Source organism: Sesamum indicum, linkage group LG2 (assembly GCF_026168435.1).
Source record: "Sesamum indicum cultivar Baizhima isolate 11 linkage group LG2, ASM2616843v1, whole genome shotgun sequence".
NCBI classification, from domain to species: Eukaryota; Viridiplantae; Streptophyta; class Magnoliopsida; order Lamiales; family Pedaliaceae; genus Sesamum; species Sesamum indicum.
Genome location: NC_142658.1, coordinates 14,594,005 through 14,663,357, shown reverse-complemented (window position 1 = coordinate 14,663,357; position 69,353 = coordinate 14,594,005). Strand labels below are relative to the sequence as shown.

At 31.5% G+C, this 69,353-nt stretch overlaps 6 protein-coding genes across 8 annotated transcripts; 1 reads left to right on the top strand and 5 right to left on the bottom strand.

The window, feature by feature from the left end:
• Positions 1–7,238: 7,238 nt before the first annotated feature.
• AIL5 (AINTEGUMENTA-like 5) lies at positions 7,239–10,415 on the bottom strand. 2 transcript variants are annotated; one of them, XM_011071619.3, is made up of 9 exons: positions 10,135–10,415; positions 9,629–9,995; positions 9,440–9,522; positions 9,278–9,286; positions 9,035–9,123; positions 8,845–8,918; positions 8,711–8,761; positions 8,505–8,581; positions 7,239–8,081 (listed from the first exon to the last, which is right to left on the bottom strand). In XM_011071619.3, the coding sequence occupies exons 1-9, from the start codon at positions 10,226–10,228 to the stop codon at positions 7,444–7,446; spliced, it is 1,482 nt and encodes a 493-aa protein (XP_011069921.1). In that variant the 5' UTR covers positions 10,229–10,415; the 3' UTR covers positions 7,239–7,443. The 2 variants fall into 2 exon arrangements, with proteins under 2 accessions (XP_011069921.1, XP_011069922.1); XM_011071620.3 differs by having other exon boundaries at positions 9,629–9,989.
• Positions 10,416–22,774: 12,359 nt separating this feature from the next.
• On the bottom strand, positions 22,775–27,485 carry LOC105155698 (replication protein A 32 kDa subunit A). 2 transcript variants are annotated; one of them, XM_011071618.3, is made up of 10 exons: positions 27,318–27,485; positions 27,114–27,224; positions 26,305–26,402; positions 26,022–26,063; positions 25,857–25,934; positions 24,722–24,800; positions 24,532–24,603; positions 24,362–24,441; positions 23,074–23,142; positions 22,775–22,998 (listed from the first exon to the last, which is right to left on the bottom strand). In XM_011071618.3, exons 1-10 carry the CDS (start codon positions 27,405–27,407, stop codon positions 22,917–22,919), a joined length of 801 nt encoding a protein of 266 aa, XP_011069920.1. In that variant the 5' UTR covers positions 27,408–27,485; the 3' UTR covers positions 22,775–22,916. The 2 variants fall into 2 exon arrangements, with proteins under 2 accessions (XP_011069920.1, XP_011069919.1); XM_011071617.3 differs by having other exon boundaries at positions 24,532–24,609; positions 27,318–27,478.
• Positions 27,486–30,349: 2,864 nt separating this feature from the next.
• Positions 30,350–32,758, bottom strand: LOC105155696 (2-oxoglutarate (2OG) and Fe(II)-dependent oxygenase superfamily protein). Its single transcript, XM_011071616.3, has 3 exons — positions 32,136–32,758; positions 30,890–31,211; positions 30,350–30,764 (listed from the first exon to the last, which is right to left on the bottom strand). Exons 1-3 carry the CDS (start codon positions 32,603–32,605, stop codon positions 30,534–30,536), a joined length of 1,023 nt encoding a protein of 340 aa, XP_011069918.1. The 5' UTR covers positions 32,606–32,758; the 3' UTR covers positions 30,350–30,533.
• A 6,893-nt stretch (positions 32,759–39,651) lies between these two features.
• On the bottom strand, positions 39,652–42,543 carry LOC110011608 (uncharacterized). The gene is made up of 2 exons (XM_088875441.1): positions 40,827–42,543; positions 39,652–40,493 (listed from the first exon to the last, which is right to left on the bottom strand). Exons 1-2 carry the CDS (start codon positions 41,352–41,354, stop codon positions 39,885–39,887), a joined length of 1,137 nt encoding a protein of 378 aa, XP_088731567.1. The 5' UTR covers positions 41,355–42,543; the 3' UTR covers positions 39,652–39,884.
• Positions 42,544–42,892: 349 nt separating this feature from the next.
• LOC105155695 (uncharacterized) lies at positions 42,893–48,588 on the bottom strand. Its single transcript, XM_011071615.3, has 16 exons — positions 48,419–48,588; positions 48,270–48,304; positions 48,031–48,142; positions 47,795–47,892; positions 46,844–46,940; positions 46,667–46,756; positions 46,521–46,583; positions 46,323–46,397; positions 46,184–46,249; positions 46,028–46,105; positions 45,429–45,533; positions 45,258–45,335; positions 45,028–45,147; positions 43,729–43,772; positions 43,525–43,582; positions 42,893–43,281 (listed from the first exon to the last, which is right to left on the bottom strand). The coding sequence occupies exons 1-16, from the start codon at positions 48,449–48,451 to the stop codon at positions 43,273–43,275; spliced, it is 1,161 nt and encodes a 386-aa protein (XP_011069917.1). The 5' UTR covers positions 48,452–48,588; the 3' UTR covers positions 42,893–43,272.
• A 4,256-nt stretch (positions 48,589–52,844) lies between these two features.
• On the top strand, positions 52,845–54,351 carry LOC105155694 (uncharacterized). The gene has a single exon (XM_011071614.3). It carries the CDS (start codon positions 52,942–52,944, stop codon positions 54,115–54,117), a length of 1,176 nt encoding a protein of 391 aa, XP_011069916.1. The 5' UTR covers positions 52,845–52,941; the 3' UTR covers positions 54,118–54,351.
• The last annotated feature ends 15,002 nt before the right edge of the window (positions 54,352–69,353 follow it).

The following is a 69,353-nucleotide window of genomic DNA, read 5'->3' as shown; positions in this document are numbered from 1 at the left end:
TATCCTTTGCATGTTACTCTTGGAAATTAGTTTTAAAAATTTTCACATAGTCAAATTATTTTCAAAACTTTATTTGATCTTAATGTTCCAGTTTAATTTGATATTTATTTGAGATTTATGGCTAATTATTATCACAATTTAATTGTGATTTTATAAGATTTAATAAGTATTTGACCGTTACAGTTTGTACATATATGTCGCCTATTTATAATTAGATTTATTATAATATTATGAATTTTAATTAGATCACTTAATATTTTATAACGATCAAATTCTTACAACTACTTAAAGGGTCATTGGCTTTCTTCATTGGCACATTGAGCAAGTGAATTTTGTGTTGATAGTTTATGAATTTTGAGAAACGATTCATACTCTTCCACAAGTATGTTTAGAGTTTTGACAACGTGATTGTGGACTGATTATTAGTCTCCTTGTGGTCGTGCACATGGGATGAAATACTGCTAAGAGCTAATGGGATTTTATTCTGGAGTCATAGTCAGCCGTTAAAACCTGCACGTAGGGAGGCAGTCATGGCTTTAAATCAGCAACAAGTGTCGTGACCATCCATCAGTGCAACTTTTCTAATTTTAAGTTTTATTTTATCACTTTATATATATTGTGATAATATAATCTATTGATGTTTTATATGTGATATTATTAAAAAAAAATATAATATAAACACAAATCACACAATATCTTAGGGATGTTATTTAAAATCGCATGACCGTCTCAACCGACCAACCCAACCCAAACTGCACCGCAATAAACGGGTTAAGGGTGGGTTGGGTTGGTCTTGATCTAATAAAAAGAAGACCGCATTTTAGCAATCGAATTTGATTTGACATTTACATAGACCGCATAGTTCGTATTCCACCACAATAATAATAATAGTAAGATAAATAATAACAATAATAATATTATACTAGAACTTATATATATAAATTTATAATACATAAGGTAATATTATTGTGTGATATATCTATTTTCTATATTATAGATGTGTGAATGATTTGTCATCTTTTATGTTTCTTCTTTTTTTGTGATACTAATATATCCTTTCATATAATAATAGAATTATAAATTTATGTCTCTAAATAATTTTGTAATTAGTTTTTACAATATAGTTGTTGATTATGTACATCATTGAATTAAAATAGAATTATAATAAAATACATAACAAAAAGAGTTTTAGTCACAACTAATAACTGTTTAAATAAAAATATTTAAAAATTTTAATATTTATTAGGAAAAATATATAGGCTATATAAATAGAAGAAAATACGATGTAAAAACTTGAAAAAGCATATTTTTTTTATGAATAAAAGTAATCTGTGGGACAATGTTCTATTATTTTTATTGTTTTTTTATGTAATGTGATTAATAAATTAAAGAAATATTTATTGATAATACACGAGACTTACTAAAAGATATTTGACAATAAATATTAAACTACAATTAAAAATACCAAGTCAAAATAAATTTAAATAAATATATTATTTTATTTTAATGTATTTTTATATTTGGTGAAAATATATTGTGCACATATTTTTAAATTTTTGTATGCATTACTTCTCCATATAAAAAAAATCAGTCACTATATATTTTTATTTATATGTTTTAGTTATCGTATATTCTACATACACACATACATATACATGTGTTTGTGTCTTTTTGTGTGCTTGTTTTAGATGATATTATTATTTTGTTAAAATCTATTTTCATAAATCATCTTATTTTATTTCAAATAATATTTATATATTATTATGATCAGTTTAATTTATAATTTAATTCGAAATAAAGGCTTTTTTTCACAATTTTTATTAAAAAAAGTGATAAGTTTTTTATATTTATTTTTATTCTTCAATAATAAATATATAACCACGTATTTTTTACGTATCGTAATTGATATATCATACTTTTATATTTTTGCTAATTATGACTACAGAAAAATATATTTATTATGATAAATAATTGTACTAAAAGCATAAAATTGTCATAAAATACTAATATAATTATACAACTGATTGACTCTATATTAACCCCCAACCTAATTAGACCGTAAAAAGTACGATTTTGATGATTGTCGGGTTGGACTTGAGCTAAATTTTTCAAAAATAGCAAATATTGGATTGGGTCAAAAAAATTACTTAAATTAGCCCAACCCACACTACGTACACTCCTACAATAACCATATTAGTTATTATGTATATAAAATGAGATAAGCAGACTATAAATCGGATTTTGGATACTTATCCGTATTTGGACTTGGTCCAACTGAAAAGAACTCACCGAATACGGATTAGATCTTGATTCTTCACATCCGGAGTTGGACCCAATCTAATAACCCAGATTCTATTCAAATTCACTTCAAGAGAAAAAGTAATTGTCAATATTATTTGTTTACAAGACATTCAGTAATAAATTTAAAGTTGTCTTAAATTATGTAATTAATCATTTTTTTGTTTTATCACGATCATAATATTCATAAATTTAACAGTAATAACACAAATAACGACACAAAACTTTGAGTACAGTTTACAACACTCTCCCATTTAACGTGGGATAGAGAACTTGTAACATTCTCTTTCATCCGATCCAGAACTCGTGCGGTGTGGATTTCTCCTTAATGGGTCCGAAATCGAATATTCACACAGTGGGATGAGAACTTATAACATTTTCTTTCACCCGATCCAGTATATTCTTGTGCGCTGTGGGCTCCCCCTTATGGGTTGGGTTCAAAATAAGTTTGAATTAAAGGGTTGAAATTGGGTTGCCGATGATGCCCATTTTTTCATATTTAATGTTTACAAAATTTGAAATTTTTTGATAATAATAAGATGACAATATTTGTAATACAATTTGTAGTATGATACGATTAAATTTGTATTATTTATTGGATATGGAAAGTAATCAAGTTACATTGAGAATTCATTCGTTAAATATAAAATAAAAAGCTCTTAAAGTATTACAAAATATTGTACTTTTCGAAACAAATTATGAGATGAATAGTTGTGCAATCAATTTCTCCGTAATTATTTTTGAGTTGAATTGAGGATTTTCAATCGCAATAATAATAGCACATGTTAGTTCATTACAAATTATTATCAGATATCGAAATTTGATATGCTTATTGAAATTTATAATATAATTGTATACTATCAATTTATACTAAAAAAATAAAAAATAAATGGTCACATATGAATGGCAAGTTCTAACTATTTTATAAAATCCTTCACTTTCCTTTAATTTGCTTCTCATTAATTTAAAAAAATAATAATTTACTAAATATATTTTGAAAAATTTATTCCTCATAAAAAACGTGGAAAGTTAAAAATGTAAAAGCAGTTAGTAATTAAATCAATTCTAATGAACTTAAGATCCATCATCAACCCACTTAAAACCCATCACCAATGCATATGAGACTCATAATGAGCTTATGATTATAATTTATATTAATATTTTTCATCAATTCTATTATATTACTAAAATTACTTTTGATAAACTAATATAAAATTAAATATGGCCCATTTAGGACCCGTTAGAACGCATATAGGATTCATAAGCTATTTAAATTTATTCAAACAAAATTATGTTAGACCCATATTAAAAAAATATTAAATCCAACCCAATTCCCTAAGTGCGTTGGATTGGAACTATGGATTTCCACTCATATTACCACCCCTGGTCGAGCGGTAAGGATTTTTCTTGTCCAGCTCTATACAAAAGCGTCACATACAGATCACTTTTTGGGACATCAAAAGTGTTATACTGATATTATCTATCACGACTTCACATCCATCTTCGAAAATCGATTAATAAAGAGGAGGAATGCCCCTTTTGTTAACAATCTCAGGATCCCTCTTTCAGAGCCCAATTAGGTTAAAATGGGCCCAATTTCCAATTGACACCAAGAATTAACTGTCAAATCCCACATGGGAAATTTTAATTAAAATTGTGTCCGATCCAACGTAAATTAATTATATGACAAGTAAATTATGATTTATCATGTGATGAATATACCGTCGTTTTATCATATGATAAGTGATATTACGTCATTAAACCAGTTAGATTTAGCTGAACTTAATTGAACGGAATTTTATCAAGAGCAACACAATCGATATCAAGAAAATCAAAAAACGTAATATTAAATGTGTGTAACAATAAAAAAAATTAGGGTAAGTTACAATAGGCTCTGCTGAGGTTTTTTTAAAATTACACACAACGAGGGATATTTGTAATTATGTTAAACCTCAGAGGAAATAGTTGTAATTTACCCTAAAAAAATTAGAGTAAATTACAAGGGGCTCCCTGAGGTTTACTATATTATAAATATTCTCTCATTCTTTGAAAAATTATAAATAGTCTCCTGAAATTACAAACACCCTAACAAATACCCATTGTGACAACTCATTTAAAATGTATTTATTAGAATATTTATAATTCTAAAAAAATTATTCATAAATTTTTTAATAACAAAAAAAAATTATAATTAAGACAAATCGCCAGACACCCTTATAATTTATCCAAAAAAATTACAACCAGGTACATAAATTTTACAAAATTATAAATTTGTGGGGGTGTCGATCCCTATATTGACAGCAAAAATTTTAAAATAAATTATAAATTAAAATTTAAATAAATTGACTAATTAATAATTAAATTTAAATTAGAAGTATGTAGTAAAATTGCGTTTTTCTATTTTGAAGACAATAAATTTGTAAGTCCATATTACAATTTGGATCTCATGCATTTTTATACGGCAATTCGAGATATATATAAATATATTTTTTATTTTGAATTAATTAATGGCTAAATTAGGTGAATAATATGTTTAAAATGAGAAATATATTTTTTATTTTGAATTAATTAATGGCTAAATTAGGTAAATAATATATTTAAAATTGAGCTGTCAGAAAACCGATTCAAATCCAAGCCCCAATGAAAAGTAAACTCTAACTACTTAAGTCTTACTCATGCCTATAAAAAGAGGACCTTCACTTCACAACAAGTCATTACATACAGGACAAATCCGTACCGAGGGCAAGTTCTAAAGAGTTATGCCACGACAAAACTACGCAACTTCAAACCCTCTAATTCATGGTGACACGTACATTCTTCCAGAAGCCCAAAGGAGATCGCACATCTGATCCAAGAAAAAACATCAACCTTTGGATCGACATTCAAAAGAAAGAATCAGATAACTATTTGCATTCACAGAGATTGTAATTAAAAAAATAATAAATTTTATTTATCCATATTAATTTTTGCCTCGTAATTATTTTTTGCCGATACGTACTTTGTGTGAACATTCCTTTTTTTTTTATTTAATAAAAAGTAAAAATTGTGAGGAGTGATGTGAGTAATATTGGGAGACAAAATGGTGGTCAAACCATGGACAACGCAGTTCCAAAGAGCGCCGAAAGCATAGAGAAAGAAAGGGAATATATAGAGACAAGAAAAGACGCGTTTGGACATGATTTCACTTTCATTCTATGATATCAAACATCTCTACACCAAAATTTACTCCCTATCCTTCTCTTTTTCGATTTTTCTGCTAAATCAAACATTAAACATTGTCAAATAATGTTCTGATTAACACAATTTAAATTTAATGCCCCCCCCCCCCCCCTTTTATGTATTTCGATTCGTTATATCATCCTCAAACTCAAAAATATAATTCAATAAGTCGATAATTTCAAATCATCGAATAAATTCAAAGAAAACAAAAAACTACTTTAAAAGCAGATCGATCACATACCCATATTTGTCGCACTTGAACGTTACGGTCTTTTGATTGTGAAATTTCGACTTGAAACAAAGTGTTGTTAGCGGAATTTTACCTATATACATCCTTAACGCACGAACATGTACTCTTCATGTAATTTACATTGATTCAAATTGTGGGGTGTTCGGGATCATATATGCTCTTATGAAAAATTAGATAAAAATAATTATCTGATCGAAATAAAGGGATGTATTTAGATATCCAATATGAGTGTAATATTATGTAATAAATAAAATGGTATAAAAAAATATATCTGATAAGACGATCAAATATATATACAGATTAAAATTAATCTGGTATATTTTTCGTTTACGATAGTAAAGTATGTTTCGAATTTATTTAAAAAAGATCTTACACAAAAATAACAATTTAAAAAAAAAAGAAACATCTGCTAAAGAATTCTTTACTAAATAACATGAATATAACCCTTATCAATTTATTGATGAAATAAATTAGTAAGATTTTTTTCACTTACAATTTTTTATTTCTTGAACAATTTAAATTAATTAATTTAATTCAGAACTTATAACAACACTAACTTCAACTTTTCCTCACTTACTTTTATTTGACAAAATTTTCAAGTTTCATTACCACTCAATTTGCAAATATATGTATAAAAAATGGAAGATATTCCAAACAATCCTTAAGTACTCTATCCACTTAAGCTCCGTTTATTTTTGTATTATTAAATAAGATAAATTGCCCAATACACATTTGTAAAATTTTTACTTCATCTTGTGAGTGATCGATTTATTTATTATTCTATTATTCATATATATATATATAATATTTTTTCAATTCTTTTCACTAATAATACTGAGAATTGATCAAATAGACTACCACGTCGTAGATTATTTACAGTGATTTTTATTCTATTTAAATTAAAATAATTGAAAATAAATACACAAATTATTTTAATAAACATTTTTACTAATTAAAAATTGTTCGACGAATATTTTAACTAATAAAGTTATTTCAGTATATAAAAAGCAAGAGTTAATGAGTAAAAATACAAAAACTAATCTTTTCTTGTAAATATATTTTCTAGTACCAAATAAAAAAATTATTTAAGATTTAATCCTCCAATCGTACCAAATAAAAAATTATTATTACTTCACTTTTTCTCTTATTAATTTAGTTTCATCAAACGTATATAATTTTAAATGTTTTACTAAAGAGTGAAACCTACAAAGTCCCTTTCTTCCAAATTCTAACACAAGTCTTTACCTATTGAGCATTAATGAGTATTAACATCATCAGTTGACGATAGCCGCATACATATGATTTTTAATAATTCTTCAATCCAGATTAATCATGTCGGTAAAGGAATTCTACAACCAGAATAAAAAATTAAAAAAATAATAAATTAAACTGTATATATAACATATGAATATGTATATATATATCCATAGCCAGAGAGAGAGAGAGAGAGAGAGAGAGAGAGAGAGAGAGAGAGAGGGGAGAGAGAGCTTCATAACAAAAAGACCGAGTTCGTACACAGTGGGTGCAGATAGATATAGTTGGTATGAAATGATTGTGAATCCCATTTTGTTTGTAATCCCATGCAAAAAAGCAGCAAAAACCTCTCTTTTTGACCAGCCCACCTCTCCTTGTTTCCACCTCGACAACATTAACATCATCATCATTCCCTTGTCCCTTCATTCCATCCCAAATATTGGTGTCTGAAACGCTGACAGATTCCGTCTTCTTCCGGCCTGTACGAACCCCCCATGCACCACCACCGGCGCCACCCACTCCCCGCCACCCCCGTCCACTGCATTACGACTTGCACCTTCATTCGTCGTGGCAACTGAGCTCGAGGTTGTACCGTAGTAGCCGCCGTTGCCCCCAGTAAAGATCAAGCCCTCATTGTTGCTGTCCTGGAACTCCATCCCAAAGTGCGGTGTTGTACCATTGGTGAGTACTGTACTACCACTTGTATTAGGGTTTTTGGCAGGGTTTTGGTAGCCTAGAGCTGCCCAGGTCGACTGATCTTGCTTCATCGGCAGCGCAAAGCTTATGGTTGCAGCCAAATTTTGGGACGGATATGGGACGGACGAAGTGGACGAGGACAGATCCTTGTTATTACCCTCAGAGTTCAGACCGTCAATGCTCCTACTGTCTGATATCGATTCAGACGCCGTTTTCGACTTGTTGGTTGCGCCACCAATGGGAAGATTGCTGCTGGCAATGCTCCTAACATCGTATCGGCTCATGTCGAAATTCGTCACCGCATTAAGACCACGGAACTTAATTGCAGCAATGTCGTAAGCCTCGGCTGCTTCTTCTTGAGTGCCTATTACAAGCATCATACAGACATGCATTAAATTTTCAATTCAAAAATTTGAAACTAATAGGGCTTTTTCTTGGTTTACTATAATAAATAAAAGTTAATTGTAAGGAGTTTCTGGTAAATTCCATGCACAAATAATTGAATGTTATTCATTTATAAATAAAATGAAGAGCACCGTTTTAAAGGCCAAACACGAGTGGCCACGTAAGACATTTATTGCTGTATTACAACATAGATTGGGCAGACAGAGAGGTGGATATTTGAGGGCATCCACCGCCACGCTAAGCCAATAGAAACCTAGTGAAAATTGAAAAGATGGACATGCATCTATTTGACATTTTGTGGGAATTTTTCTACAATAAATAATAATAGTAAATACTATACATGAATGCAGGTGGAGAAATAATTTAAAGCGAAAACACGTACTGAAGGTGCCGAGGTAGAGGTCTTTATTGCCGGCGACTCTCCCGATTCTTGCCTGCCACCGCCCGTGCTGGTGGTGCCTGAAAACACAAATTTCCGGTCATTACAAGAAAATTGTTCATAGCTACTTGCACCGAATTGATTTTAGCAACAAATTTTTCCGGTGTTATTAGGACTTTATTTCATTACAAGGCAAATTATACACAGACCTTGTGACTCCTCTGTAAATGGAGGCTCCCCTCGAAAACCCACTGCTTTTTCTGCAATGAAAATACTCTAAAATGTGAAAAACATTCAAATATTTAATTTTGGAAATAAGGGGGGAAAAAGAAAGAAATGAAACCTTCTAAGTGAAGCAACGAATTCCTGTCTAGTCATGTGCTTCATTTCTTCCATCTCCTTCTCGTACTCAGAAACCTGCACATAAATTTTGAAAATTCTAATGTTAAGGAAACAAAGGACTGTGTGTATGTGTGTGTGTTTATTGCATGTAAGAAAGAATTTAAGGTAGAATTAGAGGGGGGAAGAATGACCGGAAAATTGGTGGTGGTGGTCGCACCCCAATACTTGAGGGCCGCAAGATCATAAGCTCTAGCTGCTTTCTCTTCTTTGTCATATCCACCTTTTTAAACATTACATCATTCCAACATTACACACCATATTTTTATCGCCAAGAATCAAGAATCCCAGGAGAATCTAATTGTCATCATCCTAAAACTAACGTTAAAGTGGGAAAAAAATAAAAGCAGACAGAAATGTGATTCATCACTACTTACCCAAATAAACTGAAAATATGTGCGAAATCATGAATTTTGGTACCATCATTTGTCGCGTCCGTAGCCCATATAGAAAAGAGAAACATATATCCATCATCAGAGATTATTATTATATCTATGTTTCAGAAAATCTAAGAAAACCCTAAATGTTGTACTACAAACCTTGTCTTCCTTTCCGACTTTGCCCTTCTCTCCTGCAGCTGTTGTCCCACAGATGGGCTTCGTATCTCCCCGTCCACCTGTGTCTAAAATGGCCAAATAAAATAAAATCACATGTCTCACTGTCTTAAGAACCCTAGTTCGATCTTGTCCGAATTTTTCCACGGACTTGATACTTATGTGTGTTTATACCTAGTGACTCCTCTGAAAATCGAGGTGCGCTGGCCGAAGGTTTCGGCGGCCTTCTTCGCCGGAGGATCCGGCGGCGGCGCCACCGCCACCGCCAGCTGTTTCTGGGCGTCGTCAGTTTGTTCAGTGGAAAACCCACGTAAGAAGCTAGCAGCTATAGTCTTGAGCTCCGACTCATCATATATCTCCACACCCGGCATAGTACTAATCCCCGCCTGAGCTCCACCGTCGAACTGAGCCACCCCATCCGCCGAGGAAGAACTTCCGGCGGCACCCAAGAAATTCTCCAGCTTGGGCCCAAGAACCGAGAGATTATGACGATCTGCAGTACCATTTCCATGTTCTTGATGATCCCCAACCCCGCCTGCATCTACATAGAATGAAACACCGCAAGATATACTAATACTGCATGTACTGACATAAAGTAATAATTATTTCATCTCTTTTTTTTCTGTGTGTATATATATATATATATAAAAGATTTTTTGGGTGAGAAAAAAGAGACATACTGATAGTAGAGTTAGAGTTGAATAAGGGTTGGAAGAGGGAGTGGTTGGAAAGCGAGAAGGCGAGCCAGTTGTGATGAGGAGAATCCATATCCATTATCGTCGGTGAGCGTGAAAATGAGACAGACAGAGAGATGATGATGAGGGGCTTCGGTTCTTTCTTTGGGAAACAGCGCAGAACTCTTCAGTTTTGTGTGTGTGTGTGAGAGAGAGAGAGAGAGAGACAGAGACAGAGAGAGAGAGAGAGAAGAGGTAAAAATGTGTGTATGTAAATATGGAGGAGAAGGGTTGAAGAACACAGATATAGAGGTGGTGAAAAGGAAATGTGCACGAGCAACGAGGCTCTCTTCTCTCTTGTCACTCTCTCTCCCTATTCACTTCAATTCCTTCTTTCTCTTCTTTCATATTTTAATATTTCATTTTCATTACATACATTAAGCTTTTCATCCTTCTTCACTACATTTAATTATTTTCTTACGCTCAATATTTTTTGCTACATTTTTCATAATATCCCAAGGTAATTTTTTTATTATTATTATTTTAAATAGCTCCCCTATGTCTAGACGGGAGATTTAAAAGCTTCGTACCTGTTTATTAAAATTTCATAATAATTTTTTGCACTAATTTAAAAATTATGAACGAAAAGTACTTATTCCCTTTACAAAATTCTTATTCTAGAAATTTACTGAAGAATAATTAGTGAAAACAAAAATTAGGGAGACATATGTAGCCAATACCTACGGATCATATCAAAAATTAATAATGGGTAAAATTAAAAAATAAAAAAATAATTATTTTTTTCCAAAATTGAACATATGGAAAGATTTATGTAATGCATGTATAATTTTAACTATATGTTACTTCATATACACATATACACCTGCATGAAAGGAATATAATTTTTTCTTATACTTTATACTATTAGGTAATATAAAAATTTAATAACATATATATGTATATATTGTAGATTGACGAATTAATGCAATTAATGAAAGACATTTACGTATATTTTTGGTGGTATGAATGTTGCTAGTTTTAGTCAGTCATCGGATTTAATTTCAGATGCTGACTTTGATCTTTCCGCAGCAAGAAGAAAAGACATTAACGTGTGTGTGAATATGTATATATGCAATAAAATTATAATATAATACTGCTCAAATAAAATAAATAATAATAATAATAATTTAATAATAAAGGATAGAAATTGCAGAGAGTGATAGTAGACAAGTGGATGGGTATTATGGGATGAATGTGGCGGTCTCTCTTTGCCTGTCTTCTCTTCGTACAAAGATGAAAGCACAAGCATTTATTTTGGGGATCGCTCTTCCTCCTACGAGGTTTCCAGCAATTACATAAAAAACATTATATAATTTAAAAATTATATTAAGTATTTTAAGATTTATTTATATCTAATAAATTAGTTTATTAATTAGTTAAAATCTTGCTGATATTAATAACAGAAATAAAAAAGTTATATTTACCTCCAATTGACTTATTACTGATTTATTGCAGGTCAAGTAAATATTTTTATAACCAAATTACTCCCATACGTCTTCACACATTAATTCATGTAAGGTATATTTTCACAATTATAAAGATAGATTAGTCAAAAAAAAAATCTGAACTACAATAAGTTCGTAATAACTCAGTCGAGGATAAATATCAATTTTCATTCAACTTTTCTGTTAAATCAGTAAATTCAGTGAAATTTGACTAGTGGAGGGACTTATTTATCAGATGAAAGTAAATATCGGGGGTGCTAGATGTAATTTCTCAAACCACAAGGGGTCTACGTATAATTACACCAAACTTCAGGGGAAGAAAGTGTAATTATCCCTCTATTTTAAGGTAAACTACGACCACCTTTTATGAGGTTTGACATAATTATAAATACATATTTGTTGTTTGAAAAACTATAAATACCCTTTTAATTTTAACTTCCAGCCTTTCTGTTAGGTTTTCATTCAATTTTTGTAGTGAACTAATCAAAATGTCCTTCCGAACTATAAATCATTATTCCTTATAAATTAATTAGTTATTTCACTCACCCTCAATTTTTTTATATTTCTTTTAAAAAAAAAATTTTAAAAATCAACAAGGGTAAAATAATAATGTCCGCTTCACCATCTAGGAGCTATGTAATTATTTTTCATTTGAAAGGGGTATTTATAAGTTTCAAACAACGAAGGGATATTCGTAATTATGCTCTCATGTAGTTGCAATTCAACCTTTATTTTATTGTAATATTGGATCATTTTAGACTTTTTATTAATTCTATTTTATTTTGTATTCTATTTAATATGCACACACTACATATATAAAACTATATTGTATATTTAATTTTAAAAAAATAATATCTACATAATATATATTAAATAAAATAAAAAATGGAATAGGGTTCGTGGCAAATACATTCATCAAAGCCAAGAAAGTAAAGTTGGTGAAGAGAAAGGGCGTAGTTGTGGTTGTAATTGTAGGAGTTGTTTGTATGTGGGGAAACAAGACGGAAGTGAGGGGGACAAGTTACGTGTCATAATTCCATCACTTTTCTTTACATCTCTGCCTCCCGCCTATTTCCTCTCAATTTCTCTTTCACTCTATTTGCAATATTTGCACATAAAGTCCTTTAATATGTTTTCCCTTTTAATACAGCAATTCAAATTTTATCTTCAACCCACTGTAATCATTTTGACCATAAAAGAGTATATAGTTTGAACTACTGAAATACATAATTTTTTTTTTCCAGTACACTTATTCTACATATTGCTTGACTATATTATGTAGAGGGATCAAATTTGGATATGCCCGGCCATTCAAATTGGCAAACAGCAAAAAAATAGAGAGGGAAAACACCTTGTAAATGTAGCACACATAGCTAGCTACATTAATCATATTTAGCATGTGAGAAACATGACGTGATTTTATAACAAAGCCAGGTCTCCAACTTATGCAACCCATTCTCGAGTCATTAGACGGAGTCCTAGGTTACATGTTATAGCTACGTATATGTTATGGATGATTGCATGAAGATAATTAACTTGGTATAATTACAAAATTAGTTGGAGCTCCTAGCTGGTAGTTATATTGTATCACCTTGTGTTAATGAAATTTATTTTTACCTAAGAAAGTTATCCAAATTTGTCCCTTAACCTGCTATATGTAAGTAAACAAGCAAAAGATAAGATGTGATACAGATATGTACCTATTTTCAGGGATTCTTTTGGGATGGATCCTCCCAGCTCCGAGGCAGATCTCCAATTTTTAGGAAAATGGTTAGCCACTAAAGAGGATCTCACCTTCCTCAACTGGTGCCACATGTCAAATTCGCCTCAGGGTGCATGTTCTGCCCTTTTCATCGAGTTACGTGCCCCCTTCACCAAAGCAGCTACAACCTCCTTATACCATACCCATTTAGGATCTCCTAGAATTGTCAGTTCTCATTTTCAGACTAGACTGATTTCAACATTATCCACTTCCATTCTCTTGGAATGAGTTGACAACATCTTTACAATCCATATTTTTAGAGAGTTATAACGCGTTTGTCCGAGCTTCAGCCTCCACTTGGGCAGGACTATTCATTTGGGCTATCACTAATATAAGTTGTTTAAACATGTCTCTAATTGCCAAATTTAGGGCATTAGTATAATATTACATTCTAATAAATTCACCCAAAACTTAACTCCCTTACCTTTCATATGAAATGACCAACATAACCAAGAAATACGTACACTGTGGATCGGATGTGGGGCGTCTAAGTAGGTTCCTCGTAGTCGTAGCCCCAAATATGAGCTTGGGCTCAAATTGATTTTTTGGTTAAATTGCATCTTCAGATGGCGGTTTAAGGACTTTAACCATAATAATGATAAATTTTAATTCATAATTTAATAAATTTTAGTAATTAGAGTATTTTGATCATCGGAGGTTTTTAACTGGTTGAAAGTTGTTGACATGAATAAAATTATGATTTCTTAAATTAAGATTTTGCTGATCAATCAACCCTCAGCCATTTAATCCATGACTAAAGTGCATTTTTTTACCTTATATATATGTTTGGGTATGACATTTTAAAAATTGTAATTACAAAAGACTGACACTTTTTGTGTATTTGTTGCCCAGTTTATGAACGGTATTTTGATCCCTATTGTGAAGTGAGGATGTGAAAAAGTTTACATTATTCTGTATATCAGCTTTGTTCCAAACATTCTCATGTTACCACATTAATATATCTTGATATTTATTTTCTGTATTTTATACAATATTATTAACTTATATTGTTACAATTTAGTCAAATTGACGTTATATCTACAAGTCATTTACTAAGTGAGAATAAGATACTAATAGACATAAGCTGATGATATGGAAGGAAATAAGAAGAAGTCCTTATATTGTACAAAATTAATGAATTATGAATTTTAATTATTAACTTTATATAACTACAGTCCTCAAAGTGCCATATTCCAACATATAGGACATAAAATGCTAGGGGGTCATCAATTGGATGCTTTGTTAGCAAAAATCTCAATTTTAAGAACCCTAATTTTGTCAATATTAGCAACTCTAGTAAATTATAAAACTCCTTTAACTGAAATTAACTATGGGTTAAACCTAACTTATAGGACAACAAGTGCAATATAGCCTTTGTTTTTCACTTGGCCGTCTTTGATAAACTGTATATTTAGTTTTCGGCAATATAATTTTAGGTTAAAAATATTAATACTTCTAGAATATGACAAATTCAATATGTCGAATTTAATATTTTTCCCTTTATCGTACATGAATTAAACATTTCAAACTTTATTTAGTTATACTTTTTATGCCTGAACAAATTATATATATATATTGTCGTACAATTTAATGGGACACAAAATTAACAACAAATCAACATAGAGATATCCTCACTATAGCAGTGCTGTTGAAAACATATGGCCCAGAATCTTTTGGTATGCCCAGACCACAAATGCCCAAATCCTCACATCCAGAAGGCTAGCCCAACTCTGTTGCCTTAGTCCATTCTGTCACCTTGGCCCATTCGTGTTATTGGCTAAGCCCAAAGGTAGAATTTGGCACACTCAGGATTTTTAGCCCAGGCCCAGTCCATTTTTTGTTTACCCAGTTCATTAACTCGACCAGGCTCCTCTTATACTTATTCGTTACCTTCTGCAAATGAGAAATCTTAACCCTATTCTTTCTCCGTCTCCTCGTCTCTTCCAACTTCTCTCTCTCTCTCTCTTCGTTTTCACCCTTCGCCATTAATCTCTCTTACCGTCATGAATGACTTCCCCATATAAATACTGCAGTAGTTTTTCTGATGATAATAACCATATCAAAAACTAATGTTCTATCTCTTCCTCTCATAAATTAGTTCTTCGTGAACTAAGCTCCTAAGTGGAATCTTTTTGAGTGGTTTCTGAATGGTTCTATTTGGTTTTCTGAGATTTTTTAGTGAAAACTTATTTTGGGTCTATGTGACCAACCTTGGTGGTTAAGCTTTAGTGGCGTGTGTTGGGTTTAGCAACTGCTGTAGTGGTTGCCGGCCTTGGTGGCTATGGGCTACCCATAAACGGATTGGCTTATAAATCTGTAGATAATATATTCTGTTATTTTAGATCTGTATAAATTTGTTAATATTCTCGTATATTGGTTTGTAATATATAAGGGTTTTCGTAATCCATCATTCTCTATAATAGTTGACTAGGGCTTATTATTTGGGCTCATCACTTGAGGGTTTTCACCCAACAGTGGTATCAGTGCATTCGGGTTCTGTCTCCGACGCCAGTAAGATCGTTTTCTTTTGTATTCTATTTCTCTGCAAAATAATCTCTTAAATTTTTCACTTTGTGCGATTTCTGTTTTCTGCTTAGTGCTTATTTCTAAAAATTTGCGATATTTTTGAAAATTATTTTTCTTCGATAAATATTTTTCTGATTTTGCTCTGTGCGAAAAGTTGTTTAGTGTGGATATTCTCTCGAAAACTTATTTTAAGTTTTGTAATCTTTGCTGTGTGCGAACAGTATCTGATGAAATAACTTTCCCGACACTGCTTAGTGTTAATCTTACAGTTTAGTGGATCCATTTTCTTTAAACTACTGAGTGTTGTTATTCTAGTTAAGTCTGCTCAGTGCAAAAAATAACTAAGTGCTGGAAATTCTTAAATATTTGATTTTTTTTTTTAGTTCTTCTAGCACTGTGTGCAAAGTTATTCAGTGCTTAGTGCATAAAAAGTATTGCTTAGTGGATTTGATTTGAACTACTTTGCGTCTTTTTGCTAAGTGTTTGAAATATTTTCTGCTTAGTGCGTTCTATTTCTGCTTAATGCATTATGTTTCTACTTAGTGCATTACTTTTTTATTACTTAGCACTTATTCTTTTCCTTGACCTAAGACTGATTCCTTGCTTATCTCTCACTTGACCGAACCCTTGAGGCTGTCGGGTATCTAGTTGAGATTAAGCTAAGGTCCTCTATAGATATTATTCTGAAATATATCCTTTTCCTGCTGTCGTTAATAGCTTCTGCATTTGTTGCTAATATCTCTATTATTAATATGTCTAGTTATAATCTGCAACTATTTGATGAAAAAATTGATTTCTCTATTTGGCAACAAAAGATGAAAGGGATCTTACTACAACAAAAGGTTTTCAAAGTTATTGATGGTAAATACCCTGAGAATGTTTCTAAAGAAAAGATTAGAAAATGATGAGTATGCTATAATCTTAAATTTGTTAGATTAGTTGGGGCGGTTACGCCCATTGCATATTTAATCTCCTTGTACACCTTCATTTTAGAAGATGAACATACTACAGAAAAATAGAGAAGATCCTTTTCTCTCTAGAATGGGCCCCCCTTTGCATTTTTGCTTTATTGATTATATAAAATTTAACATGATATCAGAGCCTTCCTTGTGAAGGACTCTAAATACGAAGTCGGAACCACCACCGATACACCGTTCGTCGCTACCACGTCATGGCAGATTTAAACCGTGGACCTGAAGCAGAACAACTTGAGAAGGATGCTCTATACATACATCCTTCAAAACACCCCGGAATGGTTTTGTCCTCCTCACCTTTGGATGGAACCAATTTCTTATCGTGGAGCTGCGCTGTGTATGTGACACTCAAAACGAAGATAAAACTCGATTTCATTGATGGGACCTTTCCCAGGCCAATGATAGGCTCTCTCAATTTTGAGCAGTGGAGGCGTGTGGACTTAATGGTCACCTCGTGGATTTGGAACTCCATCTCCAAGGAAATTGTGGAGGGTTTTATGTATGTTTCCTCCTCATAAGAACTATGGCTTGAGATCAAAGGAAGGTATGGGCGTAGCAATAACCCGATGGTTTACCAGATTCAATGGGAAATAGCTTCTATTGCCCAATGGGATATCTCGCTAACGGCATATATGACGAGGATCAAGAAGCTCTGGAACGAGCTCCAGTGTTTATCCCCTAGACCGAGCTGCACCTACGGGGGCTGTACCTGTGGTCTTAACAAGGCAATTGCGGCAAGGGATGAAACTACACAATTATTATAGTTTCTTATGGGGCTACATGAGAGTTATGATACCGAAAGAAGTCGGTTGTTGATGCAAGATCCCCTACCCAACATTGAACGAGCCTTCTCAATGCTCTTCACGGTAGAAAACCAGCAAACCATTCACAGCAACATAGGTAGCTCCTCCAACCACCTGGCTTACCAGATCGCATCCAAGGACGGTAGACGGGACAATGCGAGCAGATTCCAAAATCGGAGGGGACCTCCTATGGATAAGCGTGCCACGACATGCTCACACTGTCATAAATCTGGACACACTCGAGAGACATGCTTCTAACTTCATGGGACCCCAAATTGGTATAAGGCTCTTAGCGACAATAGAAAGGACAAGGGATCAAGTTTAAAGATTTTTGCTGCCACAGCAACGGATGTGAAGGAGGTCGCTGGTAGCTCAGCCCCCACAAATCTCATCAAACTCATGCAGAAGGCGGACATGCCATCAGATCCACTAACCAGCTCTGCCAATTTTGCGCACCACACCGATGATGAATTCGCTGGTAATGTGTTTGAAACCTCTATTGACTTGGGTTGCTAGATAATTGACTCCGGGGCCACCAATCACATATGTGTTAATCTTGACCTGTTTGGCTCGTACTCTAAACCTCTACATACACACTCCATAATTTTACCTCATGGCACCAAGAAGATCGCACCATACATTGGTGAGGTGCACTTAAATAATGCAGTCACACTCACCCATGTCTTCTACATTCCTTCCTTTTCAATTAATTTGCTTTCGGCCGCTCAGCTTTGTCACAATGATTCTTGCTTCTTCTAGTTCATTAAAACGAGTTGTATCTTGCAAGACCGGGTAACTAAAGAAACTTGGTTATGGTATTCCTTCTCAAGAACCTCTATGTTGTCAGGCAATATGATGCTACCTCTGTTCCCCAGCCTGCGATCTACTACTATTCTGCCTCCTTTTCTCGTTCTAGTGAATGTAATGCCATCTCTTGGCACCATAATTTAGGACACACACCTTTATATGTTTTGAAACAAATTCCAGTATTAGATTTAAACAGTGAACTATTAAATCTATCTTGTGAAACATGTCATAAGGGAAAACAAACGCGAGTTCCCTTTCCTGGCAGTGAAACACAGTCAATCGCTCCGTTCAGTCTCATTCACATAGATCTTTGGGGACCATACAAAACCCCCCACACTATCAAATTGCAATTACGTCTTAACCATTTTAGACGATCATAGTCGTAGTCTATGGACTTATCTTCTCCATCACAACTCCCAGGTCGCTGCTACCTTAAATTTTTTTCTCAAACTCATCCTTAACCAGTTTAACAAGTCAATCAAAATCTTCAATCTGAAAACGTGTCTGAATTCCTTAATAATAGGCATAATCCATCAAACTTCCTGTGTCGATACCCCTCAACAAAACGGAAGGGTTGAACGCAAACATCGTTACATGCTCGATGTAGCACGAGCTCTGTTGTTTCAAGCCTCTCTGCTCATTAAATTCTGGGGGAAGTCCATCCTGACAGCGACCTACCTCATAAACCGAACCCCTTCGGAATTACTTCAGTGGAAGACACCTTATGAGCTCCTTTACGATCTCCCTCCTTCTTACACCCACCTTCGCACTTTTGGATGTCTCTGCTATGCGACTAACACTAATCTCCACAAATACAAATTCGAGTCTAGAGCCCTCAAGTGTATCATGATAGGCTATGCCACGACCCAAAAGGGGTACAAACTATATGATCTTGAGAATAAATGCACCTTCACCTCTAGAGATGTCCAATTTTATGAAGATCAATTTCCTTAGTCCACTACAGAATACAACAGTGACCTGCCCACTTCCTGTTGTTCCCTCACATGCCAACCTCAATATTCACATCCCTCAATCCTTACCTTCTACTTCCTCTACTCCAGTCATTGCACTCACCTACTTCTACTATTCCTAATACTTTTCCTTCACCTCCTCTTCGTCCATCTGTCAAGAATACTCAGCGACCTGTCGGGCTCGATGATTTTATATGCAACACCCGATCTACATCATCCCTTCTCTCCACTAGCCCCGCATCTTTGTCTTTTGTGGCCTTGTTGTCTATTTTGTAGGAGCCCAGGTCATTCACAGAGGCTGATTAGCATCAGGAATGGAGGGATGCAAATGCGATGTGAACTGGATGCATTGGAGAAGAACAATACCTGGTCCTTATCTCCATTACCTGAAGGAAAAAGAGCAATTGGTTGCAAATGGGTCTACAAGACCAAACTGCGAGCTGATGGCACGGTAGAAAGACATAAAGCTTGTTTGGTGGCCAAGGGATCTTCGCAGGTCGAAGGGGTTGACTACACGGACAGCTTCTCTCCGATCGTTAAGACTGTCACGGTACGGCTATTTCTTGCTACAACTGCACCTCGTGGATGGCCATTGCAGCAACTCGATATCAACTATGCCTTTTTGCACGGGCATTTGGACGAAGACATTTATATGACTCCACCTGAGGGATACACTGTAGCCCCTCACCTAGTCTGCAAATTGGAGAGGTCACTGTACGGGTTTAAGCAGGCATCTCGCAAATAGAATATGGAATTTACCCGTCGTCTCACCGCCTACGGTTTCCATCAATCGGCCCATGATAACTGCCTCTTTGTCAAGCATACTCCTATAAGCCCGATGCGCTATTAGTTTACGTGGATGACATATTAGTCACTGACCCTTCTTTATCAGGAATCTAGGAGGTGAAAGACTACCTCCACGACCTGTTCACAATTAAGGACATTGGTGATGCTTGTTACTTTCTTGGTCTGCAAATTGCTCGCAGTACGGATAGTTTGTACGTTTCACAGACCAAGTATGTTATGGATATTATCCACGACATAGGTCTCAGTCAGGCTAAGTTAACCTCCACACCTCTTCCTCAGGGCTTGAAACTGCGTTCCACCACCAGAACTGCTTCCTAACCCTGATTCATATCGACGCCTTGTGGGATGCCTACTGTACCTGGGTTTTACTCGCCCAAACATCTCATATTCTGTCCAACAGCTCAGCCAATTTCTCACACATCCATGTGACTCTCACTGGCGTGCTGCTCTTCATGTAATTCGCTATCTTAAAGGGTGTCCGTCAAAAGGACTGTTCTTCCCTTCGCATAACTCTTTGGTATTGAAAGTTTACTGCGACGTAGATTGGGCCTCCTGCCCAGACTTCAACCGCTTGCTCACTAGTTTTTGTATATTCCTTGGACCAGCTTTGATATCCTAGGAGACCAAGAAACAGGCTACTGTCTCCAGGTTGACTGCTGAGGCAAAATATCTCAGTCTCGCTACCACTGTCTGCGAACTGCGGTGGCTCACGTACATCCTTGCTGATCTTGGCATTACTGCCCCTTTGCCCATCGGTCTTTTTTGTAATACCAAGGCGGCTCTATATATTTTGGTCAATCCTGTATTCCATGAGCGAACTAAGCATATCGTACTAAACTGTCATTTAGTTCGCAATGTCTACAAAGAGGGCTTCATTTTACCTTCGTTTGTACGAAGTTCGTTGCATCTCGCTGATTTGTTTACTAAGATCCTGCCCATCTCTACCTTCACCACCATGCTTTCCAAGTTTGCCCTGTTTTTGTTCAAGCCACCTCCAACTTGTGGGGGGGTTGTTGAGAGTTCGACCTCCCAGCCTCGTCATCATGAGGTCGAACACCAGGTCGCACATGTTGAGGTCGCTGTCCAGATCGGTCATCATGAGGTCGCTCACGAGCTCACGAACCCTGAGTTCATGTTTCCAACTACACGTCACAAGATCGTTTATACTGAGGTCGCTTGCTAGGTCGCGAAAATCAAAGCGGCGATTATCTTAGATACGGGATAGATACTCTCTAACTATTTTTTTTTTTTTTTTTTTTGTCTTTTATGTAACAAAGTTTGTTAGATTAATTGGGGTGGTTACGCCCATTGCATATTTAATCTATTTATACACATTCATTTTAGAAGATTAACATTTTTCAGAAAAATAGAGAAGATCCTTTTCTCTCTAGAATGGCTTCTCCTTTGCATTTTTGCTTTTTTGATTATATGAAATTTAACATAAGCAGAAGCACAATCCCTTAGATTGGTCAAGCCTATTCGGCGCTGGCGTCGTAATTGTTTTCATTAAGTAAGAATAGAGTGATGTGTATCAATTTTGAATCCAATTTGATTTGGTCAAAATTAAATTAATTATGATATTTATTATTATATGATTGATGTTCAATTTAAACAAAATAATTCATTACTTAATAAGCGTATTATATTTATTATATAATTAATAGCGTGATGCATTTGTGATAAGGAAGAAGATGAAAGTGAATTGGGGGTATGATATGATGCAATGGAAGGAGTCATAATATAAGGACCTTCTCCAGTCAAACAAACCGCCTTGTGTTGTTAATCATTCAGCACTTAGCTGCCTCCCTCCATTCATTATTCTTCCACTTCCACCCCATTACTAGTTAGTGTTGTTATTACTCCATCATCACCTTCCCCACAAATCATCACTTTCACTATACTGCTCCCTGCCTTTTCTATTCATTGCACTGTCAACTAGGTATACTATCCTTATCCCATTAATTGTTATCGCAATTAAATTTACATTTCTTACCCTTTTGAGAAAAAAGCAAAAAATTAAACTTGCTCGAAGAAAAGGAAAAAACAAACACTTTTGTCCAAATTTTGACCCCGTCCTTTTGCAGGATAAACACAAACACTTTTGTCCAAATTTTTGGAAATTCTTTTCAAGAAGCATGTCTCTTGAATCTTGCTTACCAAGTCTCTCTAGACGGTAAAAGATACCCCAACTGAGCTTCAATACTAGAATATTATAATCTGTGCGGCGGAGGCCCCCTGTGGTTAAAGGCTACCGAGCGGGCCTAGAGTGTAATGGGATTATCCATATTTAACGCAACATGCACGTGCCTTGTATTGCTTTCTTGGCAAATGGCAATGCATGCAGTCATCACCAACCTACCTATTTACTTAGCAACCAACGCTTGTCACCACGACATGGGGAAGCCCGGGGCGGTCGACCACACTTTCCCAGTCGTGTTCTACGCCGTTACGCAAAAGAGAAGAAGAGCATGAGTTTGTTTGAGAACAAGAATAAAGAAAGGTACCTTGTGATATTCTAAAATCCCACGTTAACAACAAAACATATGTAGGAGGGAGAGTAATTAGTGAGATTCTAATTCGGTACTGTATGGTAGAAGAGTTGTTGATACATGATCCAGAAATCAAATCCCCTCTTAAGAGGCAGTAGACTTGTAGTGAAATTCATCAATTGTTGAATAGACCAGTCCTTCTGATTCAAGAGCCTCCATGGCTTCTCTGCAAGGGACCAAAAAAAGTCATTCATTCGAATATGTTGAATAAGCAGAGAGAGAGAGAGAGAGAGAGTCATACAGGATCTTTTCCTGGGGAATTTTCAGCTTTTGTGCAATTTCATTCCGGTGTACACCCTTTTCCTGTGCACTGCAATGATAAAATAACTCAATGGGTTCACTCGCGAAACTGACAAAATTGCAATTAGTTTTACTAATAGGAACACGAAAAATAATTATCCAAGCAAAACTTGATGTCAGTGTACTTATCACAATTACCATCAATCATTACCGGCATACTGTATTAGCAACCACATGCATGATTTTGCTACTGACATAAAACTACTTCCATAATCTTCATGCTACAAAACTTTGCTCAATAGCACTCATCAACCCTCTGATCCAGTGATTGGTATAATCTCTTTTTGGAGTTAAACGATAGCAAATTAGCAATATTACAATGTGTTTTCGTTCAGAAAACTTCATACAACTATAACTTTGAAACACCACAGATGGAACAAAATTTCTAAGTTTATAACACATCATGCTATGGAATGGCAGTGGTAAAACTAAAGTTTTTCTTCTTTTCTTCCTTTCTTTTTCCCGCGTTTTGATGGTCAGAGAAGTGAAGAATCTATAAATTAGGAGACTTTGACTGCATATTTTGGAGTAAATGCTGTGAAGTGATGTTGTTGCCTATATGCTTTCATTCGCTATATTTTAGGTAAGATATGTCTCTGAGTTAACAAGTACCTAATAGTACATATTCCAGATCTGTACCATATTTGGTATCTTTTAGTGATTGGTTCACGAGTTTTTTTGGCAATCAATCAGAATATGCACATTCAGCAAATTTCCACATGTGGTTTTGAGCATTTTGACTAGCCACGGCAGTCAAGAATTCTTCGAACCATGATTTCTGTTGTAATGGTTGCTGCCCCTGTTTTCTCTCAGTTTGCTGCACATCGAGAGGAAGATGATGCTGAGTCATCCTTGAGTGCTGACGGAGTAGATGACTCAGCATTCTACTTGGATGCTCGATAGAAACACATTTTGTCTCCTTAGAAGTTGTCAATGCGTTTTCAGCTTGTTTAGCTGATTCATTTGTCCTGCTGGTTATTGGTCCACATGGCATATGGTAGGATTAGTTAGTTGTATTGTTTGTTATACAGGCGGGAAAGAATTTTTATTTTAGACCGTCTTCTTCGTTCTCTCTATTTTCGTTCGATGTTTTGCACTTCTCTCTAAATTTCATCAATTTCCACCCTACTATGCCTAAAACACGTGTGCATTACACAAAGCCATGAAGAAACCGGAGTATCAGCAGATGAATATTGGCGAAAAATAAACAGGAGTTTTAAGTAACTTACAGGGAGGAAGGTAGTTGGAGATAGTCAAGAACCATCTTATCAATGCTCCCTAGTCCATCCAAGTTGTACTCTTGAGAGATCTGAAAGATACAAAACCGTTGGGAGCATTTAGTAATTCAATTTGACAGTTGACAGCATTCACATAAAAGAAATCTTTATCGTGAACTAACTTGACTAGATGAGACAGCGTGGGATCCATTAGGAGCATTGATAGACAAAGGAGCTGAAACAGGGGCACGGTTCTGTTCCTTGCCACAAGAATTGGGAAACTAAATCATTATACCCACCGGAAATAGGATAAAGTAAAAACCTAAGATCATGCACGATTTGCATGAGAATCAATTATAACTGACCAAATACCTGTAATTTACTACTGCAGCAGTGGGCATGTATACATTCAAGAAAATGGTTTGCTATCTCATTGTAATCATTCACAGGCCTGAATTTAACAGCAGCAAATTTCAACATCAGATACAAAATATGAATAGGCAGATGCTTCCTTGGGTGATTAAGGGTTAAGGTAAAAGTGGTAGCCCCAATTCTGAAAGACTATAAGGAAAACAAGTTGGTTTGCCACATTGAATAATTAACACCTTAGATTGGTTTAAGCTTTCATGCTCTTGCACTTCAACTGCCTAAAGAAACAAAATGCATAGTGTATTTGACCTTCCCTTGTATGGCGTCTAAATGCAAAAACTCACTGGCTATCCATGCAACTAACATCAACAAATAAACATTTTGGATCATGAAATCTATATGCAGGAAGCCCAACCTACTTGGATATGAGAATTTTAAGTGTTAGGAGATCAACAGTTCATCTTTGAAGTCGTAGCCCCAACACCATTGTAGCTAATGTACTCCATTGAGAAGCAATATATTATCCATTCCACAAAATGCAATTTCAATTAGACATACAAGTTCTCATGAATCACCTAAAAATTACAGCCTCTACAATTAGGTTAATAAATTTTTGTATGCCTACATGGATTTTCCAATAGATATATCTAAAGAGATTATATGAAATAACCACATTTTAGTTCATTTAAATAAAAGCATATCATAGAATGCATATGATAAGATATGATTAGAAAGGCACAGCATGAATAGCAATTGCCAGGGTAATCTTACACAACACTTCCTGTACAATGCATATATATACTCATATCACAAATCAATTTAGCAAACAAACGCCTTAAGTTGTTTCATATATCCTATGAAGAAAATTTGATATAGTCTTTTTGGACATCTATACTTTCTCCAGCATTATATGCTAACAATGATTAGCTTCTTGTTACACATTATCACCTTTCTAAGAAAGATACAACAGAACCTTCCTTCTAGCTTTAAGTATGATAAGAAATAACTCTAAGATGCATCTAGGGCAACCTTCAAATGCAAACACAGAGAATACCTAAAGGGAAATATAGATCCATTTCATTTCAAAGACAATATAATTTGTACAACTCATTTCTTTAGCATTATCAAGAAGCCATACCTGATTGCATATACTACTAATTGTTTTTTCCCCTGAAAGCTCCTCAAATGCCCATGGATTCGTACATAAATTCCATCTCTGTTTTAGAACACAAAAATTTATTAGCAAAACTAAATCCGAGTTCAATCACAACCAAACATAAGATTTCCAAAGTTTGATATTAACCTTAATCCTTCCACTTCATTGGTGTCATGTGGATCATTTACCCTGCCAAAAATAGACATAGATAACCACATTGGTGCACAAGGAAACTGATAGAAAAGTGCAAGAGAAAGTAAACAAATACTAGAACACGATGGTATCACGAGGGCATTCCCACCTCTAAAGCATTAAGCAATCCAATAAATTAAGGTATGCCAATAAACAAGGCACTTCATACTCAGGTCCATTTCTATATAAAATCAAAAAAAAAAAAAAATTAAGGATAGTAAAATCGGGGAAAACTCACCATCTGTGGCAGCCAATACGGCCAGTACCATCATCAATCACAAAGGAGACATCAGTCAACCTTTCCGATTTGTCAAAGACCATTCCGATCAATTTCACCTACAAAAAGAACTCAACTCTGAGAGATAGAAGCATATAAACTTACTGAGAACTGTATTTCAATGCCTAAACTCTAAATTTCGAACAAGATACATAATTCTGATTCTAGATCAATTCCATACTTCCAAAAGCTAAAATGTCATGATTTTCCTATTATACAATCCTCCATTTCTGACTTGATGTCCAGATTAACCCTTTTTCTTACAGCAAACTTCGTGAATGCTGATGTGGCTATTAGAGGAAATTCGTATAAAAAAGACCCCATATGCCAGAGAAATTTTCTTTTTTGAAAAGTCAGCCAAAGAGAAACAGATCCAGAAAGTAAAGGCTTTTACTTGGAATGCGCCAATACAGATATTCAAACCAATGTTGCTGTTTAACTGAACATTTTAAATTCACTAAAATTTGTCCAGATATTGTACATTGATTCTGTACAAAATGAGTTGAAATTGTTCTCAAAACCAAAAACAACAGACAAAAGAAATTGCTTATTAACTTCTACGTTTATCCTGAATGAACTCATCCAAACAATTGCGAGTTATTACTTTATCTGAAAATTAATCAAATCTACAATAAATTCTTTAAAAACACATCTCGAAGAAAGTATGGTTTTACTCCTAAAAAGCCAACGGAGATGTTCGATTCCCTCACAAATTGAGTACGAAGCTGTAAGTGAGAAACAGTGATAGACCAATTTTAAAAGAAACGCACATTGTACACATCGACTCCATCGATGAGGAAATTGGGCTTGTCGTCCGTCGATGGAGTCGCTTCAATGATTTGCTTCACCGTTACTGGATACATCGGTTGGTTGTCCCGACTCTGCTACAAAAACCAAAGGACAGAAAACCAATATTAGCTAATTTTCTGTTTTCCGTCCAATTTCAAACTGCTCATTCAAATTTGTGACATTACCTTGGCGGAGGCCGGGGACGGATCGGTGGATTGAGACGAGACGAAGCCGCCGCCGGCCGTCGTCTCAAATTGGCTGCTCTCGAACATCATTTTTCCGCTCTTAGTGGCTGGCGCGAGTGTATGAGCGTGTGCCTGTTCGTGGAAGTTGGTAGAATGCAAGGAACTGAGGTATTAAGCTCGGAGGGTTTCGCGCCCTTTTCAAGTGTTTTGCCGCCAATTTTATCCCACTTCGCCACTTCACAAGAGAAATGAGTAAAAAAAAATTGTAAAAAAAATAAATTATTCCCCGTATTTTAAAAAATTAAGCAAATTATCTTATATTTAAACCATTGATAGAAGATAATTTGCTTCATATTCCAAAACATATAAGGGTAATTTACTAGATTTTTTTCACAAGACATTTTTCTATTAACTTCACATACTACAGGGGGATAAATTGCATTTAACCCTTTAAAAAACATACGCACACAAATGCCGACTAAGCAACACCCTTTCACGAGTTTGATGAAACTGTCGATATGAATTTATATCAATATAAATTATTGATCGTTAGATTGTATATAATATTACCATCACGTGTTAATACAACAACTTACAGTTAATATGAGTACAAATTCATATAAACGACACCAAATTTTTTCCGCTGCACTACATTTTAAATACATTAATATCGCTACATTATATTATAACAATTTCAAAGAGGTAAAGAAATAATTGAAACCATTAACCCGTAGCACGTTCTATATATGTATATAATTTTTAAAAATTATTTAAAAATAAAATATTTATATAAAAATGTTTTATTCAATCTGTATAAATGAAGCAAAATCCCTAAATTTTGTAACTTATAGCCTTTTATTTATAAAACTAGTGGCTCCCATTAATTGTATTTTTAATTTTTACTAATACTTTTATTGTTATAATTAAATCATGTTATTTATTTAGTCGTAGAATATACCATGATAAATAAATAAATACTTAGGACTAATTTTATTCCAATGAAAAAAGAAAAACTACTTTTAGATTAAAGGATATATTTGTCTTTACAAAATATTTTAAGATAGACATAGGTATCTATTCAATAATTATGGAGAACCTCAAGTATCAATTCAATTATTTATAAAAATTTATATATCAATTTGATATTTATGAAAAAAAACTCACGTATCAATTTGATAGTAATACCAAAACTCAGGTACCAAAATAATTTTTACTCATTTTTTTTTATAGAATAATGTTCATCCAACATCTAATTTATATATATATATATATTTATAATATCGCATGTCCAACATCAATTGTTTTTTATATTTTATTTATTTTTAAAAATTAAAATTTTGACAAGGCTAAAGTTGATATTTTCATCTTACAGTCAGAGATTTACGTACATAATTATGTCAAGTATATGAAGAGTATCAATAATTTTTCAAACGAGGAGAAAATATTTGTCATTGTATCAAACCTCAATAAAACTTGATGCAATTTACTTATATCTATATATATATATCATAAATTAATTAGAAATAATTATATTTACACCTCTTCACCTATTGCCCTTTGTCTGACCAGCCCGATTGAGGCCCCAACCATGCCCGTATTAACCCTGAATGTGCTTGTTTTTTTTTCTTTTTTTATGATATTGAGATGTCTTATAAATAATTACTTGAATTTATAATTTTCTTATGAACTAAATAAATAATAAATTAAATCACATAAAAATTATATATATATATAATAGTTAAGAATATATAATGAACTTAAATAATAATTTGACTAAGAAGCTTACAACAACAAATTTAGATTATAATAAATTCAAAAAGGACTTAAAAGAAAATTTAAAAAAAAATAAAGAGTATTAATGAATTAAATTACTAAAAATTTAGAAGTAGAAAAATAAGGATAAAGGCTTTTAAAGTTTTAAAAGTATAAATAAATTATTAGAATAGTTGACTTAGAAGAATAAAATAAAAATTATATAATATGCATTATTAAAAAAAAAAAATGGCCCAACCCTTGTCCTAGGCCCTGCCCTACCCAACCCTTGTCCCAGGCTCGGCCCGATCCCAAGAAGCCTCGAGTCAAACCAATATATTTTTTTTATTGGTTTAATTCGATCTTGCGTTAGTCAGCTCGGCCCTACCCACTCAACATCTTGAAACTAACCTTATTTTTAGGACATGATATCTCTACATTTATAGACTAAATTTGTCTAAAATTTCAAGGCATGTATCATGATGTCAATTTCATTATATCTAATGATCTTATTATTCATCTAGACATAAGTTTGTATTATATATAATTTAATTGGCAATCATATTGCTTAGATTAATTAATTAAATTTTATTTAATTAATTATCTTTAAACTAACCCCGTTATTTAAGAATACCCATTGCCAACATTAGTGAAATAATATTCCACTAGTTAAACATATATCCCGCTAAAAGACAATATAGTGAAATAAATAGGCAAATATTTTATATTTTATAAATAGTTATTTAAACAAACTATTATATTTATAGTCTAAAGGTGTTTAAACTTGGCTTATATTTTTTTTTCTAATATGGGACAATATAATTTGAATTTATTCTACTTGTAATTATTTTATTTTTTACTTCATTTATTTCAAGATTAATTTTGACAATTAAAATTAATATTTCTTATTATAATAATTTATTTGAATTTCCAGTTTGCTAAAAGGAATGAAGGGACTTGAAAAGGAGTGGATGGAAAGAGGTTGAGATACCTGATAATTTTGTACATCTTGGATGGAACCTTTATGCCAAACAAGGTACAACATATGTTGTCTTCTTGTCTAAAGTTTGCTCAAAGCCTAGAGGGATCTTGTGCGTAATTTGTGGAAGTGGGCGACTCCATTTGAGCGGCCCCTTTTGAGTACTAGTCTTGAATACATTGTTCTACACAACGTCACTTTTTTCTTTTTTTTTTCCCAAAAAGAATTACATATTCTTGAGGTTATGTTTGGAGCATCAAACTTGGATATTTCATTCAGTTAACCGACACCGAAGAACATATGATGGGAACGACACAATTTCCTCATCTCACAGACACGAAAGTCTAACAATGTTCCCATATATCCAAGCCAATTTAATTCTTTTATTTGTTTTTCCTAATTCACTAATATTGTCTAAAAATATACATGAAGCACATAATATGGACTTTTACAAAAAGTATTGACTTGATGAAGCAACGAACAAATCAGTCGTCTTCAGTGATTCTGAATCTGGGAAGACCGATCTTAACCCCCATAGTCTTCAAGTCCAATTCCTTGGCTGCCTGAAACTCAGGATAAGTGAAGGGCCTATACCTTGAGCTTTTTATCACCGCATCCTCGACTGGGAAAACAAAATAGCCTATTGATATTCTTTCTTTCTCCTTATTGACTCTCACTCTGTGCTTCACACTTATGTAGCTGTCGTTGCTCATGGCCTAGCAACGCAAAAAAAAAAAACATGTAGTTCAACCATGAGTTCACTGAGTAAAAGACGACTGTGTGATAATTGAATTCTTGATATGGAAGAATTTGTAATGTAAAACACGACTATGTAAAAGACCTGCATCATATCTCCGAGGTTGACAATCAGAGTGTCGTAAATCGGCTTAACATCCAGCCATTTGTCGTTCTTGAAAACTTGGAGGCCGCCTACTTGATCTTGATGAAGTATTGAAAGGACCGAGCTATCTGTATGAGAATCAATGCCCCATCTTCGACCAGACATTGGGCAACGAAGGTAGCGATAGACACGCAAAAATCCACTGGACAAAGATAAATAAGATTTGGATTTCGATGGAGGGAAGTTGAGGTCCTCAGCCATGGCTCTGAATATTGCCTTGGCCAGCCTCCTTTGGTGGTTGCCATACTCTTCTAACAAAGACCTTCAACCACAAATCAGAACAATGTGCCCATTTTATTTTTATTTCAATCACCACAACGTATTAACGCACCCCAACCTAAGACCGTAAATTGTTTTGAAGCATTCTTACAGGATACTCAGCACCATACCCCAATTCAAAACCATAACAAATTCTACTTATAAATTTTCCACCTCCACCAAACAAACTGAAAAATAAACCTTCCCTTCTTATAATAAATATTATTGTTTATCAAACGGCAACTAGCTAGCTAGAATGATACAAGATACTGGGAATGGAAGGCCAATTTTTTTACCTACGACTCGAAAATTGGATCGAATATTTTTTCTTAAAAATAAAATAAAATGTATAAATCATCTTCATACACATGATATATACATATTAAATGAAATCAAAACATAAAATAAAATTTGTAAGAGAAAATTCGGTTCTAGAAAATTGAGGTTGGTGGCCAGCAATATCTCGTGCCTGATGACTCACCAGAATGCATAAAGCAAATCAACTTGATTTAACTAACTATCAATCAAGTCCCACCAATCGGCCCCTCCTGTGTTTTGTTTGGCTGGCTACGTATTGTTGCTGACGGCCACAACTTAAAGTCAAAATTGACCCTAATGTCCCTAGATGAGATCATTCATATCCCTATATCTAAGTGCATTTTTGGTAGACATTGTACATTAATTTCTCTCATATTAGGGAAGTACAACATGCAATGTAATTGTTAATATGGTAACATGATACTTCTATATATCATATTTATCAAAAGTGATTTTAATTAATTAATCCACTTTATATATTTTTATCAATAAAGTAAATACAAGCGACGAGTGTACTATCAACTATATATATATATAAAGATGAGAAAAATGAAGTATTTGAAGTTACACACAACACGCATAGTTGAATGAAGGAAGACCAATGACTGACCTGAAGGACTCAAGCAGTGGATCATCATACTCAAAGTTGGAGTTGTTGGCTAAAGGAACATTCAAACCTTCCAACCAGTTAAGGTTGTCTGCACAAGGGCCTGTTTGTTGTACATTTCCAGACATAGTAAGAGCTGGGCTGCCCCAGAAGTAGAATATAGGGGTGGTGGTTAAGGCTTGTTTGGACTCGAAATCAAGGGAAAACAACTTATTGGCATGCTCATGAAGCTGGGTCAGAAGCTCCATTGGAACCCCATGGTTAACCAGCCTGAACATGCCCCACTCCCTGCATATTTCGCTCAGGTTTTCAGCTGGGCTCATGGACGACCCGAGATCCACCACAGGAATGTCGGATTCAGAATCTGAATCGAATTCTGGGTTTGGGGAGTACTGTTCCCCATGGTCAACTCCCGGGATCGGGCGAAAGAGTGGTGGGTACGAGTGGAAGTTGTCTGAATTTGAATAGGTCATTGGGATTTGATTTAGTTTTAGATTCTTGTCTGAGTTGCTATATATAATAATTTGTAGTGTGCAGGTTGAAACTTGAAAGGACTTTTTGGATCCCCCACTTCCTTTGTACCTCCACTTGTCTCAATCTGATTGGTTGGGCATGTAAAATCTAATACCAACCTCATCATCTATGGTATGCGTCAAATCCATGTCATATTCGGGTCAAATCCATGTGAATCTTGAAGTTACATTTTATAGTTTTATATAATTTTATAAAATATTTTAAAAAATATATAAGCTCACTCAAACTTCCTCCAAATCACATTAATAATAATATTAATACGATATGATTAACATGTATAAAAAAATTCAATTAAAATCGAGAAATATACAAATGCCAACATGTGTCATTTGTACTTGAAAAACATCTTTTCGGCGTCTCTCTTTTTTCTAGTTTATTTCTAATATTTAATTTATTCTTATATCTTTCGTCTAACTTCTCACTTCTCCACTATCTTTTGATAATTGGTTTTTTATTTTTAATTTTCAGGCATCGTCTTTTGTCATTATTTTCTTATAAATTTAATGTTAACTCATTATGTTGTACATACTTTATAAGTATTTTATTTTAAATAGTATTTACACAGTTATGCAAACATATAAGGTGTGCCACAAATTACTACTATATAACATTGGTGATTGATCTTTAATCTCTTGATTTCTTTTTTAAATAAAAGCGATGACCTATTATTTTTAAATAAATCAATTACAACTATTAATATCAAATATTTAAATCTGATAATTAATAATAATTATAATAATTATATACTAATTATTAATAATGAATAACTTTATTAAAATTAGCAACTCTATTAAGTATGACAACATCTCATATGATGGTGTTATATAATAATATTGTATTAAAATCAGTACCACCAAAACATGAGTGGGTGGTTCATGATTCAAAATTCGTTGCATTTTTATTTAATTATTGGAGCATGATTGGAGACATGATTCCAGAAGTGGGCCCTTCAACCCAAGTGATGAAAGAACGGTCCATGTGCATTTTGCCAGGGCATTAAAGCATCTCATATATATTCTCATAATTTGTTGCCATAGCTAAAGCCATATTTGCAATAATTTCTATTTTTATGATAAAAATAAATTATATTTTTATGATAAAAATAAATTATAAAAAAATTATAAATTAAGTAATAGTACAATTAGTTGAGAATATTTAAAAATAAAGAATTAAAAAAATAAGTATTTTTTTAAATAATTGTAAACACCTCTAAATATTCGTATTATCAGACACTATAAAAAAATTGAGTTTTTGTCACTCTTTAAATTATCATGGCTTAAAAATCATGATAAATCATTACTATTAACCATGATTGAATAAAATTAAAGCAAAAACTTAAACTTTTACCACGATTAATTAATATTCGTCATGATTTTTAACCATACCCAAAATATTTGTCATAGTTTTGGCCATTGCTAATGTTTTGGCCATGCCTGCAAAAACAACAGCTAATAACTGTTGCAAAGTTGTGGTTGATTTTTATTTATCATCAATTTTTTCTTTTCGCTATAATAATTAATCGTAGCGAAAAATCTTATTTTTTCTAGTGGGACTATCGATTAAGGAATCATCTCTCAAATAGTAAAGTGGGGTTTGATAATTGAAAAATAGATAAATTACAACAAGTTTTCTAAGGCATTATCAAAAAATGATTATTGCTTGTGATATTATTGGTTATGGATTAAAGTCGTGGTAAGTAGCTATTATTAACCAAAACTAAATTAAATCAATACAAAAACATAACATATTCACCATGAAAATTCTCAAATATTTTAACCACACTCGCAAAAACCACGACCAACAATTATTGTGTGACTGTAGTCAACAAGTTTTTACTGCGGCTATTAATTAATTTTTAATCATGATAATTAATTATAGTCAAATGTTATATTTCTTGTCATGAGGTTTGATATAATTATGAATAGATCCTTGTTGTTTTGAAAATTACCTATACATCTATGATATTTAATGAAATTAAGTAATTCTGTACCGAAGGCTAGAAATTGTCTACTTTGCCATTTTTGTATCTTTTTAAAAAATTGAAAATTTGTAAAAAGTTAAATGAGATGGATGGAAAAAAAATTTAATTTATAAAATAAATTATCCACTTAGTCCATGAAAAAGTGCAAAAAGTAAAAATAAGTAAATCATCATTCATAATTCACAATGGCATTTCGCCTAATGCACCACAAAAACTGAATAGAAACCTAAAAAGGACTAATTGATTGAGCTAGTTGTTGGATGATCGTTAAAAATAAAGAAATATTAATAATTTTTCAAACAACTAGGAGGTATTTATAATTATTCTAAATTTCATGAAAACTCGTCGTAATTACCTCTAAGAAATTATGGGTTTGAATTTCGTTAATGTTATTATATATTATAACGATAGTACTTTTTATTTACTGAATATTTATAATAAAAGAATGTAATGGAAAAAACATGTATCTACACTGGTCTGAAGTCGAAATCTGGTCTTATTGACTTTACCTTCGGGTCCTTCAACTCCGTCTCAACTCTCTAGTAGTTGAAATGATTCTCGAACCTACTTACGAAGTTTGACGAGGAAAACATCGAATAGGGTCTAGTTGTAGGCTTCGGTGCATAAATTAGTAAAGTTATAGAACAATTCAAGAAGTAATAAATGCAGTAAGTAAATATACTTGACATCTGAAAATTATATATGTATTTATAGTCATGGCTGAATTATATGAATCGATATAATTCATCGATCCAAGAATAATAAGACAGTTAAGGTTGATCATATCAACGGGTCGGTCGGACCAGGTCTAATCGACCCTAGGTCAAGAAAACACAAATTCTTGGAGTTTCAATTATTTAGGGTGTCTTGACATTTGTTTATCGGAATTTAAGTATCTTATTTGTATACATGTATGTATATGTAAGTTGTATTTATATGACAATAATTGTAATTTGACTTTGTTTTATTGAGAATGGTTATCGTGAATCTGAAAAATAGGGCATCAAGATGGCGTGGTAATTATTTTTTTTATTATAAAAAAATTATATTAATATAATTCTTATGAATATTATTATATTATTATTATGAGTCGCGATTTCTAATCGTGACTCAATTAAAAAATATATATCTTTTTTAAATTAACCAAGTCGCGACTTGGCGTGTGAATTGCAATTCACATTTTTTAATTGGGCCAATTTGGCCCAATTCACATTCATAATTTTTTTCTTATATAAATTAATTATATTTAATTAATTTATAAAATTGTATTAATTTTAAAAATACAATGAAAGCATGCAAATGTAATAGTGTATATTTTTCTATACAATTTTTAAAAAATACAATGAACTATACTGATAAATGTGACAGTGTTCGAACCCTTTGATTGAAATCCGAGGCCAATTTCAAAATTTAGAAAAAAATATAAGTAATTGTTGTGATACTATAAATGTATAAATTATTATCTTATATAAAAACTTAGCAATTTACTTTTATTTATTTTTTAAAATATAATAATAAATAAAGTAATTTATTTTACATGTAAAAAATAAATTATTTTATTTTAAAAAGTACAAAGAGATATATTGCTATTTTTAAATATAATAAAGTAATTTATTTTATATTTAAAAATAATTTATTTTAAATATAAAATAATTGCTTCATGAATTGTTATATTTTAAAAATAAATGAAAGTAAATTGCTCATTTTTTTTATAAGATGATAATTTATATATTTATAGTATCACAAGAATTACTTATATTTTATTTCCAAATTTTGAATCTGGTCTCGGGTTTCAATCGAAGGTTCCAACACTATCGCCAACTTATCAATATGGTTCATTGTATTTTTTTATAATTATATAAAAAAATTGTACACTATTACATTTATATGTTTCATTGTATTTTTAAAATTAATATAATTTTTATAATTAATTAAATATATTTAATTTATAAAAAAAATATAATTTATAAATGTGATTGCAATTCACACTGCCAAGTCGCGATTCACAATCGCGACTTGGTTAATTTTATAAGAAAATATATTTTTTTAATCCAGTCGCGGTTAAAAATTGCGACTCGTAATAATAATATTATAATATTTATAAAAATTATATTAATATATATTTTTTATTTTTTTATAATAAAAAAATAATTACCCCCTTCCGTCTTGTTTCCCCATTCTGTGCGTCTTGTTACGTCCCAACATAATCAGTGCCCGCATGATAATTCTGGGTAATGGGTTCTTTTGACATTTTCAAGCATATAATTTTAAGATAAATTACGATCATTTTTTTTAAATTTAGCATAATTATAAATATTTTTTTATTATTTTAAAATTTATTAATACCTTTAATGTTTGATAAAATTATATAATTATTAGATGGAGGCTTGAATTGTCAATTTTGTCATTGTTGTATTTTATTCTTTTTAAAATAAAAAATTGAAATATTGTAAGAAAATTGGACAAGGCGGAAGGAAAAATTCTGAAAAATTACACTACAAAAAAACGGGGGATTTGGGATGGATTGGTCGATTGTTCCAAAGCCTGCTTCATATTGGAACGATTATTCGCACTCGTAACACATTAATAATTTTGTTAAACAAAATGAATTTAAAAGATAAAATCTCTTATTTTAATACCCTAAAAAGAGAAAAGAAAATGGTGCGCATTATATATATGGACTAAACTAACCTTGTATAGAAATAGAAAATAACAAATGAAATATTTTCATTCTTTTTTCTTTTTTTGGTTAATTATGTCTCACTTCTGTTGTATTGTACTATTTTCCTCCTTAAATTTCACAATGCTCTTCTAGTTTATGATAACTCACATTTATTTAATTTTAAAATATAATCATAAAACAACATATAAACAAAAAAAATTACATTTAGTGAATATCTGTTCAATTTTGCACACGTATCGAATATGTTATATCCACTAATAATAATAATAGTGGCACAATTTGTTTTGTCGATGGTGGTAGTTGGGCGGAGGCCTCAGACCCGACCCAGATGGGATGGGTTTGATATTTTTTATCGGGTCAGGACGAGTCATGAGTTTTGTACTTGGGCCACCCCAATTAAATTTTTAAATATTTTTTATTATTTATTTATTTTATATGTGATACATTATTAATAAAAAATTATGATATTATATGTAAATTTTTATATAGTTTTGCATTATTCAACTCTATACAAGAAATACAAAACATAGAAAATTAGTTGAATGTTATTTGTATTATATAATTTATTTTAGATTAAGAAAAAAGACTATGTTATATTTTCCAAAATTACAATGATATTTAGTAGTACTTATAGAAAAATTAGTCGAATGTATGATTTATAGTATATAATATGTTTTAGACAAAAAAACTATGTTCATTTAAATTGATATTACTTATTGAGAAATTAAATTAAAAAAAAAAAGATGAATGTATTGATAGTATTGTTTATATTATATAATTCATTATATATTAAAACTATGTTAAACTGAACGTACCTAAATCTAAAGTGATATTATTTATTAGAATAACAAAAAATTATTTGAATGTATTTTTTATATTATATAATTTTTTAGATCAAAATTTATGTTAAATTATTAAATTTAAAATGATTTTACTGAATAGAAAAAATAATATTTGGTTGAGTGTATACTTTATCTTATATAATTCATCTTAGATTGAAAATTATATTAAAGTATTCAAATCTAAACTTATAGTTATTGAAAAAGATGAGGCTGCCACGTGTTCTTTTAAGGGGTTGGGGCGGGGTTTCACGAAACGGGAAGGGTCTTGGGTCCGGGCAAATCCGCTCCCAACCCACCCTGTTATCGTCACTCAAAGTCTTCCCTTCTTATTATAGAGGGGGCACCACAAAATATTATATTAATTTATAGCGATATTACACTCTCCTTTTTTGAAATTTGACGTAATTACACGCAAACACGAGTAGTTTGAAAAATTAGATATACACTCTTGAGGTTTGCTAAAGTTTCCATTGGTCAAAAATCACTGAATTTGCTAATATTAAACAAAAAAGTGAATGAAAAATGATATTTACCTTCGATTGACTTGTTACTAACTTATTATTACCTTTATAGCCGTGAAGATATACCTCCTCACATGCATTAACGCGTGAAGACGTATGAGGGTAATTTGATCATAAAGAGATTTATTCGACATGCAATAAATCAATAATAAATCAATCGGGATAAATATAATTTTTTCTTATTTTTTTGTAATTATCAGCAAATTCAACAAATTCTAACTAACAGGCGGACTTATTTGTTAGAAAAAAATAAATTTTATGAATACTAGATGTAATTTTTTAAACCACGTGAGGTTTTCATGTAATTATACCAAAACTCATAAAAGTGAAATGTAATTATCCCTAATTTATGATAAAAGATATTAATCACACATAAATCGAGCCTATGACCCCCCTTGTAGATATCGCAACTAAAGAAACAATCTTGTTGGTATTCACAAACTTCATCGTAGAGTCCGAAAATTGATAGAAGTATCATATTAAATGCAACATGCTCCCTTGTGGAAACATCGTAATTGATGATATCGTTTATGTGAGTTTGAATTTGCATAAGCTATTAATAATTAAGTCAGACATAATATTATTATTATAGTGTTAGTCCAACGATTCACAGCTTATGGGAATACAAATATAAATAGACGGCACCGAATTTTCTAAAAATACTTTACATAGAAAAAAAAAATCTCGCAAACAAAAAGAAAAAAAAAAACCATCACCTAACTTAAATTACTTCACGGTATGCGGTGGTTCTTTTCCAAAAATTCGAGGATCATTTTTTTTTCCTTTTTTTTTTTTTTGAAATATCTTGTATTTATTAATAGATTCACCAAAAAAATAATATAAAGTGCAATTACCCTCATAGATATCACATTGGGATCTGACATCAAAACACATGTATGAGAAGAAGGCACACTTGGACTTTATAGAAAGTAGGAAGACTGAAACAAGACATGTCAACACAAAGAACCATCACTTGTCCGAACGTCGAACCATACAAAGCTAACACTATCCAAGATTTTTATCCAACTCAGGTTTTCATCGAAATAAACTAATTATAAAATAAGTAATACAATTGTTATGTGATTGATCATTTTTTTTTTTGAATAAGTGTATTATACTTGTCATATAATTAGTTCAGATTTGATCAAATCCAGTATGGATTAAAATTTCCCACTGGACTACAAACAGGAACTAAGATGTAATCACTGACTTGAGTTTGCTCCTAACGAAAACAAGAATGTCTTTTCTCTTCCAAGGACCACAACTGAAATAACCGCCCTGGAAACTCCTCCTGATTCTCGACACCCTCCAACCTTCTTTCGACAGCGGAGCAACTGACGACGCCGATGCTGATCGGTGAAAGGAAACATCAAGCTCCTCATCGGAGCTGCAAAGTTCCCTCTTTTCGTTGTATCTAAAGCTGATTTCACGTTGCATTTTTTTAGACTTCTTTTCTTTGTAATTCCGCTTCATCCAAATCCAGGCCCTTTTCCAGGCCGAGTCCCTAGCCGGTTCTCCGGTAACGTGCGGCCTAGGCTGCGGCAGAGCCAGGCTTTGCACTGCCGGTGGAGGGCTGGGGGGTGGGATGAGATCGTCTTCCAGTCTGGTTTTTGGAGTTCCGGGCTGCGTTTCCCATTGGAAGGGAACTCCGGCAGGGGTGATTTCATTGTTTAGAGGACCGGAGAACTGATCTCCAGTAGAGATTCTTGAAAGAATTCTTGTGAGAAATGAACCATTTTCTTCCACAGAAAATGCTGTCTTGTGCTGGCTGCAATAGTATATCTTTGTGGACCCTTCATCCTATTTGATAAATTCCAGGGAGGAAACAACATAAGACGATCAATTTTGGTTCATGAAGTAGAGTTTCTTGAAACTAAATCGAAATAGAGAAATTCAGACAGATTATGCAATTTCCTAGAGCGAACCTGTCTAAAGATCTCGAGACAAAGATTGTTTGTATAATGATCCTATTACAAGCTGACTAAATCATGCATCTACACAAGCACATGTAATCTTTCCGATCATCATATACATTGAAAAAAGTAGTATGATAAGTAAGAATTAGAGTACCAAAAGAGCAAAATATCATGCACATAAAACAGAAGCAAACTAAACTCATCTTGCAACAGGTACCAGTATGACCGGGATGTTCCACGGGCTGCAGCAAAAAGGGCCATCAACGGTAGACGAATCCAAGAACGAAGACGAGGAAGCATCGGAAGAAAAGCTCGAATTCTCAGCTGAGCCCACAAATTCTCCACCAGAATCTCCGAACCTCGAGCTCTCGTGCTGTTTACTTCTCCTCAAATCAAGATTGATGGTTTTCTTCACCATTTTCTTCAAACTCCAAAATCTAGACGTTCTTACAGTTGTCTCTTTAGGCTCATCATGGTCCAGATTAGGCAGAGGGAGCCCTAAGCTCTGCATGAGTGGAGAAGGGCTGAGTGGTGGTATGACATCTTGTTCTTGTGGATTCTTGGGAGTCCCTGGCTGCATTTCCCATTTGAAGGGAACTCCTTCGGCTGATCGGTAGAATATACGGGAAGATTGGCCTACCGACGACTCCCTTGCAAGAATTCTACTGATGCAATATCCATCACCTTGAAGTACAGAAACTGATCTTTGTTTTTGTTCTTGATCATGATTGCTTTCCAACTCCATGTTTCTTCTCAAGTTTCCAATACTAAGTTGTTTAAAATAGTGGAGTTACAGATGAGGAACAACATGGATGTGCATATATATATGTTAGGACAAATTAGTTCCTGGTTCATAGGCGGAAGATGAGAATGAGAGCACATGATGATTGTGGGATTTGGAAGTATAAATGGATTCTGATTAATGGGTTTTTTAAGTGAGGTTTTGGGTTAATATCTTTTAAGTGATTTACTGTACTTCTTTTGACATTGGGAAGCAAAGAAACCACCTTTGCTTTGAAGGTCAGGTTGAGGCTTTGGTCATACCAGAGTGACTTAGTTCATGTGCAAATTACCTATTCCTTAAGGCACCCCCACCCCCCAATCAACCATGTTCCTATTCGGAATAGTCCTGTCCCCCTACACAAAAATTCTTATCCATATCAATACGGAGTAAGTATATCTATAATTGGTTATTTTTTCTAAACTATACGCTAATTACACTATAATTGTATTATATTTATCGTATAATTAGTTCAAATCCAACCGAACTCAGTCCGTAAATTTCCCTTCCTATAAAGTAGATGTTTCATAACTCATAGTGCATTTGACATATATACATCATGCGGATAACTTTTATCAAACATACAAAAACCAAAATAGAAATATGCAATAGAAAACTCAGTGTATACTGTTCTTCAAAACAAAAAGAGCTTTTAACTTACAAGTACGTTAAAAGATCGTCTTCATCAGGCAACATTTATCCATACAACAATTGTCCCTGAATCCAACTCAACAAGTCAAGATTTATCAAGAATTGAAAAGCTCTATTAACAGAGTTTATGGCAATGGACGGAGGGTTAGACATCATAAATTTACATTCAAACTTAATTGGAGTTAGTAAAGAAAGTGGATTAATCAAGAGAAAAGAATGTGTGTTAGATGGTGGTGTTTTAGTTCTGTGCTCACTAAGCAAAAATTGGTTGACTTGAATTTTTGTCAATGTGCAATGAAGAGAACTAAAGGTTGAATTCACGTCATTTTTAATCAAATTTATATAATACGGAAACGGGAGAATGAAGGCATAGCTAATTTAGGTGGTATGATAGGGGTTGACTTTTACAGGTTTTGACTAAATAAATATGCTTACGTGTTTCGTGATGAGTGGTCAACTTCAAAAGAACCGCAAGCTCAATTTTCTTTTCAGATATATTATCTGCGTAGCATGCCCCAAAATTTCCACTGTATTTAGTTTTCATCCAGTAGAGATATAAACTTAGGTTCACTAAGTGTAATTATTCAAATCATAAGAAGTATACGTGTAATTACACTAAATCTTCGAGAATTTTTAGAAAAAACGACTCCTGCAGGCAGACTGGCAAACAATAGCACATCCAATGTATGAACACTCTTCCCCACCAAAATCCTATCCACTAATCAACTTCAGCTGTAATCCTAAGTGGAGCAACAGCCTAAGCTTCCCAAGAGGAAATCTCTGGTTTCCCCTGTACAATATTAATATGAAACTTTAGGAGTGTGTATAGACTTAATAGTGGCATAATCTACTGAAACAGGGCCAAACAAATATGAATGAATAAGCAGAACTAGCAATATGTAATACAATGAACATAAGTTATGCTAAAAAAGGAACAGTGGATGAGTTTGAAACAACAATTTCTTCTACTGAATCGGTATCTAAAAGTTTGCCATAAGTTAAAAGGCAAAGAGGAATTACATATGCACAATACTGCAACTGAGGGGCAGCTAGCTGCTAGCCAGATAAAGATACAGCTCTGAATGAGAGTTTACGGTGTTTCGAAGACTCTGAAGAAATGGGTCAGTTCAATTATCTGTATACAGGTTTTCACCAGTTTGAAGCTCGACACCAGCAAACTGCACCATGATCAGATAACCAAGTGTCCTGGACAACTACATGGATTGATGATTCACAGCCCCTTCACAACAAAAAAATCTCTAAGAGATGTTGAAAGTATTTTATGCCATGAATTCGCATTTTAGAGTTACAAGATTAAGTCAAGTTTCAGAAATCTAGTTAATAGGTTCAAGGATCGGAAAACATCTCAAACAAATAAATGCTAGAACTTGTTTAAAAATATTAATAGCAAAAGTGATAAGAGTTTCTTTTTTTTTTTTTTTTTCCTTTTCAGGAACAAAAGTAGCAAAGTTAATCAACATACCTCTGAAGGTGATGACAATAGTGAGTCCCTGTCAGAATTCAGATGACCGCTTAATCTCCTGTAAAAAGTTTCATCCTTGAGTTCTTTATTCATTGGTTGTTATTTTCTGTTTTCCCCCAACTCCATCTCATTATACATGTGTGTGTCATTGTGCCTATAAAGGGACTTTGTTGTTTGAGGGAAAGAATTTATGAAGAATGTTACCTTGGCCTCTCAGACTTAGCAAGATGCTTAGACATTATAGATGCCTGCAATTAACAATATTGATTGTTAGACCTGATAGAGCAATATAGTGAAAGAAAATGCCGCGAGTGCTCTTGGAAAATTCTAAAACTTCAATCAAATTTGTTCAAAGAAGAAACTCGATGTGAAACATGCAAATGTTTTTTAAACCAAGAGATTATCTAACTATTCTGAAAGAATTCGAAAAACCTGAATAAGATTTAGGATTAATTACACTTAGATGGCTTCTAAAATTGCGAAATTAACTTTTCCCCAAAAATATGAATTTACACTTACAACCTTCTCAAAAAATTCACTGTTTGCACCTAACCCCATTTGTTAGGATTTGGACGAAATATGCTGATATTAACAAAAAGAAATTGCACAAATTTCAATTTACCCCTCATCTATCGTTTTCACATTATGTACTTATGAGAATGTTAAAAACTGGGAAAATTGAAAATTTATATAATTTTTTTTTCTTACTTCAGCATTTTCTGTGCAAACCCTTACAGAAAGGAGTCAAGTGTAAACCAAGAATTTTCAGAGGGTAGGGGGTGTAAGTATAATTTCAAAACTTCTTTAGGGATAGTATAATTTAGCATTTTTAGAGGGGTCTAAGTGTAATTAACCCTAATATTGATTAAGAAAAAATAGAATGTGACCCATGCCAATGATTTCATGCCGAAAGACTGCATATACAATTTGAAAAACTTCCAAGAACTCAAATGAAATTTATTGAAACAAGAACTTGATGTGGAACATGCCAGAAGTGTTTGGCAGCAAAAGGAAGAATAGACCACTTTGACATTCCACAAAATAAAAGAGATATGCAAGCACGTCCAAAGTAATTCAGTACAGCACTATATTTGTGCTAAATATTCAATGGTTTAACTCCAATGTTTACCCAAATAATAGAACTCAACAAGGTGAAAGTTTAAGGGAACAAGCTTTCTGCATAAATATTTAATTGAATTTGCTATACTTATCAACAACCTTAAGCCTAACACAGAGGTCGAAAATGGTCAAAAGACATTTCAGTATGTCTGGAGAGAGGATGAACTTGAAGAAAAAAAATATGACTAGCCAAAAGAAGAACAAATGGTGAAAGAAGAAATAGTTGGTTAGTAAGATTTCAAAGGCATGCGACTCCACTGGTTTCTTTGATGTTCACTGAAGATATAGCCAACACACAGGCAATATCTTAAATTGGGGCATGCTAGTGGCAATAAAATTTTCCCATCTACACTATTGAATTGCACTGCAAACAACATTATGTACCTGCTCTTGAATTATGCTCCTTGCTTCGACAAGCTGAGCTTCCAGCTCAAGTTCTCTCTCTGACACCTCAGAAGTTAGTTCTGCAGCCTTCTGTGCATCTTGAAGCTGAACCATGCGCTCCTTCATATGAAATAGCAAAATTCACAAAACAAATAATCGCTACTCGTCAAGAAAATTACATTGAATTTATTCTCTCATTAAATCACATCAAGATATGCTCTGAATTCTACCTTTATTGAAGTCATCTTGGTTCGGAGACTTTCTTCAATTTGATCTCTGGCCATGTGAAGAGGCAGATCAAACATGTCCTGTGAAGTATGAAAAGATAAATTATTTTACCATATCGAAGTTTCTAGCTATCAACAAATGCTTTATATCGTTATCCCAACATTTGCACATACCGTCCTTCCACCCAACGGGGAATGGGACAGGTCAGAATCCACCCTCGTATTGACTGGAGAAGACTGCTTCCCATTTGGAGCATTTAAGAATTCACGCATATCAACCTGGAGCCCAGAATTCATCAGTAAATACATATTTAGAGAAGTAGAAAATTCTTATGAATGGAAGTCATGCATTCCATGAATAAAAAACTGTGCTTGGGACAAAGTTCATTTTATATGTCAAAAATGTTCTATTCTAATGATCCAAAACTCCTCTACACCTGTCCAATGCACTACAACTAATAAGCCAAAGAATGAGAGAGGACCATGATTAACAAACTTCAAATGGCAGTGGATGAAATCATCGTGTATTTGCAGAACCAAACTATAAAAACTAAGAAAGCAAAATTCAAATTTACAATTACATTAATCAAATTGTATCGACAAATTGATGGGAGTGTGCTTTGAGTAAAATGGTGACACATAAACTTTTAACCCCCAAATCATAAAACTTGGCTCCATCCCCGATTTCAATAGTTTAAAGAAACACAAATCAAAAAGGACAGACAAATCCACCATTCAAGATTGTGGAATTCATTGTTATCATTATGAATCACCTGCATTGAGCGTAATAATGCCCTCAAATCAGCATTCTCCGCCACCAATTCTTGATTTTTTGCTTCATAAGCATCCACCTACAGCCAGCATACAGTAATGGCTAATGGGAGAGTCGCAAGTGGATAAATTTAATGAGTTTTTATGGCGTTACTTACAATCTTTTTGTAGAAATCATTGTCAGTCTTCTTTCCGTTCCAGGTCCCACGCTGCCGGCCTTCTTTCTATTGCATGATATAGACCCATAAGAAAAAGAAATTTGAACCATAATAGGAGATAGTAGTACCCTGTAAATACCTGTAGTAAATTCATAATTTCCATGCCTGACCTAGATTCCTTCTTTTTCTCCATTAATACTTGGTTAAGCCTCTCCTGCAAGATATGGCATGTTAATACCTAGATATGCTTGTTCATCATCTCTTCATTGTGATTTATCCAATCCGGAAGCTTTATAGTTCCTTTAAGAGGCTAATAAGGCACACCAAAACATCGTACCTGCAACTTTATATACTCTTTTTCTTTCTTCTTCATCTCATGAATCTGCTGAGTTCTTACTTGCTGGTTATCAAGTACAATGTCAGAATCAACAATACAGAAATGAGTAGCTTAGTGTGACAAGGCAAATAAGGTGAAGAGTAAACCTGATTACCCAAAACCATCTTCTGAAATTCATCTCGCTCCTGCTGCAACTTATCAATTTGTGACTTGAAAGCAGCTGTAGCTTTAGCTTCCTACACGGAGTTCCTTATAAAGTCAGAGAAAAGTTAACTACATCTACATTTCAACTGATCTTTCCAATATGAATATGCCAGACCAACCGTTCTAGTCATTGTGGCTATCTCTCTATCTTTCGCGGACAACTGCGCTTCCAACCTCTCAACTTTAGCTTCCAGTCTTGAAATGTCTGATAAGAGTCTTCAGAAGGAAAAAGAGCATGTAAGTCGTCCTCTCACCACAAGTTGAGGAAAACCCAAATATTGAAGAGTGCATTATGTCTGATGTGATTAGTAATTGTCGATGAAATTACCCCACATGATTTTACACATCATGATGGTTTACTCTCATTTTTAACAACTTGTCAACATCTTCATTCAAAATATAAGTTGCCCTCCATCCAGTTGCATTTGGTCCAGATTAAGCATGGTAGAGTATCATATTACCAGATTACAGCATAGAATCATCTTGCTACTATACTAAACTCAAAAAATAGAAAAACTTGAATCCCTGGTCAAAATTGACATTTTTAAGGAACAACCTTGGACCAAACATAGTGTTGTGGTTTCCTTCCCATTGTCAGCAAAATAATGATTGACTCCTTACTTTTATGGGAATCAAGATTAAAACTCAGTATAGTACACTCGTCTGTACTAACTGTAAACCAAAGAGTTTAAACCATATCACAAACAATTCCATCAAGTTCCAGAACAAGCTCAATAGCTTGATCACAATTTTAGTCGAGATGTAAGCAGAAAGGAATTAATTAGTTCAACAAATCTCTATTTTTAAGTCTCATTTGACAAAAGCTTCAAGCTAATTGAGATCTAATCATCCCAGTAATGGGATTTCTTATAAAAATCAGTCTATAGCTTCTTATGCCAAATCCTTTCAATTTTTTCGTCAGCAAACCAGCGCAAACAAATTCTACATCAAAATTGCAATGCATGATAAGCCCATAAAAGTACAAACCATAACAATACAGAAAGCCAAATAGTGGAAATAGTAATAAATGTAAATATCACAGTAAGGATACTTAGTACAAAGAATCGTACCTTTGCCTCTGCTCATTGGCTGACTCCCTAAACTCAACATCCCTCTGTCTCTGCTGCAACAACGCATATATACAATTGCAAGTCCTGGCTACTGAAACCTATTTCCATTTTTTTATCCGCATCAGAACATATAATTACAGACACACATACACACAGATATATATATATATATGTATATATAAACTAAAAAGTGTAAAAAATCTTACTACAACAAAAGACAAAAAAATGATACTAACGGGATCATTGGAGAAGAGATCAAGTGAAGCGGGAAAGCCAAAGGTGACGAGTGTATTGTTCAAATACTTGGCGCAGTGCTCCAGGTTGTTGAGATCCGCAAACGCATATTCACTAAAGAACAATGCAACGAAGTTAACATCTAACAAGTTTTGTTTTTTCCTTATGCTTCTTCACCACATTGTACAACACAACAAAAAAATCAGAAAAAGCCACATTTTTAACACTGTTCTTCTCTTACCTCATACCTAAAGTAGCTGGATTATTCGATGATCTCTGTATAAAAAAAACAACACGCACAAATTAGACAGTAAGTTAAACTGAAAATGTAGTACAATAAATTCTTCTAATGACTTGTAAACTACAGAAAGGAGGATAGCTAGACTCTACTCTGAGATCGGCGTCGGTTTCAGTGGGAGGCATTTGCAGACAGCTTCACAGACGAGTGGGCGAGGAAGTGAGGGAGAAAAGAACAGTAGATCTGAATGGTGGGGAAATTTGAAATTGGAATTGGAATTGGAATTTACAACAAGAAATAGGGATTAAAGAAAGGGTGAATGTTGGAGGTAAAGCCTAAGGCCTGTTTGTTTAGGAATACTTTTTGCAACAAATATTTTCCCTTTTCTTGACAAAATAAACATTATTTTTTTATTTCAATAGAAAAATAATTTAATAGATTTCCCTTATGAGCAACTATTTGTATTAGGTCTATACTATGATACATGGACACGGCGATATGAAAATTTTAGAAAATTAGAATACGACAGTGTACTAATACGATTATACATAATATATTTTTTATTTATATATTATTAATTTATTATAAAATTAAAATAAACAATATAAAAAATCAAGAAATGAAATATAAAATATACAGGTTTTATATCTAAAATCATTAATCAAATGTGATTTTAAAAATATACATAATCAGTTATTTTAAAAAGTACACAATGAAAATTTTTTAATCGTCCAAATTAGTTCAATCATCATGACCATCTTTAAAATTTTTAATATTTTAATCTCAAAATTTTTAATCGGAATGAAGTGAATTATTATTATTTTTTTTTTGTTAAGCCAAAAGTCTTTTTCTTTTAAAAAAACAAAAAGGATTGAAATGTTTCAAAATTATTTTTTAAAATATTCCTAAACGTGTCGGGCGCGCCAATAGACATGTCCGACGCCATGCTCTTTTTCTTTTTTTTTTAATTTTTTTTAATACACGAATATTGTGTCCGACATGTGTTCATGTTGGATATTACACTAAATAAAGCTTTGGTAAGTTGTGGCCTCCACTAAGCATTTTATTGTTGTTTATTAATTGAAACTTGAGTTTGGTGCAACGTGCAATACATCAAATTGACTTTAGTTGTCCAAAATACAATTATGAGTGATCATTTTTGCTAGTGTTGTAGGAAAGAATGTGTGGAAGTGGGAGTAACATTCTGGGTTGGATTATTGGAGGTCCAAAATATGTAGGGAATAATTCTACTTTTATTTTATTGATGTTTGGTGTAATTACACGTAAGTTATTTAGTTAATTAAGATTTACTGAATTTTACTCATATTAATAAATAAATAAAAAACTGAATAAAAATCTATGTTTACCGTCAATTAATTTTTTACCGACTTAATGCAGGTGAATAAACTTTTTTTCTACTGAGCTATTCTTATAATGTTGAAAATATACCTGCTCACGTGCATTAAGTGTGAAGACGTATGAGGGTAATTTAATCTGACCTACAATAAATCAATAATAAGTCAATTGAGGGTAAATATGAATTTCTTTTTTCTATCCTTTTTATTAATATTAGCAAATTCGATTAATTTGAGGAACTTATTTATTATACAGAAGCAAATCTCATGAGTGTTTTATGTAATTTTTCAAACCACAGGATCTACGTGTAATTATTGCAAACTTTGAGAAACGAGAATATAATTATCCCATTTCATTATGTCGTAAGTGAGGCCTAATATTAATTGTCAAGAAAAAAATTTATTGGTTAGATATTTTAAATATCTTAATTATTTATTTTGTATTTATCTAAAATCTTATCTTCAATGTTATAATTAAAATTTTAAATTATCAATAAAAGGTCAATTAGAAACATCACCTATTTTAAATACATTAAATATTTATTTTGTATTTATCTCAAATTTTATAATACTAATTGAATTTGTATTTATTTTATATGTTAACATTAAATTTTATTTTATATATTCAATACGTATCTATTTTATACGAGTTTATTATTATGATTAAGTTGTATTTATAAACTCTAAAAATATCCGAACCAAATAAAAATTTTCAAATATACATTATTTATGTGTATCCGAATCAAAATTTTTGGTTACCTAATGATAGTTCATTTATGTTATTAAGTATATATTTCGTTTTCAGAAACTTATTTGTATAATTCTATTAATCTGTCGTTTAATTTTATTTTACATCTATTGCATATTAATAAGTACGTATTTCACTTTTAAAATTTATTTATATAATTCTACTTAATAAATCATTTAGGTTTTATTTCTATTTAAATATTTACTCTTTTATACTTTATACACCAATTTATGTATATACATATATATATATTATTACATTTATTAAATTTTAATTTTATAGTTTAATTTTGTTGTTTTCTTTCAAATTGTATATTTTTATTTTTCTACAAAAATAAACAAATTTAGTTGTTTAATTCTACTAAAAAATATGATTTAATTTTTTATTCCTATATAAATATCTACTCCTTTATATTTTTTATAAATTATAATTTCATCCATTAAAATTTATTTTATACTTTATTTTTTTTGCTTTTTTAGATTTTTTATCTTTTTTTTTTTCATTTTGCAACAAAAACGAACAGATTCATTTAGTACTAATAGATACATATTGTATTTGATATTAATTTGTATAGTTATATTCAAATTACCAATTAATTTTTTTTTCTGTTTAAAAATTTGTCCTTTTTATACTCTAATTTTTTAATATATTACAGTTTCATCCATTAAATTTTTATTTTATAGTTTTTAATTTTTTTGTTCTTTTTTCAGATTTCTTTTCTGTTTTCTTTTTATTTTTCAATAAAATGTAACAAATTCATTTAGTGTAATAGGTACATATTTTATTTAATGTTTATTTGTATGGTTCTACTTAATTTAATATTCAATTTTTATTTTTATGTAAATATTTTCCTTTTTTTAATCTTTTAATAGACATATACTATAATTACATCTATTAAAATTTTATTTTATAATTTAATTTTGTTGTTCTATTTCAGATTTTTTTTTTTGTATTTTATTTTCCTACAATAATAAACAAATTTATTTAGTGTTGATCGACATATATTTTATTTAATATTTATTTGTATAACTCTACTCAAACTACGATTCAATTTTAATTATTGTTTAAATATATGCCCTTTGTATTTTCTATAAACCATTTTTCATATATTATGGTTCAATCCAAATATTAATTTTTTATGTTATAGTTATAATTTTTTGTTCTTTTTCAGCTCTTTTTTTTTTTTTTGTTTTTCAAATAAATTGGAACAAATTCATTTAACTCTAATAGATACATATTTCATCTAATACTTATCTATATGAATCTATTTAATATGACATTTAGTTTTTCTTTTTATTTAAATATTTACCATTTTTTTCACATTTTTACACACTTATTTTTTTTATATATATATTATAGTTTTTTTTTGTTTATTTTTTTTTGTTTTTCAGTTGTCTTTCTTCTAACATATTAATAGTAAGATTTTATTCTTGCTTTTTATTTTATTTTATTTTTTAAAAAGTACGATCGTTTTAGATTTATGTATTTTAGTATAGATTCTGATGAAGGATGAAATATAAAAAATTGTACGTCTAACTAATTTCTTATTTTTTATATTTTTTATAGAGTTTGATATTTTTAAAAAAATAAAAAAATGATCTATGTATTTTATAGAATGTAATAATTTTTTATAAAAGTAATCCTTATAAAATACAAATTTTGATTAGAAGAATATATTGTATATTTAGATAAATATATTTTTCAATAATAATCAAAATAGATTAAAAATTCAAAACTATTATATTTTATCTTAAAAATGATAAAAAAACAAATTATTTTTCAAAACCGATTCTTTCATTAGGTAATATATTATAAAAAAATTATTTAATTTAAAAAATAAAATATTATATAATTATACATAGCACCAATTCTACGCTACTTCATATATACAGTGAAATTCAAATACACTAAAACCGACTGATACCATTCCTCTGCAGCAGCCCAGTCAATAGTTCTTGTTATATTGGGCCTTTGAGACTCATATTTCGGGCTTACAACCCCAATCTTGGGCCAGCATCATTCTCAATGTTTACAGTCTGAACTTGTCTCTTTTCAAACGATGGTATTCGTACTGTACTTGTTATGTAATTTGTTACATTTTTTAAATTATAAATTAATTACATAACAAATATACTACAGTTACTACATAATTGGATTGAGTCTTGTCATATTGATCTGAACAAGGATTTCCTCAAGATATAGTTGTATGGCTTGACCGAAACACAGAATTACACAAAAGAATTATGCAGCAAATAAATTCTATTCTAAATTCTAATTCTGGAAAAAGAAAATATAAGTCCCAATAATTATATTCTTGCGTTATGAATTTTGGATAAAAATATTCATACATATCTAGTGTGCCCAGATGCCAAGTCTTTGAGCATTTTCCATGGAATTTGATTCTTCATTTCTAGTGATGCAAGTGAACCTTAAAGATGAAAACAAACCACAGCTACACTAAGATTTTTCTTACCTTCAATCCAACACATGAAAACTACTATATAAGCAGAACCACTCGGGATCCTGCAAATGCAAGAACGCAAATACCTAGTTAAGTGTGTGCATTGGGAACATGGCAAGGTACGAGAGACACGGAGGTCGCCAGACCAACGGTAGGACTGAACCGGGCCGTGATGCATTCACCTTTTTTGGTTACTCTGCAACTCATAGCTCTGCCTCAACTGAGGTTGTCGAGTTTAAAGTTGCTTCTGATCACCATAACCCTACGAGGAACGAGTTGTACAAGGATCATAGAGTCGACTATAAGCCCCGTCCTGTCCCTGCTCAGGATCATCGGTCGGAGAGAGGCTATGAATACTCACCCAAAGTTGGCAACCATGGGGTCCATGTCCAAACCAAGGGCTTGTCTCGTGACAACATCTATAGAGACTATAGCCCTTCGAACTCACCCAAAGTTGGCAACCATGGGGTCTATGTTCAGACCAAAGGCTCGCCCCGCGACAGCTTGTATAGAGACAATAGCCCTTCGAACTCACCCAAAGTCGACAACTATGTTGTACGTGGCCAGACCAAGGGCTCGCCCTGGGACAATGTCTATGAAGACAATAGCCCTTCAAATTCACCCAAAGTCAACAACCACGTGGCCCGTGTTCAAACCAAGGGTTTGGACAATGTCTATAGAGGCAATAGGCCTTCGAATTCACCCAAAGTTGGCAATCATGTGGTCCATGGCCAGACCAAGGGCTCGCCCTGGGACAATGTCTACAGAGACACTAGCCCTCCATCAAGAGACAACTACCGCACCACTCATCACTATGGTAAGTACCCTAACAACTATGTTAGCAGTGATGAGGAGGATGACGATGATGTTATATGCAAAGATGGGGTTTGTTATAAGAACCCAAGCGCAAAGCAGAATCACATCAAAGACAAAGATTACCAGAAAGAAAAGAACAAAGGAAACGGCTACGATCCTCCTTCTTACACTACAACGCAACCAAGAAAAGACGCATACTATGAAACATCCAACGGCAACAACCCTCCGCATATCAGAACAAGAACCCACGAGCCGAGATGGGGACCGGAGTTCCAAATCGAAAACAACAGGAATTCCCCGGTCTCCGTCAGGACACATGAGCCCTACTTCAATGCATCCCCAAGGAAAAACAACGAGGGTCACCGCGAAATCATGGACAGGGGGTCGCCTCGGGGCGTTGAGCATTACACTGGAAAAATTGACTGCAAAGAGGCCGCCAAAAAATACAAGGGTGTCCTTGTGTCGACATGAATGGAAGAAACGAAGAAACATAACATAATGCAGGTCCTATTGTCTACAGTATGATCAGTATCAACTTATTTCCTGTCTGCTTTTGTTTGAGTTGTTCTCTTAGGTGTGTGGTTCAGACATGTTAGAAGCATGTAGTTCTTAAATAATTAAGAGATATATGCAATAACTTAATTACGCACTTAACTTGTTAATGTTGATATTGGAAATAAGAGCAATGCACTTGGATTTGCTTTATAGGACTGGAACTAGAACAGTTGTATATATATATATTCTTGTTGTAATAAAGTAGAATGTTCTATCTTAATCTTCCAAAATAACCCAAAACTTCTTTGTAATAACTCTTCAATCACTCCACAAGGAATTACGTCTAACATGGCTGTTGGCAAAGTCAAAACAGGCAAATGGTAGGAAATTGGTCTGACAAGCACGCAAATTACTCTCTATGTAAGAATAAAAATTTCAGCTTACGTAATTTTTAATATAAAACAATTTACTTGTCTATCTAAAAAGGTAAATTATTTCATATGATTTTAAAAAATATAGAAAGATACTTCACTAATTTTTTTCATTAAAAGTAATTTACTTGCTCGCTATATCGTAAGGAGTTGCTTGCATTTTTTCTCAAGTACATCGGATCCGCACACGAAACATAAAAATTAAGAAAAGACAACTCAATGCAAGTGACAAAAATTCACGTAATTTGGAAAAAATAATCCTATGTCTATGGTTGTTTAGGATCTGTTTTCTTAGTATGGATTTTTATTAATTATGATAAACAAAACCAATAATCCATTATTTATATTAGAGTGCCTATGGATAAAATATTAAGAAATTATAATTTATCCAGGACAAAAGAAGTGCATCTCAAAAATAAATTCCGTATCATTGAGTTTAGTTGCAATATTGTATCAGATTCCGTACTCCAATTTTATAATATCGTTTTGTCAAAGTTTTTCTTTTGGGATTAATATACTTTAACTCCTTTTAAAAATACAAAATTACATTTTTCTCCTAAAAAAATTTAAAATTACAGTTACACTTTTTCTAGAAATTTATTGTTTACACCTGATCACATTTTGTTAGGGTTTGGATAAAAATATTGATGTTAGCAAAATAATTTTTATAAGTTGTTAATTTTACACCTCATTTAATATTTCCATGCAATAACGTTGTACTCATAAGAGGAAAAAATATAATAATGTTAACTTAACTCCGTATACATATATATATATATGTTTATCCCTTTATAAATACAAAAATATACATGAAAATGTTAAATAAGGGATAATATTAAAAAATTTGTGTTTTTTTTTAAAAACTAAAATTAGCATTTTTCGCCCATATTCTCACGAAATGGGATCAGATGTAAATGGAGAATTTTCGAAGGGGTGTAAGTGTAATTTCAAATTTTATTTGGAAGAAAGTATAATTTTGTATTTTTAAAGGGAATTCAATTAAAATTAACCCTTTATTTCCATTCAAATTATAAAATTCAAAATAGTGGCTTTTTCTCGAAATTTGATGAATTTATGTGAATAATGAAATAATTTTTTGACTTTAAATGTCAAACCCGCGAGTCGTCTCGCCTTTGTGGGACGACCGAACAAGAACGAATTGCCAACAAAGAAAACTACCATAATTAATTATGTTGATCATAGTTTTCCGTTAATAATTTTCAACCCTTGACCAATTAATGCAGTTCATCAAATAAGACCCATTTTTCAAAAATCCAAAAAGGTTTTCCTTTTTCTTTTTCTTTAAAAAAATAGTTTCAAATTAACCAACATATTATTATTACAACATTCAGCATGCATCAATACTTCAATCTTTCAAAATCGACCAAAATATCCGAAGTAAACAAAGAAACAACGTACTATTATAAAGAATAGACGAAATACTTATACTCGTACGATTCGAACTCACAATCTCTTGATTGTAAGAGCTCCTCCTCACTTTTTCTTTGAGTAATACGTGGATTCAATCAATACACCAATATGACTAGCAACAATGACAAATTACGATAACTCAATAATTTATATAAAGTGAGACATATACCCAAATATCCGATGTATCTTGAACTCATAATTTCAAACTTATTTATGATATCTCAATCTTAATTTAATCACTAAACTAAGACATCATTGATTGATTCTTACTTTTTCCAAATGGGGGGTTTTGATATTGACTTTCTTCTTTCATGTGTACGTAAGAAAAAATGCACAAAATTTGACACGAATTGAGGGGAGCTGAACTTGGACGTCACCTCAACTTCATATAGTCTTAAATTTTAGATATAAATTATAATAATTCACCACAAAAAAATAGAGAATATTAATCTTAAATATCAAATGAAAATATTACAATTATCATAATTATTTTTCAATTATAAGAATTTTTATTTTGTTAATACTATTTTCGTAATTCTAGTATGATGAAAATTAAGTAAATATGGTCAATATGTATAATTACGGACAAAAAAATTATTTTGTCGTTAAGTTGTCACTAACTTTCGAGAGTATCAACTTAATACATAGAATTTTTTATTATTAATAATTATATTGTAATAAAACTAAAATTACCACTGATGTCATTTTCTGACGCTTAGCATATCAATTTTAAAATCATTAAAACAATCCGATGAAAGACATACGAAGAACAGTCATGGTGATATAGTCGTGTCTAGACCCAGACCACAAACACATGACTCTCGCCAATTTTGACATCAGTGTTGAGAATTGAGACATTAAGTTGACCAAAGTTTCTTGTTCAAGAATTCCCACATTAATTAATCCAAAAAGGGGTTTGTAATCAGATTATGATCAATGAATCCTAGCTTAATTAGTGAAATTGAGGTCTCATGATTTTAAAGGTCGTGGATCCGAATTTCACATTATACATGGAATGTTGTTTTTATTGTATAATAGAAATAACTTTTGTTAAATATTGATATCGACAAAGATAATCATAATCGATTTATTTCAATTAATAATAATTCAACATTTTTATTTAAAAAAAAAAAAAATCAGGCTGTATTGCAGCTGAAAAATCGGCCAATTATACTTTCTGATCAAGACCCGCTGCCTGCACGGCGGCCCGACACCGAAGTTGACCTTGTTCATCTGTTCACAAATATGCCCAATCACTAAATAGTAAATAAATAATTTTTTACTAAAATGTAAATGATCATGACTTAAAAAATATTATTATTAATTACTGTCAAATAAAATCAATATAAAAATTTAAATTTTTACTACAATTAATCAATATTTGTCAGTTTTTAATCTGTGATCAAAATATTTATCATAATTTTAATTATGATTAATATTTTGACCTTACTTACGGAAACAACGACTACGACTTTTTTCTTTTGACTGTAATGTGTTTGAAAACACGACTACTGAGAATCGTTAATTTGATATTTTTTTGTGGTGAAACCATGTTTCTATGTATATATTAGATATTTGTATCGTTTAGCTTAATTAATATTTGTACATGTCCCATTCCTCGTATTAAGATATCCCGTAAATTAAGTTTCGGCTCACATATAATACCATTTTTTTCACAAATATATAAATATAACCAAACATATATATAAATTATTGTTATGCTTATATTTTAAGGGTTAAATCCATTTTGCCCCCCTGTGATATAACAAAATATCAAAAAACCCCTTATGAAATTTTTAATATAAAAAATCACCCCTAGGTTACCAATAAATAATCACACAGCCCCCTGGTCAATTTGAATCTATTTTTTTAGAAACAATGACTAAAATACCCTTCTAGTCAAACCGGTCAACTAGGCTTATAAATATATAATTATTTTAATTTATAATTTTTAACATATATTTATAATACATATAATTATAATTTATAAAAAAAATTAAAAAAATAATAATTATACCCCATTCCCCCCACCCCCACCCCCCAAACCCCCAACCCCCACCGGGCCCACCCCGACCTCCATCTTCTTCCCCACCTCCATCTTCTTTCCCCCTCCCCCACCCCTTCCACCTCCAAACCCCCCCTTCCCTCCCCCTTCCCCTATCCTCCCCCTCCCCCGGCGCCCATTTGGGCGACGCCGGCCGCCCAGATCTGGGCGGCCGGCGTCGCCCAGAAATGGAGGGCGACGCGGTCGCCCTCGCTGGATGGGCGACCGCGTCGCCCAGATGATGGGCGACGGCCGTCGCCCATGGTGAGGAGGGCGCCGGCCCTCCTCTTCAGCAGCGGCGGCGACGACGCCGCAGCTGCTTTTTTTTTTTTAAAATTATATATAAAATTAATTTTAATTTAATTAAAATAATATTTTATTATATAAATAATTAAGTAATTATTATATAAAAAAATATTTTATTATTAATAGAAATATATCATATTTTAATTAAATAATTATTATATAAAATAATATTTAATTCTTAAATACATATATATAATATTATATGTTAAATGTGAGAGAAGGGCAAAAATGTCAAAAAAAAAATTATTTTTATAGAAAAATCGCAGTCAAAGCGCGTGTGGCCCAATTTTTGTACGGAGGGGGTTTTTTGAACTTTATTTTATATCATAGGGGGTGTATTTGATACTTTAATTTTCATAGGGGGGTTTTTGAACATTCCTATTATCACAGGGGGGTCTCTGGATTTTTCCCTATATTTTAAACGAACATCGAATATGCCCGACTGTTAGTATGTATAAATAATTACTTGTATTTTTTTTAATAAATAATTGGTGTGGACTCCTCTTCATCCAATAATTTTATTGATTTGGAGAGAAGACAGCTGTACTTACAATGCAAACCTAATCATAAAGAGGGTCTCATCTACCACCAATGTCTTGTAATAATACTACACTCATACAGTCTACACACCACAATGCAACCACAGCTATTACACTCTACCTATTACATTCAACTTCTGTAATGAAGCAATTCACGTGAAAATGGTGTTTCATTTTGTGACATTATTATATGGTACTTAACAATTCAAAAGATTCGAACAACATTATAATGATTGCCACATACAACTTCTCCTATATATATATATGTAATTATTTTTTTGGGTTACATAAACAGAATTGATAACTCACGATCTCGCTAAATATGTAATTGGTGTTAAACAGGGTTAAAACCCCTTGAATTGGTCATTTTCCGTACTTCAAGAGCTAATAAATAATTAAAGAGAATAAAAATATGCGTATTTCTTACACGATTGGGACTTACTTGACCTGAGTTCAAGTAAAAAACAAGAACGTAAAATCGGAGTTCCTTTATTAGCCAGTTTGAATGGGATGCCGTTTCTGTTATTTTTCCGATTTGCAGTTGATCCAAGAGATCCCAAAAACACTAGTTCATCACCAACGCACTTCTTTTATTATTAGGAAAATTACAGCAAACTTTCTTGCAATTTATTATAATTATAAATATTTCTTATTATTGAAAAAATTAGAAATATTAATCCTAAAATGACAGATTTTCGAACAATTTTACCCCTATGAGTGCATATGAACTAAAACTGCCTTTCAAAAGTTGCATAGGGGTAAAATTGTCTGAAAATCTGCTAGAGGACTAAAAGTAAGCAATTTCGTAAGTTATTGGACTTAAACAAAAATGGACATAGTTATCGGACTAAAATTAAAATTAGTCATACTTAGCGGACTAAAATAATACTTTTTCCTATTTGAAAATACATATTTTATATATTGGATTTAATTTACAATCTTTTGAATAGAAATAGGGTAAAAAGCAATGTTTTTTTTCCACCATTTGATAAATAAATTTGATATAAGCATATGTACATTTCTGCACCAAATATTTAAAAGTACTGGATTTAATTAAAAAAATAATAATTTTATGACCAAAAACCACCAAAAATACAAAAAATAAAATAAAATAAATTAACCGACTATGTGAAAAATATCATCATCGATATTAAATGAACTACATAGGCTCAAACCTCATAATTATATATGTCTCGTCTAAAAAATATTTGTGTTATTTATGTTTGTATGTATTTATCTAATAATAGCTTATGTATCGTGTAAATATATGCTACACATATAAATATATTTATGTACATAAAAAATCAGTGTCATATAAATATATTTATGTACATATTTAATGTTAGCTCGGATATTTTTTGTGCCACCATCTATAAGTCTATGATATGTATATTTTTTTGATCGGATTAAATTCATTAATGATGTCTTAATTTAATAGTTGAAACTGAGGTCTCATGAGCTTCAGGTTATGGGCTTGATTCTTGTTAGATGTGTGGGTATTTATCTCATTTAATGTAAATAATTCATTATAGGAATAATTGCACTGACCTTCCGTGATGTTTGGTGTAATTACACGTAAAACTTTTATAGTTTGAAAAAAATTATATGTAGTACTATTAAGGTTTGTTTTAATGTCTAATAAATAAGTTTATTTATTAGTCAAATTTTATCGAATTTGATTATGTTAACAAAAGAAATGGATAAAAATCATATTTACCCTTGATTGACATGTTACTGATTTATTGCAGGTCAAATAAATACTTTTTATGATCAAATTATCCTTATACTTATTTACACGTTAATGCATGCGAAAAGGTATATATATATATATATATCTTCATTGTTATAAGGCTAGTTAGTCATAAAAGATTTGGTTAATATATAATAATTCCGTAATAAGCCAATCGAGAATAAATATCAATATTCATTCAGTTGTTTTTTATAATATTAACGAATCCAGTGAATTTTGATTAATGAATGAACCTGTTTGTTGGACGGAAACAAATTTTTTTGGGGTACTAGATATAATTTTTCAAATCACACAAAATCTACGTGTAATTTCATCAAACATCGGACGAGGAAAATATAATTATCTTTATTATAATGAGAATTTATCTAACTTAATATGCGTTTAGTGATCGAGCAACTCGAGTGGTGTAGAGTTCTAATCTCTTGGTGTACCCTCCTCAACTAATAAATTTTAATTTAATTAGTAAAATTGAAGTCCCAAAACGAAAACAAAAAGTTTATGGGGTCGAATCACACCACTTTAATAGTAATTATTGCCTAATTATATGTATTTTTATATTGATAATTAATACATATTAATTGCTGATTATTAAAATTTATTATATAAATCTAATCTAACCCTCCTCAAATTATGTTTGAGTTATCCGAAAAGTAATTTCGATTTTTTATATGTAATTATACGTGAGTAAATATTAATAATTATAATTTTAATTGTTGATAATTAAAATTTAATATGCGATTTTAATTAATTAAAAAATACAGAAAGATTCAGAATATAAAAGTGCTATTAAATATATAGGGATTGGACCAACAGTTTTAGTTGGTTTGTCGGCACTCAGCATGCAATAAATATAGTCGGCATGAAAAGAACAAATTTGTGGTGCATATGTTGTCGGGTCCGACGGAATTTATAAACGTATTATGTATCGGGTCAACTGAGATTTGGTTGATTGATTTGAAATATATTTCGTATTCCTAATGTTTGTTTTCATCTAATCAGTAAATTTATTCATTAATTAAAATTTATTAAATTTGATGATATTAATATAAAAATAGATAAAATTTCATATTTACCCTTGATTAACTTGCTGCTAATTTATTACAGTTCAAATAAATTCTTTTATGATCAAATTACTCTTATACACCTTCACACATTAATGCATGTGACTAACTGTTATAAAAATAGTTTAATCACAAAAGATTTGTTTGACCTGTAATAAGTCAATTAAGGATAAATATTAATTTTTTACTGTTAATAACAATAAATTTAGTGAATTTTGATTAACGGATCGATCTATTTATTAGACGAAATGTAAATCTTAGGGGTACTAAATGCAATTTCCAAATCATTAAGAGTCTATGTGTAGTTATATCAAATCTCAAAAATTAAAATATAATTATCCCCCTTTTTATAAAAAGTAAGGGTGTGAAATATCATACTCACACTCTTTCACCCACATCGTGAGCATGACTAATTTCATATGCCTCCCTTGAATTATTCGTTATGAAATATTTATCTCATTAAACTAATAAATGTAACACTTTCCCCCTAAAATTAAATCTTTAAACAATATTGCCCTTATATATATATATATTTAGTTCATAGAATTTTTTTTTCTTTTTGCTGAAAATTTTGCATTTTAAGTTTAATTAACACGTTCTTAAAGTAAAATACAATTAATGAGTTAAATAGATCAATTTTTTTTTACAAACTAAAAATTAAGTAATTACAAAAGAAATATTTCAGAAAATATTTTATTAATTTGGTAATAAAATTAAGTTATTAACTATTTATTTTTTTAGATAAAAATGAGTAATTACATATTGATTTCTTGAATATATTTTTTTAAAAATATATAAATAAAATATATTTATTTATTTTTTCTAAAAATACTTAACTTTTAATTAAGCATATATATTTGTCAATTTCTTTTAGGAAGCATATACGAGTTGTTGGTTATATTATATTTATTGTATATCTACTATATATATATATTAATGTAGATTCCACCTTTAGAGTTCGTTTGGTTCAAATGAGAGAAACATGGAAGTGCAAGGAGGAGGGGAGGTGAAAGGGGGAGGAAAAGTATAATAGTTTTTCTTCAAATTGTTTGTTATGGTTGAAAGGGGAGTAAATATCAAATGATTTTCCTTGTTTGATATGAGTAAAACAGATTAAGAAGAAAAGACCAATTTTTGTAATTTTACTAAATAGCTCTTCCTTTATTTTGTATTAATAAATAAATAAATTAATATTATATTAATATAATTTTAGTATATCAAAATTTTAGAAACCTTATTAATAAAAATATTTATCAAATAAGAATAAGAATACTTTTATGAATAAAAATATTTATTAAAATGAGTATTGTTCATTTATTCTAAACTGTGTAGTTTAAATGAAATAAAAATTACTAATAAGATTGTTTGCATGATTGTTGAATTCCATGTATTAGTTTTCAGCGATTTTGTTGTCTTTTATATGACAATTACGTAGGTATTATCAGCAGGAAGGTGAAAAGAATTGGAGAAAAATTATATATAGATATATATGTGTGCAATAGAGTAAATAAAAATAGAAATTATGTAGTTTTTTTTTTTTTTTTTTTTTATCTTTTTGGCCTTATACTTCCACTTTCCCGTTCAATTTTAGACGAAAACAAAAATGGACTCCGAAAGGGTTTCATATACATTGAGTTTTACTTCACATCTATCTCTTCCTCCTAACCAGACACCAAATTATCTCTTATACATTTATTTTTACTTCCACTTCTATACTCCCACTTTTCATTCTAACCAAACACACTCTCAATTTAAATTCTTCACTTATTAAAAAAAAATTAATTAAAAAGTAATTTGGTGATGATTCAACGTGCAAAATACCAAAATATATTGAAAAAAAATATAATTGTTTAAGATATAAGGGGCGTTTTTGTCCAACAAGGGGGTCAGTATTACATTTATTAGTTTAGGGGTAAATATTACATTTGTTAGTTTATACATATATATTACATGACGACTAGTTCTAAGAGATAACGTATATTTTACCCCAAAAAAATATATATTTTTATATTTTCTTCATTTTTTAAAAGAGAAATAGCATTGGAGTATCCCTAGCTGGATTTGATGTCCTCTAAATTTGAGGAAAAAAGTACATGCTAGCACGAAAGTGAGTGTGTGTATTTATATCCCATCAATTAATTGATTCGTTGTCTTTTTGACATGACATCGCGCAAGTACATAAAACAAAAACCCTAACATGCACGATGCAATGCGGAAAAATTCTTACCAAAATTAGATTTAAATAAATTAAATTAATCATAAAATAAGTATAATACTTATTTTTTTTAAATTGTATATCAATCACACGCGAATATATTATATTTACCATATAATTGATTTAGATTCGATCAACTTGATCTCAATTATAATTTCCTACAAAATGCATTGTTATTAGACTTTATAACATGTTAACATATACTTCAGTACTTTTTCTATATTTTTCGATGTGGAGTAATAACAACACATTCAATATTATCAGCTCAGACAAAAAGTTCAGCGAATGGTATATGCCCTCGTTAGTGTAAGTGAGATTAGATACTGTGAAGGGTCGTGTACTCACCCTTCATAATCGGAAGCAAACTGCACAAATTATTATTTATTTTGATTGAAATTTTATAATTTTATTTTAAAGATATGCTTCATAGAAAAAAAGACGTAGAGTCGTGTTGAATGCACCTGCTTCCATTCCATGTTAGTAGTAGTCGGGAAACTTATGTGTGTCTTATCAAACTATGAAATTCCAGCAAAATCGAATACTAGTTCCAACACGACGAGTAATTGCATGTCCCGTCGACAATCTTAGGTTTTTTTTCTTTATTTGTATGTATATATATATATATATAATATTACTTATTTTCGGCATTTTCATCCGATACAAAAACAACAACACATTCATTATATAGCCAATACAACTTTTGTTCAAGTATATTAATTATAATTACATCATTATTTCAATATATAACAATCGATATTTAATTATTACATTAAATATAAATAATCAATAATTATTATTAAAGTACACAGATAAATAGAACAATAATTACATGTCGATGGGGTACGATTAGATAATCTAACAGTTATAAGGTATCAACTTCGTCGATTGAATTAAGCATCGTATGCTCAATTTAATTGTTTATTAGTGTGTATATGTATAATGTTTATGTTTGATAAAATTACCTCCATGAATATTTTGTGTGGCGGGGAAACAACAAATCTCAATCAAATTGGGGAAAAAGGTTAAATAGGTGGCCAAGAAAACATTTTAGCCGGACAGGTGGTCGAATATGAGTGGGCCGATTGATCCAGGGAGTGCACGATCACACGCGACGCACGAGGGCATTTTTCACTTAAATATATTCCTGTTGAGTAGAAGACATAGAAGGGCATTTTGGAGATTTCAGGACCCCAATTATGCCTTAATTTAGCACCACCCATACCTCGTTTACCATGGTTAAGTGCAACTCCGTTTCCAAACTCGAGGGTGATTTAGTCAAAGCCAATGAATGGGAGAGAATGCTACTTCCAATAACAGTGATGTAATCGTGTATTTATTTTATTATTATTATTATTATTATGTATTATTATTATTATTATACTGAAGTCGTGTTTGTTATTGTTATTAAAATAATGAATTCAAAATTCAAAGAGTTTCTCATTTGAAAATTTGATTGCTGAGGTTTATTTTCTAAGTTCAAATATGAATTTATGCTTCATTTTTATTTTTATTTAGATTTAACTTTAATATTTATGTCAGTAATAATTAATTAAATATTCATATACAATATAATAATTAGTTCATGTTCGATCAAATCTGATTTGGATTAAGTTTTTTCATGCAAATAAAAATTCTTACCTAAACTATGTTTGACCAAATCAAATACACTTTTTATGTAAACACTTTTCTTGAGGTGTACATTATGCACACGGTAAGTATATTGTTACTTACCATATAATTGATTTAGGTTCGATTAAACTCGATTTGAGTTAGAATTCCCAACGAATTTGAAGATTGTAATAATTATATACTATTGCAACCACGAATCATTGTGGCATAGTCGTTAAGATTAAACGTTGCCACACCCATGATGTGGATTCAGATCCATGGCAAAGATTCTGAACGTACGTCATGACTTGTGTTTTGATTCCCACATCATTAATTATTGACTATTAGCGACAATAGACCAATTATCACCTTAGTTGGCGCATGTGGTGCAGACACAATCATGAATGGTTATTAACGACAATAAGTTAGCTATTAGCATGCAACGCATATATTATGATCATAAGAGGGTTTGTAGGGTGTCACCATGTCTTTCCATTTTGTTGGGGAAAAAAAAAAGAATTTATGTTTGATTTCATTTTCAAGTCATCTTCGAAATGCGCCAAAATATGCTCAATGTTTGTCCTCATATAAAAACACCATATCCTGGTGTTTTTCTCTCATTTGACATAAGTACACACACACACACACTTAGATACATAAATATATACAAAAAGACATGATTTGACAATGAGTAGTGACTTTTACCTTTTCAAAATATAATATTAAACATACAATACTTATATGTATACATATATATAAGATAAATTACAACTACCTCCTCTGAGGTTTGGTATAATCATAAGTACCTCCTCGTTGTTCGAAAGATTACAAATACCTCCCTGATTTTAACATCCATCTAATAACGAGCCCATTCCGTTAGGTTTTCATCTAACTTTTGTAATGAACTGACCAAAATGCCCTTTTGAATTATAAATTATAATTATATATATTTTTTAATTTTCTAAAAAATTATATGAACTAATATTTTATCTAGATTATTTATTTTACCCATCCTCAAATTTTTATTTTTTAGATACTTTTTTTATTTTCTCAAAAAAAATTCAATAAGGGTAAAATAGTAATATCCACTTCACTGTCTAGGGGCTACATTATTATTTTTCATTTGAGGGGGATATTTGTCATTTTTCAAACAACGATGTGTATTTGTAATTATGTCAAATCTCATGAGAGGCAGTTGTATTTTATCGTATATATATATATATATATATCTATATATATACAACATACACGAATGAAAATATATAGTAATTTTTTGTCCACCAAAACACAATATCAAACAAGCAATACTTATATTTTCAAAAATAAATTCAAATATACACACTTATTTATCTCTATTTCTCTCTCTATCTCCACAAAATACTCTCTCTCTCTCTCTCTCTCTTGTTTATAAAGGGAGTTGATTCTAATTAACTACATAATAAACTAGTTCTTCGTATAAATAAAGGTAAATTACAACGATATCTCATGAGATTTGATATAATTATAAATATTCTCTTATTGTTTGAAAAATTATCAATACTTCCCTAATTTTAATGGCTGTCTAACAATTAGTTCAATGATGTTAATCACTATTAGGTTTCCATCCATTTTTGTGGTAAACTGATTAAAATGTCCTTGCGGACTATGAATTATAATAATAATAATTTTTTTAAATATTCTTTATATTTTTTTATGGGCTAAGTGGATAAACTTTTATTTTTAATAATTTTCATCCATTTCGTCTGACTTTTTTATAGCAGTTTTAATTATTTATTAAAAATTAAAAATACAATAAGAGTAAAATTGATAAATTCAGAAATCCATCGAAGATAATTTCATTTAACATTAGGAGGATATTTTGTAATTTTTTAAACAATAAAGAGAAATTCGTAATTACATCAAATTTTAAAAAATTATGTTGTAATTTACCCCATAAATATTATTTCTTGTTGTATGTATGAAATTCAATTTTTTGTTTGTATACATATAGCTCATTACCATTCATTCATTTATAATTATTTATTGATCGCAAATATTTTTTAAATATTTATGGAGGACCAATAATCAATTGAATCATGAGTCATGACTTGCATGTGAATTTTTTAAACTTTTATTTAGTATAAAATTTAAAATATTATAATTGTTTATATATATATATATATATATCCAATGAAATAAATGTTACGTGGATGATGCCTATTTTAATCGGTGAATTGGGATTTTATAATTTTAAGATTATAGATTCGGACCCAATTAATGTATATGATGTTATTTTATTTTAATAATAGGTGTAATTCTATTTTAATAGTATGTGTTGATTAAATATAGTTATTTGATATTGATAATTAGTATATGATTCTTGTAATTGTCGATAATTGTTAGATTTAAATATTTGATATTGATGATTGTAATCGATTTATTAAAAATAAAAAAATAATAGTTCACTATTTTTCATTTAAAAAATAAAAGGCTTTATATAAAAAAATAAAATCATAACACGATCCATTCTTTTATATAATTGAAAAATATTATGTTTATGTCTTTAATTTTTTGATTTGTTATTTTTTATTTTTTAAAAAATTATTTTATTAATCTATATTTTTCAGTCTTCTCAACTTACACATATATCCTTTTCTTCTCTCACTGCTTTTCAATTATTTTCTCCTAACTTTTTTATATTTTTTAGATTATCCAATTAATATATATTTTTTAAAAAATAATTATTTTTCAAAATTTAAAATTAATTGAACATACATATTTGAGCGTGTCACATATACTAATATAATATTGAAGAATTAATGAAAGAAAAGGAAAGAATGCCTACAAATTCCTTCAATAAAAAGAGGTGTAAGTTACATCGAGCTCTCATGAGGTTCGACATAATTATAGATATCCTCTTTTTATTTAAAAAGTTACAAATATCCATATGATGTTGGATAAAATTTTTGAATGGAGGGCTGAAATTGTCAACTTTGCTCTTGATATATATATATTTTAAAATAAAAAATTCTAAAAAAATCAGACGATGCGGATAAATTTTTTTTAAAAAATTATAAACACAAATTATCTACTTAGTCCATAAAAAATACAAAAAAATTGAAAAATAGTTAAAATTATATTGGTAATTTTGGTCGGTTCAAAAAGAAATGAATGGAAACATAACGGATACGTATTGGTAATTTTTCAAGCATTAAGAGAATATTTATAATTATGTCAAATTTAAAGAATGTAATTGTAATTAATCTAAAAATAAATTTATTAAATTGTAATGTATTACGTGCACGGCTATAAATAAACGAAGACACATCAAACACATTATTGTTCGAGTTCATTTAAATTATTATCAATCTTGCAAAACTGCGTCTGAAGCTGGTTCTGTTATTGATAGAATCGAGCTTAAATAAACTTTAATTGAATCAAACACTAACCAAATTTGAATAATTTAATATTTTCAAATATATGTTTTATTTTTTTACGCTAGTCGGATCGAATTCCAACCAGAAAAAAGATTTATCAAGTAAGCAATTAGTTCAGGTCAATGAATTCAACTCATACAAGCTTTTATCGATAAATTACAGTCGAGTATTGAATAATTTATTTTATTTATTCAATTGTAGTTGCATGCATAACTAATTAGATTTTAATTATTTGATCCAATACGTACACCATATATTGAATGAGTCAATAGATTCACCAATTTTATAAAATAAAAATTGATCTTAACTTTTAATGATTAGACAAAACAAGCACGAGCATATTTGATTTTTCAGAACAATACACGTCCTAGAATCTGACTGATTTTCCGACAGGTACCCTTTGGTATTTTT

Excerpts from the sequence above, each read along its gene's own strand:
- AIL5 (XM_011071619.3), bottom strand. The coding sequence starts at position 10,228 with ATGGATATGGATTCTCCTCATCACAACTGGCTCGCCTTCTCGCTTTCC. Across the intron at positions 8,919-9,034 it reads CCACCACCACCAATTTTCCG|GTTTCTGAGTACGAGAAGGA; the intron begins GTCATTCTTCCC and ends ATTTATGTGCAG. Across the intron at positions 8,082-8,504 it reads CCTCTACCTCGGCACCTTCA|GCACTCAAGAAGAAGCAGCC; the intron begins GTACGTGTTTTC and ends TGCTTGTAATAG.
- LOC105155698 (XM_011071617.3), bottom strand. The coding sequence starts at position 27,407 with ATGATGTTCGAGAGCAGCCAATTTGAGACGACGGCCGGCGGCGGCTTC. Across the intron at positions 26,064-26,304 it reads CGTATTGGCTGCCACAGATG|GGTAAATGATCCACATGACA; the intron begins GTGAGTTTTCCC and ends TATTTTTGGCAG. Across the intron at positions 24,610-24,721 it reads GCTGCAGTAGTAAATTACAG|GAACAGAACCGTGCCCCTGT; the intron begins GTATTTGGTCAG and ends TCTTGTGGCAAG.
- LOC105155696 (XM_011071616.3), bottom strand. The coding sequence starts at position 32,605 with ATGACCTATTCAAATTCAGACAACTTCCACTCGTACCCACCACTCTTT. Across the intron at positions 31,212-32,135 it reads CCACTGCTTGAGTCCTTCAG|GTCTTTGTTAGAAGAGTATG; the intron begins GTCAGTCATTGG and ends TTGTGGTTGAAG. Across the intron at positions 30,765-30,889 it reads ACCTCGGAGATATGATGCAG|GCCATGAGCAACGACAGCTA; the intron begins GTCTTTTACATA and ends TTGCGTTGCTAG.
- LOC110011608 (XM_088875441.1), bottom strand. The coding sequence starts at position 41,354 with ATGGAGTTGGAAAGCAATCATGATCAAGAACAAAAACAAAGATCAGTT. Across the intron at positions 40,494-40,826 it reads GGAACATCCCGGTCATACTG|GATGAAGGGTCCACAAAGAT; the intron begins GTACCTGTTGCA and ends TTTATCAAATAG.
- LOC105155695 (XM_011071615.3), bottom strand. The coding sequence starts at position 48,451 with ATGCCTCCCACTGAAACCGACGCCGATCTCAGA. Across the intron at positions 47,893-48,030 it reads ATCTCTTCTCCAATGATCCC|GTTTCAGTAGCCAGGACTTG; the intron begins GTTAGTATCATT and ends AAATGGAAATAG. Across the intron at positions 46,584-46,666 it reads AGATGGTTTTGGGTAATCAG|CAAGTAAGAACTCAGCAGAT; the intron begins GTTTACTCTTCA and ends CTTGATAACCAG.
- LOC105155694 (XM_011071614.3), top strand. The coding sequence starts at position 52,942 with ATGGCAAGGTACGAGAGACACGGAGGTCGCCAGACCAACGGTAGGACT.